General features: G+C 46.7%; 2 protein-coding genes across 7 annotated transcripts; one reads left to right on the top strand and one right to left on the bottom strand.

Annotated features, from left to right (window-relative positions):
• Positions 1-20,673: 20,673 nt before the first annotated feature.
• LOC144170066 (delta-sarcoglycan-like) lies at positions 20,674-58,891 on the bottom strand. 3 transcript variants are annotated; one of them, XM_077699603.1, is made up of 9 exons: positions 46,846-46,966; positions 45,343-45,627; positions 43,739-43,843; positions 40,208-40,295; positions 37,072-37,191; positions 35,371-35,443; positions 28,847-28,970; positions 26,934-27,028; positions 21,042-21,118 (listed from the first exon to the last, which is right to left on the bottom strand). In XM_077699603.1, exons 2-9 carry the CDS (start codon positions 45,529-45,531, stop codon positions 21,112-21,114), a joined length of 801 nt encoding a protein of 266 aa, XP_077555729.1. In that variant the 5' UTR covers positions 45,532-45,627; positions 46,846-46,966; the 3' UTR covers positions 21,042-21,111. The 3 variants fall into 3 exon arrangements, with proteins under 3 accessions (XP_077555728.1, XP_077555727.1, XP_077555729.1); XM_077699602.1 differs by lacking the exons at positions 26,934-27,028; positions 46,846-46,966 and adding an exon at positions 58,635-58,891 and having other exon boundaries at positions 20,674-21,118; XM_077699601.1 differs by lacking the exon at positions 26,934-27,028 and having other exon boundaries at positions 20,674-21,118.
• LOC144170064 (sulfotransferase ssu-1-like) lies at positions 52,087-70,895 on the top strand. 4 transcript variants are annotated; one of them, XM_077699598.1, is made up of 4 exons: positions 52,087-52,294; positions 55,822-55,918; positions 56,936-57,122; positions 70,030-70,895. In XM_077699598.1, exons 3-4 carry the CDS (start codon positions 56,938-56,940, stop codon positions 70,787-70,789), a joined length of 945 nt encoding a protein of 314 aa, XP_077555724.1. In that variant the 5' UTR covers positions 52,087-52,294; positions 55,822-55,918; positions 56,936-56,937; the 3' UTR covers positions 70,790-70,895. The 4 variants fall into 4 exon arrangements, with proteins under 4 accessions (XP_077555724.1, XP_077555726.1, XP_077555723.1 ...); XM_077699599.1 differs by lacking the exon at positions 52,087-52,294 and adding an exon at positions 55,575-55,670; XM_077699600.1 differs by lacking the exon at positions 55,822-55,918 and having other exon boundaries at positions 52,087-52,298.
• Positions 70,896-71,438: the final 543 nt, after the last annotated feature.

Genomic DNA, 71,438 nt, shown 5'->3' with positions numbered 1-71,438 from the left:
ACGCTACAGCAACACGGATCACCGAAGAACGACGGCGTACCACCCCCAAACGAACGGACTAACAGAACGTCTTAACAAGACAATCGCAGATATGCTGTCAATGTACGTTGACGTTGAACATAAGACTTGGGACGAAGTGCTCCCGTATGTCACGTTTGCGTACAACACGGCTATCCAGGAGACGACACAGCTGACGCCGTTCGAGCTTGTCTACGGTAGAAGGCCGACTACGATGCTCGACGCCATGCTTCCGCACGTAGAAGACGACGACCTCAACGCCGACGTCCACGGATATCTTCAACGTGCGGAGGAGGCCCGCCAGCTCGCTCGAGTTCGTATAACGGACCAGCAGCTGGTGGATGCGGGCCGCTACAACCTCCGACGCCGAGACGCCGAGTACCAACCAGGGGATCGTGTGTGGGTTTGGACTCCCATCCGACGACGCGGACTCAGTGAGAAGCTCCTGCGACGGTATTTCGGACCCTACCAGATTCTACGACGTGTTGGCCAACTTACCTACGAAGTGATCCCCGATGGTGACTCCGGCACATCACGACGACGTACGCGGCCTGAAGTCGTCCACGTGGTTCGCTTAAAACCTTTCTACGGACGATGACGAACTTTTATTTTCATTTGTTCGGACTGTCGCTTATGTTAGCATCGGGTCGATGCACTCTTAGAGGGGGGGGGGGGGGGTAATGCCGCGAACCATACATTGGGTTTGTTTATTTGTGTTTTGCTTTTACCGCCCGGCTGCGCCGGTCTGTGTTATCTCTGCGCCAAGGGAAGCGCGTGTTCCATTCTTTCTTTCTGTGCCGCATGTGTTATCTGTTGTGATAGGGAGAGCATTCCGATCTAACGTGAACAGCCCAGAATAATCTTCTTGGATCTACTATGTTCTCGATGCGAATCGACGTTTCGAGAACCACGCGCGCCAAAAGATAAAAAGCCTGCAGTGCGGACGCCGGGGCATTCGATTCGACGACACTCGCCTGTGCAAGTCACTTTGTTGACCGCTGCTTCGCCGCCTCTGTATTCTTTTGAGTTGTTAGGGGAGCACAAGTTCGCTCCAATAAACGTGTTTCTCATTCAACACCACTGCATCGTCCTTGTCTTCGTGACAATATATTTGAGCATATATAGCAGTTGCTTACTTTTACAACGGCCAGACGTCAGTTAACCTGTCATCACTAAACCAGCGTCTCAGCTGATTTCTTCAGAACCGCGCATATAAAAAGCAAAACCGACAAACGCTGGCTCAGTATCACTGCAGGCATGAAGGCAACGTCGATTGCAGAAAACTCTCTCGCTCTCTGTTTCTCTTTTTCGTCTGGCTCTCTGAGCCCTACCTTGGCATGCAGCTATGGAGTGCTGCCTGCTCCGGAAGTAGCCATCATCCCGGATACCTAAGGGGCTAAACTAGAAAGGTTCAACCATGATAGGAAGGCTGTTATGGATATAACAAGCACTCTCTCACCAGAGAAGGATCTGGCCACCCTGGTGTAGTAGGTGGCCGCCCCCTCTCATCACTAACCAACACAACTCTCGGCCCTCAGTCCCCAGCAGCTGTAAACCACCTGCCCACGGCGGCGGTCAGAAAAGCGGTACAGCAGGGGGTGCTAAGAATCTCTGGGTTCCGACAGGCCGTCATTGGAACTTGACCCTGGCAACGTTGAACGCACGCACTTTGTCTAGCGAGAGAAGCTTAGCTATACTACTAGAGGAGCTCTCGGATATTGAGTGGGATGTTATAGGGTTAAGCGAAGTTAGAAGGACAACCCCCCGCGGTGGCTCAGTGGCTATGGTGTCTAGAGCCCTCCACTACGGTGCGCCTCAGTACGACGGGTGCACAGGAAATAATGGTGTTGCCTGCGCTGCACCGAAGCCCTGCCTGGCAGTTTTCGCCATTTCGCATCTGCGGAATCTAAGAACACGAGAATAGGAGGTCTTGCGGCATCGCAGAAAAGCTCGTGAGCGAACGGATTATCGTAATCCTGGCGCTCGAGAGAGGGACTGAAGAATTCCCAGGATGATTACGTGAAGGTATGCGACCCTCAGTGTTTACAAAATCATATGATAGCTCATTGTACGTACAATATCGGCTATTCGCACCAACGCAGTTTAAACTCCGAAACGTCACATCACCTGCGTGTAACTGTCCTCTGAGTTTTCAATGTGTTGCGCCAAAAGTTAGGCTCGTTATTTCGTGGGCCTCGACCAGGGACTCTCCTCTTATAAAAATTGCTCGCTTCGGATATCGTTGTTTTAGGTTGTGTCGGTTCTCATACCTGTTAAAGATGTGGATTATTATTGCTTTCGCTATTCGATAGTTGGTGTCGTTTGGGCCACTCGGTCTTTTCTATTCTACGCTAGCTTGTTTGGAAGGAGTACCGGGATTCTGGTATGTGTTTTTGTGGTTACGTTTTGTTTGTATGTACGATTATGCTTGACCGCTTCCTGGTGACGCCTTAGGAGATACTCACCCCCGTGTGTGATGACCTAGTTACGGGTGTGTTCTGTTCGTTGACTCCGACGCATCACATCCGGTCACTTTGAACCAATGTTTCCAGCTTGTTTCTTCAAGTAATAAACCACCAGAACAGGCTTAACGACGCTGTTTTCATTAACGGATGGTTTTGTTGACTTTTTCACTTAATACCGGCGTGGCTTCAGAGCCAGTTTACGACCTTTGGTATGAGATGGCGTCCGATATTTTGCCAAGGCCAGTATTTTGTCCAGGTCTTCGTATTTCGGCCTCTCGCGATCCGTGAATATGGGCAATCTTCCCATACTTGAGATACGAGATTCCGTTCACGCGTGGGTTGTTTTTGTTGTTGTAAACTTTATTAGAAAGGATAGCCAAGGGCCGGGGGGGGGGGGAGTGAATGGGGAGGGTGGAGCACAGTTCTTATGACGCCGTCTTCAAGGAATCACTTCAGGCGTCCTGCAGACCACGGCTAAATTGCCCGTACTAGGCGCTTTTTGTGGCATAAATGAAGATTTTGAAGAGTGTGCCGTGTGAGAGGGATGTTGGGTCGATGTCAGTTGAGGTGTCGTGGTGAGGGTTAGTGAATGTACGAAATCGAGAAAACTTGGGGCAGTGCCAGATGAGGTGGTGGAGATCGGCTGCGATGGAGTGGTGGCAGTAGGGACATTGGGGGGCGTGCTGCGGATAATACCATTGTCGAATGGTCTCTGGTGCCGTACAGGTGTAATAATAATAATAATAATAATAATGACTTTATTTGGCATCAAGGATACATAATGCAGGAGACCTGCAGAAAAAGCTGGCGTGATGCCAGCTTGACATCAGGAACTTGTCAGGAACTTGTTCCTGTGTTGGTCAGGAACTTGTTCAAGAAGATTTCTTGTGCTCGGGTCAGGGTGGGGAAGGAGGGGAGGTGGCCTGAGGGGTGAGTGCCTTGAGGCGTTGTTGTTTCAGTTGCCTGGATCTGCGGGGTCTAATTGCGGGAGCGAGAGTCGGGTCATCGTCAGGGAAGTTGGGTCAGGGGTGGTCCGAGAAGGGCGGCGGCAGGGGTCCATCGGAGGCTATCGTGAGAAGGGCCTCCTGTGCAGCCACGTGAGCTGCTTTGTTCCCAGGAGCGGCTGAACCCCATGTGGGTACAAGCCAGATACTTCGTGTATAACCTGGCGCCATGTAGTGGTTCGCTTTGAACGCTTCCGCTATTCTCTTGAGCAATCACTAAATAAACTTGCAGTTCAGCCTCTATTGTTTGTATATAAGCAGGGAATAAAAGAAGCTTGTGTATAGTGTCTATGCCGTTCAACCGCAGCCGCCGGACTGGTTGCATCTTCGCGAAGCGTGTGTGTCTGTTTGAATTTAAAAAGAAACATGCACCGGTGAACCTACTGTTCTTTTTTAAAGCAAGTCAGTGAATCTGCTGCTATTGTATACAGTCTTCGATTTTATATTTTTTGGGATTGTTTTCTATGTAATAAAGAATAAAAAGTCTCTGTGGCCTCGAGGTAGAGTTTTGGGTTCTGGCGCTGACGGCCTGGGTTCTGGCCTCAGCGGTTTTAACAAGCTTTTGTATTCTTGTATTGTAATAACGTTGCCTAATATAAATTATGCTTGTTATTTTCGTTAATAAGACCGATTTTGTACCTTTTAGGTCGGTTCAGTTACGGAACGCAGCCTATGACCACGTTTGTTTAAGGTTCTGCATGGCGCGGGAAGTGTCGTGCTTGTACCTACAGAAGAGCGGAATGTCGCACTTGCGACAACAGCTAACCTCAGTAGTATTTTTTCTTGCGATCTATTACATCCAATGGCCGACCATATGTGTGTTTTGGAATTTAGAAGCATATGCGTTTGCTCCACTTAGCTATAATACGTGCGCCTCGTTGGTGGCAAAGACAAGGAGATCCCAGTTTCTTCCTGGGCAAAAATAAGGTGTGATTTGGATTTCAGGTGGACTTTTCTGCGGAAACATTGATGACTCTGTTTATTCCGGTGCCCTTCCACTTCATTCTCGCTCCTCCTGTGATTTCTTGTTCCGTCTCACCGGCTAATCTCCGGCAACCCAGTTCTGCTTCATTCGATGGGAATTGCGGCAAGCGATAACGGAGAAGCACATCTAGTGGAACGAATAAGGTAAAGAAATGGAACTAGTAGAAAGACCAGAAAGCTGTCGACCGAGGGGCAATTGTTAGCAACGCACTTGGAAGCGATTAGCGCTAACAATACCGGGCATTTAGGCAGCTCAGCGGGGAGTGTGTAAACACATGGGCTGCTGCGGGAGTGCAGATAGCGGGGCTTGAGCTCCGGTGGTTGCGACTTAATTAGGGCCCCGCCGGGCGGCACATGCCGGGACGCTATAGCTGAGCTCTCTGTCTGCGCGTTGCGTGGATCGCGTCGGGTAAATTCCATGCAGTATACTCCAAAAGCTGCTAGTCCAAATCACAACTGCCGAAGGTGTTTTCGAATTGGCTAACCCTGCGACTGCACCAGCGTGCTTCTTATTTCTTCCTTGTTGTGTCCCTGTTTGTATTGTGTACGAGGAGAAAAGCAAAAGTAAGGTATTCAGTCTAATCGAGGCTCGTGAAGGCATCCACTCTTAAAACCGCCTACCCTTATTCAGCCGATGGGGGAATACGCAGCGTATTACGCTTTTGAGTTATTTTCTGTTCTTCGAACCACTGGTTGTCCAGATTTGTTTTAGTTCGCCAAATTACCGGACTGATGTAATGCAACCTTCTTCCCTCCAGTGGCAACTTTGTTTCTGGGCCACTTTCATCACAAGTTGTGCTGCAATGAGCCAGGCGTAAGCCCAACCACACCCGCGCCTTCCCATAACCTGCAGGCAGATGCTTCGCTGGCGCTGCCGAGAATTAGTAAAACCGCATTATAGTACCATCGGCGGCGTGAAGATAAGTGGTGGCTGCGGTCGCGTGTGCGGTTTAGTGCGGCGCGCGGGGCTTCAGCCCTGCAGAGCCCGGTTGCGGATGAGCCTTCGACGACCGCTCGAGCGGCTCTTGCGGCCGCCGAGCGGTTGCCTGTTTCTGCCAGGCTGAGCGGAAAGGCCGATAACCCGCATCAATACACCCCCCTCCCTTTCTTGCTCCCTCCCCCACTCTCGGACAGTGTGGGCGTGCGCTCAAAAGTGATGGCTGTTATAAAGTACGCCTAAATAAGCGTCACGCTTTGGGAACCGCTGAGTAAGCACTGGGCGCATCAGTTGTGCGCGTACGTGCGTGGCCGTTGGGAAAACCCCCTTTGCTTTGTTTCTATCGGCTGTGAGAAACGTCTTTGTCACGTTTCGTCACTATAAGAGGATGTCGCGCCACTGGGAATTCAATAAGGACAGTTTCTCAACAGCGGAATCAGATAGAAAGACTTTGCGTGGAGGCAGCTGGTAAGCTGAAGAGTGGTGAGCAGCTGGTAATATGAAAATATCCGAGCCATTTCCGTTAGCAGCAATCCAAAACCGACAAAATACACATGGTGTAACTTGGGCTTTACATTTGTATAAAAACACGCAATACTTCGAGCTGTGCAGAGCTGATGTCCAGGATAGGCCGTGGGTCTTAGTATTGGCTTGAGTGAAGCCCTGACGAAGGCCGCACTACATACGTTGAAGGAACCAGCCTCACTGCCTCGACACATATGAGAAGGAAGCACAGAAAAAAATCAGTTATTAGCTTGATTCCCTTTGTACCCATTACTACCGAGGTGCGCCTTTTGCCTTGTTGAGAACCGTTATGAATGTAACCCGGTATTTCAATATCTGGTATGTTACATGGGACTCGAGGACAAAATATAGCCTTATTGCTCAGTTTGAAAAAAACAGCCTTTGGTGGCTCGCTTAGCTCGATTCCAACAGCGGAATACGTTTGTTTAACAAAAAAAAAACAGAGATAACAAAAAAAAAACTTTCATATGTCGCGCTACACCACGTCAGCAGTGACGGAATAGAGAGAAACGCTAAAAAACATAGTTATCAATGGGTTAACGGTACGTTACCATTCAAAAGACACCAACAAAGGGAACTGAAGGCCCCACCACAATCGCACATTCATGCTCCTTGGCGACGGCTTCGGTCGGCTGTCACCAATCGAAAACGCAAGATTCTGTGACGTCATAGCTTCAAGCCAGAGAGTGGCTAGGAAGACTCCACTTCTTCGTCTGTTTTCTTCAAGTTCACTCCTGAAAGACCGACCTCTTGGCTGTATACGGGGACAAACCACTCGCTTAATACGGTGTCATACAAGTTGTCATCGCAGCTCATGGAAAGCAAGCCACAAGAGAACGCATTGCCATGCTCAGCTTACCAGTCGGAACAAAGAAAAGCGATGGAATACGGCTCCAGAGATTGAAGCAAAAGTGGAAGAGCTCGTTCCACTCTATCTGCAGGCTTTCGAACAAATACGCTGCCACAGCCAGCACTCTCACGTACGGCGCTCTGGCCTACGAACTCAACAATACCCACACGAAATCCCTCCAAGTGTTGCACAGTGCTACCCTTCGAACTATAAGTAATTTGCCCAAGAAAACATCTAAGCAAAACGTCGAATAGGCAGTTGCTCTTCTTCCCATTGAGGACGTCATCAACAAAGCCGAGGAGCAGGCTGAATTCAAACATCTTTAATATATTAAGGACATGTCCTCACTGCATGGGATACCTGCAGCCCACCAACCCCCTGCACTTGCCCCGACCCACCTGCTCCAAGGAGTCTACAAGAAATGGACTCAATTACGCACAACAAGCAAGCCAATTGGGCGTAGCAATCCCGCACTCCGCCAACAATGCATCCGAGGCCTTGAAAAGAGGCGACTCGAAAATGACGTTGACACCGACAAAAACGCCAGCGTAAGCTCAAATATCATCGGCCTGGACGTGCCAGGCGATCCCTGCACTCTCGGGGATTTACACCATTTACAGGAGTCAAGCCACGAGCCTTGAAGCAGAGCTGCATGAAATTAACCATATCATAAATTTTATTTGCATACGCTACTGATTACCCTCTGCCGCCATTTATTCCTACCCTAACAGACTAGTACGAAGCATTGGATGCACTAAGATCTTACAAGACCAGAAATACCTAGCCCATCATACGATATACCAAGCACAAATTATGCAACGGAACAAAACACAAGAGCGTATTAGCTCGGCACCAAACCCTTAACCGTCAGTAGAGTGGATGCTTGGGCGTGTTGGTAATTCATACTGGAAATAGGGGTTCACAGCGCGGGAGACAAGGACGACGAAAAAAACACAAGACGAGCGAATCAGCGCTCGTCTTGTGTTTTTTTCGTCGTCCTTGTCTCCCGCGCTGTGAACCCCTATTTCCTTAACCGTCTTTCTCGGGAAACCAGGTGCCCCGCGACGTCGCACAGGAGATCACACATTTCCAACCTCTACTAGCGCCTGGTGAAGAGTCAACACGATTGCCGACACCCCCACCACCGATGGGAATGCCACTACACCGGTATAAGAAGGACCGACGAGACCGGCTGAAGAACCAACTTCAACTGGATATTTGGGAGCTTTACCACCGCTACCACGCTTCAGTGAAATCTTTATCAACTAATTTCTCACCGACACGGCCTATAGACCTGAAATGCGTCGTAAATGGTACATTCCCCATTTGCCCCCAAGATGCCCATACTGTAACTCAAGTTACCTCGCTCATCTGATGGGGCCATGTCCGACTTTTGCCAAACACCGAACATTAACGCCACCACGGCTGGACCCTGATCCGCACCAGCTTGACTCACAATTCATCCACCAAATAGCAGTTCATTTTCCCAAGAGTGGTCTGGCACGAGTTGTCTGAGCAATAGACTATTTTGGCCGCCTGCCCCACCAGTTGTGATGGACTCATGGCAAGAGTGGGGCTGAAAGGAACTGAACCCTGATCAGCGTGAACAATAAGTTACACAGTGTAATTCAAGAAATGTCCCATTACATCAGTGCTTTAACTCCCTTTTTTCTTCCCCCGTTTAGGCAATTGCTCTCCGTTTTTATAAAATGCTATACTACTACTGCTTTAGTATCTATCTTGTTTGAAGTTTGCGATAAAACTATTATCATAGCTTTCGGTACAAAGCAGTCTTTAATGAATGAAATATATAAACTTGTATTTTGCCTTCATGGATCCGTTAAGAGACGGGGTTAACACAATAGACCACATCGCAGGCTTTGGCGATGAGCGGTAACTTCTTTCACCGTCCGTTATTTAATGGCTACAAGTAAGTAGTACACGTGTTGTGTGCCGTGTTTCACCAAGCGCACAAATGCACTCTAAAGGTTGGTTGATAATTTTTCAGGTGTGCTAGCGTCATTGTCAGACTTGGATGCTCGCCCGTTTCACTCCCCTTTGGATAACTTCTAGACGCCTTCACAAAGTGGAAATTTGTAAAATGATCTTGCTTTTACACATTTTTAGCCACTGCATAGCTGATACTTACGTTACTTCGATGGATGACATGTTCCTCTTAAAAAAAGAGGGGGAAGGGATGACCCCTCCCCAAAGGCACAATAGCGTGTCACTATTCTACCGAGTACGCATACTCCACTGTCCCCCTTTCTCACGAAGAGCAGCTCATGGTCCCACTCCTCCCACAACTTTAACCGCCAACATGCTTTAATCTGCACTGGTTACGCAGAGTGTCGGCGGTAGCGAGCGAGCCACCAAAAATACTAAGCTTCGCAGCTGCAACGACGAATGATATTGCCACACTCCAGTAAATCGACGGCAGCGCAGCGGGGCGGTTCCGTCAATCCATCGTCCGCGCGAGAGCGGGTGAGCGCGCACACACCCTGGCTTGACGAAGAAAAAGACGCTCTCTCGCTCGTATGTTTTTCCTCAGCTGTGACAGCGAAGCTGTATCAGACTGCCATAGGTTTTTGGTCCATTTTCTGTAACAAATAACTCCTTACTGTTGAAGAGTGACTACATTTACGCTACAATATGATAGCGACACCTGGTGGACGAGACGTGCACTCCGCGGCAAAGCCGTGTTTCGGCGGCCCAGTGGAATGCGGATCGCGGCGTCCGCGCAGTTTCTTCTCCTGCCACTAGATGTCGCCAGCTTAACGCGTGCCCAGTTCTTGTGACATTACCCAGCCATTCCAGGAAGCGGAGCTGCCCCTTCTCTGTTGTTTCTTACTCCCTGGTGTAGTGTAGGCTTGGTATGGCAGAGCTGGCTAATGCATATTACGTTGCACTGCACTAGGGTAGGTAAAAAATACTCTTACTGTCTGTCTTCACTACGCTCCACACGTAAGCGAAGAGCGGGTCACCTCCCGTAGAGTCATCACCATGATGGCGATTACTGAGGATGCCGTGACGTAGGCACGTAGGCTACTTCTCTCACCAAATGATAAATTTTGCTGTTAGCCACGAATGCAGGGTATTCTGTTGTAAAAAGTGAGAACAGTTCTACTTTGGGGTGGCTCAGGAGATGCGGAGCATATTAACCAGTTACATAAAGACGCTAATTTTATAAAACACTTCTGCAAAATATTGTTACATAGCCGAGGACGACGCAGGGTTCTTCAAACGATAAAGGTTATTGGGTCGAACTGTATATCATGTGACTAGTGAAGACTCCTATGACTAGTATGAGTTTGTGAGAAAAACTGCACGGTCACAACAACCGTAGAAAAAGAGAAATCGACAGCACTAAACCAGTGGTTGTCATGCGCACAGTTTTCACAATGGACCTACTTAACTCACCCAATTTGCTGTCCTTCCAGTACGAGTTTATTTTCACGAGCTTCAACTTACGGTCAGGTAGCATCCATGAACAAAGCGGACAAGGACACATGGGATAGCACAATGCGGCCAAACGGGGGTTCGGCCGTAGCTGCCCAAACCATAGAGTTTCATACAATAACAACTAGAGAGGAATCTGGTGCTGCGATCGTACGCCTCAATGGGCCTGATGGGTAGTTCTGGATTCTGATTGGCTTGTGAAAGTTGCTATGTATTGCAGGCAGTTTCGTTTTCGTTTTGGATTTACATGAACGCATTTGCCTACGCGGGGTGTTGGGAGAAGCAATCAAAAATACGTTTCTCCTTGAACTGCATGCCTCGCGTGCACTGACGCCGCCCTGAGTGGAATGTTTCATGACCAGAGTTGCGAATTGGGTGGGTTATCAATTCATTGCCGCACAGCGAGCACGAAAACACAAATAACGGCGCTCTGTGCGGCGCAGTTGTCTGCGAATTAGGAGTTGCGGCGCTGCTCAGTCGGCAGAGCAATGTATTGCCAAAGCTGACGATGGTTGCGAATCGCTTGGAACAGCCACACCTTTCGTGCGAACGCCGGCTCCTACGGCGTAGAACAGCAGCACCGGCGGCTGATGGGAACGTAGCTTGAATGTCACTAATTCAGGCAAGAATTTCTTCTCCAAAGGTAATCAGTTTCTTTTTTTTTATGAGCACAAAACGTTTCTTAGTATTACAAACTACAAGCAGAACTTACAAAAACTATTCTACAAATAGTTTTTAAAGAAGTCCGAGTCCTGCTGTAGTTGGCGGCAAACGGCAAACCTGCTCCACAAACCTCCTCGAATCCGCGTCAGCTGTTTAATTAAACGCGCAGTTGTATTTCGTACAAAACCAGTTTTTGGTCACTAAATTTCTTGTTCGTCATGTAATTTACAAACGGAGAACCGGGCCATAAAAGTTTTTTTGTCAAAAAAAAAACACAATTTGCGCAGCCATAGGCCCGTTTTGATCCTACGCAATCCGGTTCCAGAACTACCCATCATTCCCTTCGAAGCATAAGCGCCGCTGCCATGTTCGCATTGACACTAGTGCCAGTTTCCCCTCTAGTTATTTGTATAAAACTCTATGGCCCAAAGCACCCAACCGTGTTACGTAGCCACACGTCTCAGCGGCTTGGGCTACGTGGTGTGGCCCATGTCAGCAGCGCGCTCGTACGGGGAATGGTAGAACGCGACAGTCGATCTCCTTGGACGCGAAGTATATTTTAAAGTCAGCCCTTTGATTATGTCATTCCTCAGCACCAATTACCCCGATATGGCAGCGTAAAAAATCCACTGCGTAGCAATCGCGGTCATAAGCTACGCTTTGTATCTGCTTGGTTTGCAAAGTACACTGTGGCATTTTTGTCTAGGCTGGTTTTTCAGCCTACTGATTTTTCAGCGCACAAAAACAAACATCTCAATATTGAAATCTTGTCCCTTTTTCGAACATACTGCTTCCCAAAGAATGTTTCACGCTGTCCACGTGCGAAGCAACATTGCTTGCAGACTTATCCATTCGCGTACTTTAACCACCTTGTCCTTCACTCGCTGTGGTAAATGGTTCCTTTTTATTTTTATTGCCTATTGAAAATCGGATTCCGCCCCCCTCTCCTTTGGAAGGCGTATAGCACTGAACCTGATTTGTGCCCCAATAACCCCATTGCAGTCGTATTTCAGCCTTGCACTTCTGGTTGGCGGTCTGTATCGAGCACAGGAAGACGGAGAAAAAGAAATAACACCACTTCGACATCAAAATAGGATTCGGGGTTCCAAAAACCCTGTGTGTTTGTCACGTCGACGAAAGAGAGATAGATGGTGACACGTTCGCATACTACCAAGCCATACACACAAATTAGGCGCCCAGTTGTTGCCCGGCTTGCGGTAGGCAACGCGCGACCAGACCTCAACGGTAGTGGCCCAGCCCCAGCACCATCGCTCTTGCAGTGTGACCCTTTGAAAAAGCGGACCCACCTTGTATCAAAACAGACTAAGGCTGGAGAAGAGGTACGTGGAGGAAATGGCGCTTCGTAACGGAAGGTCTTATCAATGTGACAATGACGGTGCCCTAGCTCCTTGCGTCGTATTCTTCTACAAACAGTCACGCTACAAGAGCGATGACGCTGATGCCGAGCCACTACCGATGAGAGCTAGCCACGCGCTGTGATAGCGATGGCCTACATCAGTGAATTAACACTGCAGTGTTGAGCATTGTTGACCGAATTCCTTTGATCAAAATATCCCACGCCTCTCATTTTCCACCTCCCCAGCTGCCTCCCCAATCTCCTATACGTGGCCTCCGGCCATCTTTATCTAACTGAAAGATGTAACAACTTTCTTGCTGAGTTTTCGGCACCCAACATATTCTGAAATAAGGGTTGTTCCGGTAAACCGACAGACATTAATGATACCCCTTAAATACGAAAGGAGCTCGTACCACGATGCCAAACTCAGTTAATTTGACGTCAAGAGCTGTGCGAGTACTTTTTGTGGGTCAGAGTCCAAGTTTTACCGTTATAGTAATAACTGTCGTGCTACGCATTTTCTGTCATTTGTTTATGCGAAGCACTTACTGAAATTTAAATCGTCCATGTTGGGAGGCAATACCCCTCATTTGTATTTTCTGAGACGCGTTTTAGGACCTCTATGTGGAATGAATCTTAAAGCCAGACCGGTTGCTCTTCTAGGGCTCTGTCCACCAGTTTTTACGCGCGAGAATTTACGCCCTCACTTCGAAGACTCAACTGTGAACCAAAAAACATGTTATCAAGGGCGGGAACCATCGGAAAATCAATACGCCGGCGTTTCAAGCACGGAGCAAGAATGGTTTCAAGCCACCGGCACCTGCCGGATGCCGCCAACAAAGAGCGTCTCTAAGCAACTTTGTTTTCTCTGAGTTGAAAGCATCTCATCAAGGTCATGAGGGCAAGAATGTCGCGCACGCAAGAAAACACGCTGCTAGGCAACACCCAGGATAGTCGGTGTGGGGCGCTGCAGGCCGGAGCGTTTGTAGGGGCGCAGTGTCTAGAGTGTCGTCCGACGGCGCTCTATCTGATCGCTGCAGGCATGGCTAGAGTGCCGCCCGACGCCATTAGAATATTAAAGACTGGGCTAGCACCGGCCAAACCGACTGTCCGTTGCCAGAAATCATGCAAAACGCAAGAAATAGCTGTGATTTGCCAATGCTCGCACGGTGGGAATTATTTAAGCAAGAAGTGAAAGTCACTGCTATTGAAGAGGATACAGTGATGGCGTTTGAAAAAAAAAACAGCATAAATCACTTAAATAAATTGTTGAGAGAACTTTATGAACTTGAAGGCCGACGTCCAGGTCAATATATGGATGACATTCGGAATGTCAAGGCGCAGCTACAGGCGTTTGATGTTGAGAATGGAGCACTAGTGCGGGCGAGATCACAGCGCTTTCCTGAAGTGCAGCCTTGTCGCCGGTCTCTAGGTGATGAGCGCCATCATGCTCTGTCTAAACAAATACTTAAAATTGAGTATAAAGGGAAAATTATTGATTACACTAGTGTGATAATGATTACCTTCGTCGATTATTATAGAACTGTATTCCAAGGTCCCAAAAAAGCGGTGAGCGAGGACTCCATTGACAAATTCATTAGTTTACTGCCAAAATTAAACCAGGACGAGTGTGAATTTATTGACCAGGAGATTGGCATTAAAGAACTGGTGTCTAGCATCGAATCATTGGCGAAAGGCAAAGCCCCAGGACCTGATGATCTCACTGCAGAATTTTACCACACATTCTGTTCTCTGCTGGCTCCAATTTTACTTGAGGTTTACCGCGAGGCTTACAAGACTGGATTTCTTCCACCTACGCTGTACGAAGGCCACACTGTTCTAATCCCCAAAAGTAATGATCCTGACAAACTGCGTAAAGTAGAAGGATATCTTCCCATTTCCTTATGTAATGTAGATTATTAAGTATTCGCTATGATTTTGGCCAACCGTCTTCAAAATGTAATTGAGCAACTAGTTTGTGACCATCAGACATGTGGCACTCATGGGCGATCTATTCAAACTTACATACACATAGCAAGGTCTATACTGGAGTGCGTTTCGGGTACGTCAGCCCAGGAAGCCTTAGTACAACTAGATTTGGCAAAGGCATTCGATCGTGTCAGTCACCAATTCTTGTTTCGTGCTCTTCAGCATGTAAACGCAGGATGTTGGCTTACCGAAGGTATTCAAATATGTTATGCTAATGGCTCGACAAGAGTGATAGTCAACAATCGACTAACCCAACCAATTCACCTTCTTTCATCGGTTCGTCAAGGGTGCCCATTGCCCAGGGCCCCTCCTGTTTTGCTTATACATTGAACCATTATGCATGCGCATAATAGAGGACATTAATGTTAGAGGGTTTACGCTATATCGTCCTTCGAAGTGAAAATTTTAGCATATGCTGACGATGTCGCTTTATTTTGTACTGACAAGGCCAGCATGGAGAATGCTCTTGCCATTACACAAGAATTTTGCGAGGTTTCAGGTGCGGCCCTGAATTTCGAGAAAAGCTGCGGATTTTGGTTGGGAGAATGGGGAACCACACTCGATTGTTTCGCCGGAATCAATTGGAATAGGTACCTAACTTACTTAGGAGTACCCCTCTCGCAGTTTTGCAATACTGACTCGCATTGGTCGGAGCAGGCGGTGAAGCTACAGCGCCAAGTGAATGACTGGCGTGGCCGGCAGCTGTCCATCTTTTCTCGTGCTCGGGCGTGTAACACGGTTCTTGTGACCCGACGTCTTTATGTCCTACAGGTGTTACATTGCTCACGGCTCAGGATGCAGGCTTTTAATCGAATTTTTGCAACCTTCATTTTGTGTTCGCGTAGTGGGCCAATGCGTCGCGATAACCTTTTTCTTCCGGTTGTGCGAGGGGGACTTGGGCTTGTTCATCTGTTTCTTTGGCAGCCTCTTTCTTGTTTATTCTACTTTCGACATGTTCAACATCCTTTTTTGGAAGCTGTACTCCAAATACGTCTTGCACATTTTCTCCCTGATATTGTGGTGTATTCGCTATCTGTGGACATAGACCGAAGCCCGCGAGGTTTCCTCAAAGAAGTGATTGACACGTTTCGCTTCTTACAGGCTCGGTTTAGCCTTGAGTGCATATTTACTGCTTCGCGCGAGTCTATTTTTGATGCCCTGGTTTCTGGGCTTTTTCCCACACCTTTATATCGTGTTTCGTACCTACAGTGTCTGTACCAGGATGTCCTCAATAGAGTGTGTAAAATGTGTGTTCCGCCAGGTGTTAAAACATTTTTCTTTAAATTACACACCGGCACGCTCCCTGTTAAAACTTGGATGAAAGACCGGGGTCTGTTTATTGCTTGGTCGACAGACTGTCGGCTCTGTACTCGACCAGAGACAATTGATCACTGCTTTGTAGACTGCAGAGATGCTGTCTTTTTCTGGGACATTTTACAGCGAACGCTCAGAAAAAACATGGTTATTACGCCTTTCTCTATCCGATTTTTGCCATTCGACTATCCTGATCAGCCGCCTTATGACATGTTTGTGTTGATTGGTTTGTACAGTCTGTGGCGATGCCGCTTATGTGATAGGCATGCTGAGCCACCAAGGTCAACTAAGTCATATTTCCGAGAAACTGTGCCATTTGTACGTAGTGTGTATAGTTCGCTTGACCAACCACCTGACTGGTTCCCGCTTTTGAACGCTTGTGTGTGTTTTCCTGAATTTTGATGTATATGTGCTTCTGATAACTTCAGCGTATTCTTTTGTTTGCTTGTATTCCTCGTACTGCAACGTCTGAGCGTACTCTCTCATGTAATAAAGAAAAAAAAAGTCATTGTAGTGTAGAGGATCCGTCTTAGCTTCTTGATCCCAAGGACGGTGGTTCGAGACCGCTCTTGCCTCGTTTTTTTTTTTTTTTTTTCATCTCTAAATTGAACGAAATTTTTATGGCTTAGGTTAGTTTTGGTATTTTAAGTGATTTCTTTGTATGCGTTAGGACATGTTATGTTATGTTTAGGTTAGGTTGCCATTCTTTACGTTATCTACAGCGATGCAGTGCCACACGCGGCAATTTTGTTACAAAACGCTGGTGGACGTCGATATAGTGGAGTCCTTGTAATACCGTTGGACGGCACTCTAGACACGGCCTTTGAGGGCAATAGGTAAGGTGATACAACGCAAACAAATACCGGAGGACTAGCTAGAAAGTAGGATGAATCTAATATATAAAAGCAGATGCAACAAAGCCAGTGTTGATTCATACAGACCACTCACTGTAACTGCTAGGCTGACTCACGTGTTGTGGGATTGTGAACTGCATCCAGAAGAGGCGGCTGCCTACCCAGGCAGGCTGCCGAAGGACATTGCTAGAGCCGTGTTAGCACAGGACTCAGTGCAACAGTTACAGGCGGTCCAGCGGATCGAGGCAGCTCTCGCTCGCCAAACGCGCAGGGATGCATCCGACGCGATCCAGGGGCTGAAGCCTCGCGGAGAGCGTTGGATTCCCCGACATAAGCGACGGGACACGACTTGATGACTGCCCCCACATAGTCAGGTAGCAAGAGGGCCCTGCGTGGCACCCTGCTGCCTCCGCCGGAGACTTCAATAAAGTTCACTTCTCTTTCTCTCACTGTAACGTCAGTGGTGTATAGATTCGAAATGCAGGAGATAAAATCAGAAATCCAAGCATGGATGGAAGAAAATGAAATACTTGGGGAACTGCAGAATAGATTTAGACAAGACAGACGATTGGATGATAATTTGTTCGTGGTAACGCAATGCATTGAAATTGCGAAAGCGAAGAATAGACCATTATGAATTACGTTCTTGGACATTAAGGGGGCATATGACAACGTAAACAGAGAACTGCTGTGGAGAATGCTGAAATTCCAGGGATTAGATGACGAGTTAATACAGTCCCTTATAGCAATCTATAAAGACAATAGAGTGCACCTTACCTGGGAAGGACAGAAATGCGCCCAGCAGGTCAACACCCATCGGGGACTGAAACAGGGATGCCCTTTGAGCCCAATACTGTTCATGGTTTACATGGCAGGGTTAGAAAAGAAACCGGAAGAAAGTCAAGTAGGGTTCAGCCTAACCCATATGCTGCAAGGCGATGTGGTACAACAGCGTATTCCAGCAATGTTATACGCAGACGACATTGTTCTTTTAGCTGATAACCAGACCGATATGCAACGGCTAATAAATATTAGCGGCCAGGAAGCCACCGACCTCGGGTTAAATTTTAGTGCAGAAAAATCGGGAATAATGGTTTTCAATGACGCTACCACTGACGCAGTTGCTATCCAGCGAGAATTATCCAGAGTGAAGGAATATAAATATTTGGGAGTGTGGATAAACGAAGGGGATAACTACTTAAGAACTGACGAGGAGCAACTTAAGGGTAAGGGAAAGCGAAACGCAGCTATAATGAAGCATAGAGCTCTGTGGGGGTATAACAAATATGAAGTGGTGAGAGGAATGGGGGAAAGAGTAATGGTTCCGGGTCTGACATTTGCGAATGCTGCACTCTGCTTAAAATAAGACGTTCTATCAGGCCTTGAAGTGAACCAGAGAACGGTAGGCCGTTTGGCCTTAGGCGCGCATGGGAAAACAACCAACGAAGCAGTGCAGGGAGATATGGGCTGGGCGTCGTTTGAAGTTCGAGATGCACAGAGTAAAATATGTTTTGAGATGAGGTTGAGAGCAATGGATCAACGAAGGTGGGCAGCTTAGGTTTTTAGGTACCTATACTTGAAAGGCGTGGTCACGCAGTGGTTAAGGAACACTAGAAGGCTAACGATGAAATAGGGAAAGAACAGTGGAGAATCCGAAACAGCCAAGGTAACCAAAAAAGAAGCAAGGCAGGTGGAAACAAATAAATGGAAGCTAAAACGTCGTTAGAGATGTACAGGGCTGAGAAATTGGACATCAGAAAGTGAAATTTGTACGATAATTCCCAGGGCAGTGCTTTCCTTTTTGAGGCTAGAGCAGGTTGCTTGCGAACTAAGAGCTTTGGGGAAACAGAAACTATGCCGCCCATAGGGTTAGAATGCGAGGTCATCCATCCGAATCTACATGAGGGAAATATTCGGCTTCCAGAAGCCCTATAATTTCAGGGTAGCACAGGTGGAGTTAACTTCAAGGCTGTCGAGGCGACGAAAAGAAGATTAGGATGCTGGTGGACGGAAAGCAGAGAGGGGAATATTGCCTAGGACAGTTACCACCTGTAACACGAAAAAAAAGTATTTTGTGCCTCTTAAGTTTTTTGTGCCTGCCCTAAGCAGCGCTAGTATTTAACCAAGAGTATAAAACATCGGTCAATAAGTCCTTCTTGGTAGGATGACACATCATTACCCCACTACAAAGGGGAAACCAATAGCAATCATCATCATCATCATCATTCGAAGCATACATACCAAGCGGCGCTACCCTCGCTCGAGCGCTACCACTCGCATTCGCCTCAGTGAGATGACGCGGCTTTACGCGTGGGCGTGCATGCCAGCTAACCATGGAGATTGGCGTCGAGCCGGGTATGAAGCCAGGCGATAAAAGTTGGCACAACGCCAAGAATGAGGTCAGCGGCGCAGTGTGTCAACCAGGTAAAAAATATTAAAACAACGGTGCAGAGATGCGACAAAGCACGTTTGCGCAGAATACAGGTTCACTTTGAGAAACATTTTTTTTTAATTTTCCCTGTTATTTTTGTATGAACTACCCTACGGCTGTATTTTTTGTAGAAAGCAGATTTCCGGCATATTTGGTCCTATGAATATAGTAAACAGTTTCTGTGACAAAATGAGGCAACACGCATTGTTCGTGCGTGATTTTAAGAGTCTTTGCACGCACGTCAAGAAGGGCTTGCAACCAATTTCTACAGTCGATACATAATTTTATTACAGCGCTTGCCAGAAGCTCATTACTGCTTGATTTCCAACTCGCAAGCGTTAAGTCTTTTAAAGGTGCTTTAAAATCGGAGTTATTTAAGCTCGAGCTTGGTTCGTTCATGATAACAGAAAAAAAGATACTAAGAAAAAATTCCTCCGGCGCGAGTCGCCCGGCGCTACCTCCGCGCATCTGCGTAGGCGGAGCCTAGCCGCCCTAGCTGTGACGTCATCACGCGCGCCGGCACGGCTCGACCTTCAAGAACACCCTGCCCAGCGTTCGTAGCGTGATCTCTCGCGTGGCATTCTCCTCGCAAGTGAAAGACACTACAACATCGCAGTAGAGACGGCACTGCAAATAGGAGAGTACACAGGACTAGCGCTGGACATCAACTTAATTTTCTCCCTCTCGGGAAAAAAAATTACAGAAACTGCGGATGCTAGAGCATGGGCGCAGCCATCAGGAAAATTTCCGCGATGAACTCAGGTGGTTCAGGTTTTACGCACGGGGCAAGTTTACCTTTACTTGACTGTTTCTAAATATGCCGGTTTCTATATATCTTTTTGTGTGTGTGTGGGAAAAATTATGTCCAGCGCTAGTCCTGTGTATTCTCTTCTTTGTCGTCGCGTCTCTTCTGTGCTGTTTTAACGTGTTTCACTGCACCAACAAGCTAGCCCCCATTTATGCATTGACAAGTCTCCTCGCCACTTCATGTGCTTTGACGCCTGAAGTGGGAAGCAGCGCACAAAACAGCTTGCGCTACAGAAGCCGAATTCACGAAGCCAGTTGCCTCCGTTTCTAGCGTGGAAAGATGTGAAAGGCTGCGAAAAAAACGATCCGTGCCAGCCACTCATGAAGAACTTTCAGCGGGATGTTCGGAAATCCACGGGAAGGGCAGCAGCCGGGTCTCCGACAAAGGAACAGATGGGGAGACAGAAGAGCGTCACTCCCGAAGAAGAGGAACCGTGAGACGAAGGCCGCCGTATCGCTACTCAAGAACGGACGAGGCAACTTCGGTGCAACCCCGAATATCGCGCCAGTGAATTGGCGGAGAAACGTGAGCGAGTTGCAGAAGATCCGAAGTAACTAGATCGCGTACATTGTACATACTTGAATGACCGAGTGTTCATTGCTGTTTGGGTGGGCTAACGACGACACCACTTGGCCGAGTGTCGAAGCATAACCTCGCAGAAACGTTGGCAGAGTCTCCAAGCATAAACACGCATAAACTTATCCGAACCAAGAGTAAGCTAGGTGGGGCCGCAAGCTTCGCTGTTTCTCCAGCCTTGCACCACTAGTGCAAGATGCGCAAAATTCCCAAATAAGCTGGCCGGCCATTTCTGGAGCAAGGACACGCGTTGGCTTGACAAATAAAGACGAGGAGAACAGCAAGCCAGGTGGCATTGGGTTCTCAGAGACGTTCATGAACTAGTGAAGGCTGAATCCGGCTGCCTGTCGTGTGTGTTTATAAAATGATCTTATTCCGGCAAGGCCCGTTTAAAAGCTGCCTGATGGTCAGAACTCTCAAAACCGCGAAAAGGGGAGGGGAAGCTTTATTTATCCAATCCGTCGTGATTGTGGTCACTTTATACTAGTAGTGTGAGATGTCTTCAGTCAAGTCTTCACTCCCTCCAGTCTTCACTCCCTGGCTGTAGCTGGCGTTCCGTGCCCTATTCCCCGGCCGAAGCAGGATGCAGGAGTCCGAGCTGGTCAACGTCGCCGCCCACTGTGAAGGAGTAAGGTTGGGGTTGGCAGGGGTTGGGAGATTCCTTAAAATGCGGGAACAGGCTCGATATTCTAGGTGACGTTCGGTGGCGCCGCTAGACTCGAGCAGAGGTCAGTCGAAGCCCGGCAGTGGCGCTCCGAAGGCGTGAGGAACAGCATCCCGTCATCGCAGGAACAGAGCTGATAGACCCGTACTTCTGTAGAACGGACGGTCAGATCAGCAACCTCCAGATCCTTGAGCTCTAATCGGCCGGAGTCAATCACGATCTGCGAGGCGAGATGGGATGTGTGGACACTAAGTTACCCCTGGCATCCTCGTCAAGGGAACATATTTAACCAGCATTGCTAGTAAAACATTCGTGCGAGGCATAAAAAGTATAGCGAACGTGATATAGGAGCCTGTTTACATAAGTTACTAGTAACATACCAATTGCCTGAAATTACCATCGTGTTCGAACAACAAAATAAAAAAGTTTGAAGAGCTCCATCCGAGGGATGTTCAGAGGACGGGAACTTTTCATTATTCAATCGCGTAAAGGCATCTTCCATGAGTTGGTGCCGTTTTAAGACCAGTATTCTCGATATGACTAGAACGACGTTATTTTTACGAGCTTCAGCCCACATCCAGGCATCCTTAGTCCAAGCGAATGAGAAGACATGGGGAAGTCGAATGCAGTCAAACGGAGCAACGCCCGCAGCTAACCTCCAGACGATGAGACATAATAGTAGCAGCGACATGGGCAGCTCGTTTCAGCGACGTCACCAATGCTGGGCGGTGGTTACGCAGTCCAGGCAGCATGGCTCGAGCCTACACCAAGAGCCAAGATAATTTTCATTGTATTTTGGTTTTACAGTTCTTAGTGGGACGGATGACGTCCTGTCAAAAAAAAAAATATAGTGCATTTCCCCACAGACCGCTTGGTAGACCGAAATGTTCTGGTAATATCCCTGGCCACATGGCGCATGCGTAAAACCGGCTTCCACTGCACCAAAACGATTACTTGAAAATCACGAAAATGGAACGGTTCCGGGTAAGACAATTCACGCATTGATAACGAGAAGGAGTACAATAGTATACATTTATCGCTTAAACCGCATATCGGTATACATTTAGATCGTCCGTAAATACGTTTACTAAGTGCCCAAAAAATCGTCGCATGGGTTCGTTCTCCGTTTGCGAATTCGGTCTTTGAGGGTTTAGCGACCTATTGAAAGCACTTTCAGCGAATGTTGGGGGACACTTTTAACAGCGAAGCTATTTAGCAAATCATAATTTTCCCGTCCGCAGTTAAAAATACCAAGGAAATGCCGAGTGCGCGCACGTGAGCACGGGCATCGCGGCGATCGCCCGGCAGTTAACAAAACCAAGAAAATGCCTAGAGCTTGTGTGTGCGTGCCTCGCGAAAACCGCCAGCATCCCTTGGAGCCCGTTTGTCAAGCCAAGCATACCCGCTTAAGGAAATTGGCCAACACTAAGGCGACCGCCTGGAAGTTAAAAAATCAAGAAAATGCCGAGCGCTTGTGTGTGCGTGCGTCACGGCGACCACCCAGCGTCCCCGGCGTACGCTTGTCAAGCCACCATACCCACTTAGGGAGATTGGCCAAGATTGGAAAAAAAAAAAAAAAACCCGGTGTTGGTCGTAATCGTGGCAACACTTGCTCGGAACGAGAAAGACACGTCATTAGCGTACGACCCTCCAAGGTGATGTCCAATGATTATCCCTTCCAGAAAAATGAAGGACGCTCACACTTATAGCAACAATGTTGTAGTAAAGGTCATTGCGGCCGCGAAGAAGAAGCAAATTGGCGACAAGCACGGGGACTTAATCCGACGTTAATGGTCGTGAAGGTTGAATACAGCGTCGCTACCTTCACGTCTTACGCGTTTGTGTGAGCTTTCTTGCATTTTTTAACGAAGGTTTTGACGCATTTTGAACGCAGTTTTGATGTTAGGAAGCTTTCGTTCTACTCTCAACCTTCTTGAGGAAGTGATGGTATATTTTTCTTGCTCTTCGCACTAAGAGCTCCGTCTGGCATCTTTTGTTCGGCATCTCTCCTTTCATCGGCGCTGTTTCTAAGTCATTTGTACATGTAATTGGACACTGATGCTACCAAGTTCACTACATTGTAGGCGGTACTTAGCTGTCCTCACAATTTTTTTCACGGCGTTACGTGCAGGCACGAACACCCGGGTACAAACATGAACCATTCATTCTCGGGCGCAGCTGTAACGAAAGAGCTCTCTAGTTTTCGGTTACACCATCACGCTCAGGCAGAATCATCCTCTGTGCAACTTCCCTTGCAAAAAAAAAAAAAAAAGATAATAGCTCAATTAGGCTGAAGGTGCGTAGAGCTTGAGTGCTAATGAGCACTCGGTGTCCCAGAGCCTGTCCGGACGAGTCAGATAGGGTAATATAGTGCCTTCTCAATTTACCAGTTCTGAGGACTACGCTCAGACCGGTAGTCCCATAGGAATACATAGAAAAATTGAGCACCGGATCGCGTCTCGGGTAGTCCGCGGACGATCGGGGACTGGTAATCAAGGAAGCCCATAGTGTCGCAGTGAGGCAGCACTGTCGTCTTCACGTTGATCGCTTTCGCCTTGACGCGCACTAAATTTTTTGCGAAGGTTGCCGGAGAAAAGCAAAGATCAAGACCTCCTGTTCGCATTAACTTCCCGGTTTGTGCTGTGTTACGAATCAGCTGTGCTGTGTTTGTTGAGGCGGGGCCAATGATTCATTCGCATGAAAAGCGATTCAACGGCGAGATTAACCACGGAGGCTACAGGCATTGGGGAAAACATGCAAAGCAACCAGGCCCGGCGTGTCGGTACATGTCAGCGAACGTTTGGCTCTTTCCAACAAAATACCGTCCTGCGCATGCGCGCCTGCCCAGCGCAGCTCCTGATGGCATGTGACTCACCGCTGCTCTGGACCCAGTCGGAGTTGTTTTGTGCATTTGTTCTTCACTCTGGTTTGAATATCTGGGGTGTGTAGTGCGCGAACTTGAGGGTTGTACTCGCTCCTATAAATTCTCTTTACTCGGCGAGCCAGTGCGTTTTGGACACTGACAGAGAGTGTTACTCTGCGGTTTTGCGCTCTCATATTGTTGCACCCCTGTGCGCTGTAACGTTGTTCTGCTCTCTTCTAGCCATTGAATAAAAAGACCCGAGTGTGGCCTCTGGCTCTTTTTTTTTTTTTTCGTCGGAAGAAAGGAAGTTCGCCTGCAAGCAGCTCGCCAGTCACAATACCTTGACGCGGGCCGACTGCGTGCGCTCGGTGGCAACAGCCGCGATGAACTTGACAAGGGACTGCAACAGCATCGCGTCTTCGGAGTACCTTTCAGGACTCACCAATCGCTCTTGATGGCGATGTATGAAATGTAATCAATAAGATTCGGGGATATTTTTGAACGGGATTTCTTATTTATTTGGCTGTGGGGTTTAACTCGCCGACGCTACACAGGCGATGAGGCGCGCCGTAGTGGAGGGCTCCGGATTAATTTTGACCACATGGGGATCTTTAACGTGCGCCGAAATCTCGAACACACGGGGTTCTTGCTGAACGGGACTTCCTAACTAACGTAAATAAACTCTTGCTGTGTCTCGTTATCTGTGCTCACTGTTGCACATTTTTTAATGCGTAGCATTATTTCCCGAATACCCCACCCCGCCACCCCCTCCCTCTTCAAGGACCGTGTAACACCCTGAATTATGACAAAAATGCAGATTTGGCGGGAGTAACACCTTAATCGTTATATGGTAAATAGAGATAATTGGTCGAACAGAATTTTGAAAAACTAACAAATAAAAAAAGTAGAAAAAATACAACTTTCACAAACATTATCTGATAAAATCCAAACTAAGCATCGTGTACATCTCTCTCAAAACCGAATATTATGCAGAAAATCCGCAAATTAACGTTCAAAATACGAATAAAAATAGAGAAAATGAGTGAACTATGTAACGCCCTGAATTTTCTCAAAAATATAACTTTGGTGGAAAAAACACCTTTAATCCATATAATAGCGTAAATAGAGATAATGTGTCGAAATGAATTTTGGAAAAGTAAGAAATAAGAAAAATAGAAAAATGAAATTTACAGAAATGAAATGACAAAATAAAAACTATGCATATTATACATCTCCCTCAGAACTGAAGGCTTAATAAAGAAGAAAAGTCCGCAAAGTAACGTTGGAAGTACGGGTAAAAAAAATAGCAAAAATGGACCAACCCTGCTGCATTATGCCTTGCATCTCCGAAAAAAAAACATAATTAGAGAAGTAAAGGCGCTTCATCGCTATAATGGCGATGAAGTTAAGAAAACTTCAAAAGGCGTAAATAATTCAACGTACTTCTCTACTCAGCCATAGAACTCACACTTCTAGACAAGCGGCATGAGAATGCTACGTATTAGTAGACAATTCTCTAAATTTCTGCAGATATTTTTGTTTGCTTTCTCGCATTCACCTTGGATATGTTGTAGAGAAGTCAGATGGGTCATGCGGAGCTTTATGGAATTAGTCATCCTCCCTCTGAGATTCAGATCGTTAACTTATCTTTATCTGGGCTGGCTGGGGCTTTTAATGTTTGTTTCTTGTTTAATTCATCCCACTGATACCGGTAAAATAGGCGGACCAGCCCACCCCACTCTATTGAACGGTACTGAATAGAAAGCACGCTCCCCAGTAGAAATATTGCTCTTTTTGACGGCAAAAAGTTTATAAACACATATGTTCCATTTGATGATTCTGTAAAATTGGCTTGGAATGTTCCGTACTCATGTTCCTGAACTTAGCAACTAAACATTTAGAAAGCCTGTACTAAACAAAAGAGAAAGAAGGGTAGAATGGGCCGGTAAACTGAACAGCCAAAACCTTGGTTGAATATCTCGTGACCGTTTCGTTATGAACTACAAAAACACGAGAAGCATTGATTTGGCATTCCCGTGCTAACACCGCTGATACGTGTGGTTTTCACCGATGGTAATACAAGGCGGTTGTTATAGCAGCCCTTGCAATGTTAACTTGTCTGCTCTCAACACGCGTCTGAGATTTAAGAGCATGAACATTGCATCGACCGATTAGGTTGCAATGTAACGCCCGTTGGAGATCACAAGACCATTACACCTTTGAACATCCGACAATGCACACGAGTGGCACCATTACTAAAAAACATGAAATCCGGACTACAAAAAGGCTCGAAGAAGTTCCCGAGCATGACTCCTGTCTGCCAAATAGAGGCGCGACCCGAATATCTCCTATGTGGATGCGTAGCCCTACCTTCACCACCCCACTTACGTCGCCTGTGTAGCGAATGGACAGGGGGCAACAAATTGCATTCAGCACTGTCAAGACCCCATAGATTGATAGTGCCGAAGAAGACGCAATGTCTCACGCTATCGCTGCTGCCCAGGACACACTCATAACTGACTCTCAGGCAGCTTGCGGAAATTATCGACGCTGTTGCGTAACTAAAACAGCCCTTCATGACCTTAAAACCATTTCAAACAACGACTTGCATTCAACCAACAACCTCACCTGCGCTACACGGTCATTTTTACCGACTACCGACACGCGCGCAGAATTTGCCTTATTTCATACCCTCAACTATAGAGTGACGCCACCAGCCTAAGGCGACTCCAGAGGAATACATAACCCCTCAATACCCTCCTCCCCAATACCCTCATCCACCCAACTATCTACCAAGCCACCTGTAACTACTGTATATCACCCAGCCCATACACTATCATGTACGGTAGGGAAAATAACTTGATGCTATACTTGGCTGTGTGATGGAGAGTCGTGATGAACCACACACCAATTTAGAACATTGCGTAGATGCTATACTTGGCTGTGTGATGGAGAGTCGTGATGAACCACACACCAATTTAGAACATTGCGTATTCCCCTTTCTAGTTTCAATTCAGTCCCCACATTTTCCACGCCCTCTTCCCTCAACACAGAGGGCTTGGCTAGCCTCGGTGCAGCTGACGGCCCAGTTGGATTTGGTGAACCTGACCAGGGACATTCTTGACGCCTAATGTTGCGTTTGAAGAAAGTGTTTTAAAACGAAGCTTTTTACCTGTACCCCACAAGGGTTCCCTCGCGACCATTGATGTCAACAGAAAACTTGCGCAAACCAATAAAAGAAGTTGCTGGCACCCCAGGGAATCGAACCTGAAAAAAATAAGAGAAAAGGAAGGAGAGCCCGTTTTCTTACCGATTGAGCTACAAGCCTACACGTAGACGGGGGAGACAGACGGTGCACTCATTGAGCACATCTGTGCGTTTACCCCTGCGTCCTCGCTGAATGCCACGTGATAGCGTGACACGACCTTTAGCGCCCCGGTGCGCACCACGCACGGCACGTGTAGCGGCCATGTGCGCGCCTTGCGCATGCTCTAGGAGTTATAAAAATTAAAGAAAGCTCACACCAACAGATGGCATCTTCCTTCTCCTTCGTCTCTGCCGCCGATCTCGTCGTCTTCGTCGGCAGTGGCAGAGACAGAAAGGTGAGATCGTCTAACACCGGGTTTGAGCTTCCTGTATTTTATAAAAAAAAATAGTTTCCACTAACGTGCTTCACCGATACAATTCAACCAACCACCGTTCACGAATCATGCATTGATTTAACCTTAGCAAAGAATATCTTTTTGAAGTAATAAATGGGGGGGTTAAGTGCATTTCAGTTGTCTCTGGTTTCACTATTTGTAGAGCCACGTGAGTGAATTTAAGTGACGTCGCATGGGTAATCGTTCAGGGTGTCGTTTACAGCTTTGCTTTCCAACCGCCTTCACAGGGTGAATTGGCGCGCATTTTTTTATTTGTTCACGGGAATTTTCTGTTGGCACCAACGGCCGCGAAAGAACCCTTGGGGGGTAGAAATAAAAAGCTTCGCTTTAAAATATTATCCTGTTTTGTCACGGACATCAATACGTACCGTGACAATATCCTAAACGCTACCCTGAAGTAATGTCACCAGGTTCCGGCACTAATGCACTGACGAATGTAGCAAAGAAGTGCCCGCTGCCTTTTTCTCCCTTGCACGGGTAGTTTCATGTGCGCATGCGTGAGATATGACCCTTGGCTTTTTTTATAACTCAGGGTTAAGGATTGCACGCTATCAGTGCGTACGCTCTCTCTATATGTTCGTCTTCGAGCCTCCTCGCGAAGCTGCCTTAACTCGCGACACCTAATGCAAGTAAGGCGGGCCCAACCCCACCGCATGATTATTCAAAAATCCTCACAAGTGCACCTTGTGCAATAGCACAATGCGAAGCGAGACCAGAATTTTCATCAGCGACATTTTCACTACGTATAGATTAACTTTCCATTTATCACCGCTGCATGCTGGCTTTTGAAACATAGGCAGCGCATTGTGATATGCTATTACTTTGACGTGGGGCGCATGCCAAGAGAAACAATTGTTTGGAGAAACATAGAGCCTTAAAGGAGCCATGAAGAGAAAATACAACTTCGTGTAATTTGAAAGAACTAGGATTCAGTATCTCACTCAGCTCCATTACAGCCCCAAAAGATGTTTTTAACGAAAAAAAAGCAAGAAGTATTTAAAAAACTTTCAAATTTTGCGCCACAGGGACGTGTTATGAGCAGGAATGACGTCATACGGGCCAACAATAAAACATAATTTTCAGTGCGTTAACGGCACGTTAGAATTCAAGTGATGCAGTCAAATGGAACTAGAGGCCCCATTACAGACGTCCAGTCATGTGTCGTCGCGACAGGTCAGTTAGGCGGTCGCCAATCGCACAAACAAAGTTCTGTGACGTCATAGAAAAGTTGCGGGAAATTGGCTAAGGGGTCGCGACTGCTTCACACGTTTTCTTTAATATCTCCGTTTTTTGTTCCAAGATTGCGATGATATTGGTATTATTGTTATCGGGACTAAGCAGTCTTTGTAATAAACCCAACTTGTATTTTGTCTTCATGGCTGCATTAAAGCATTGCGTCCGCGAAATTTTCGAGCATTCATACCTGCCCTTTTCTGGTGTGCAAGTGAATGTCCTGTAGAGATCGGACCAGGGTGTCTCCGGCACGGGCTACCATGGACACTTGTTCTTCTCCGTGCACACTTATCCGCTTTGTGGGGGACTCTACCCTGCACAAGAAACGCGCAAAATGATTAGGAAGCTGTGCAGATACGCCAGAAACTTTGTGCGTCATTCCTTGTTGATTTGCATGCGAAAATTTTAAAACATGGCAGTTGGCTTTTTCCTGGGAAAAGCGCCGAGCACGTGAAATTCGAATATCAACGTCCCCAAAATACATCTGCTTGGTATTATCAGTAGCCAATGTCTAGGCTCTTTATTCATTAATCCTGACAATAAATTCCGTAAAAATTGCTGTCACCTCCTCAAATAATTCAAGGGCCTGAATCAATTTATTCCCCTTGGAAATAGCTTTATTCTGCTCGGTCATTACCGTTTAGGCCGGGCCCGCTTCCCACCCGCGCACCCATCCCTCAGTAAACGGCATTCGGTGGTCTGGCGACTGCTACAGACCCACTCGTACTCAAATCCCCTAGTGTATAGCTATTGCTACCCAGGGCGCTACTCCCCCCAGTGTCATAGATGTCAGGAACGAGCGGACCTGGCGCACATGCTATGGCAGTGTCCGCAGGCGATCACAAATGGCCGCACAATCACTAACAGTGAGCAGTGCGAGACCGTGTTGCTCAGCTCCAGCCCGGAAGATCAACTCTGGGCCGTCCAGCTGGCTGAGGACGCTGCCAGAGCCCAAGGGATCACGGCCGACGACTAAGCTACACAGCTGGCAAATTGAATAAAGTTTACTCTCTCTCTCTCTGCCTTACACTCTTCACAACAGGACACGGAGCAAAATTGTTATTGATGATGCTGAAAAGTAATTCCTTGCAATTTTGTCACCATAGTCCATGATTTAAACCTTCATGCAACTTTATAAAATAAAATGTCCTTGTTTAAAACAAGAACTCCTAATTTGGACGATTCAGCATCAGAGAGACAGAGAGAGAGCTGGATTCATGGCAAGTGGTATGTATACCATAATCTGGTATGGCACCTAATAAATAGAGAATATAAACCGACGAGTCAAAACTTACCGTCCAGATACATCTAGCAAGGAAACGCGCCAGAAATTCAGAAGGAATCGCGCCAACGTTGTGAATGGGTATGCAAGCTGCAATGACATTTTGTCGCGGCGTTTCAGTGTCTTCTGAGGCGCAAAAATATTTATTTTGGATGGGTTCTCTTTTCACCCCCAGAACATCTAACAAGCCTCGAACGTGGGATAGAACACCTCGCAGTTATAGCTCTTTCGTAGCAATAAAACATCTTCTGTAGCGAAACACCAAGAGAGAGCTGCCTATCACACCCCGTGGTATTAGTTTCGCCCAATCTAAACGGTCTTTACAAATCTAGCATGATATGTCCATTATATATGATACGTTTTCATCTCCCAGACTTTAACGAGATTCGGCACGTAGTTCGGAAGTATAGACTCTCTTGGACAGTCCCCCTGAAAGGTACTCATTACGCATTAAATGCAGGGATGCTGTGGTGAAGGGAGCAAGGTACTGTTAGCAGCGAAGGTTGCTAATGCAGCGTTGGCTGATCATTACAACAATAATATCTGAAGGTATGCATGGGGGATGTGTAAGCGGCAAAGCAGGTTAGTGCTGACTAATTGCGTTAAATTCCTGTAACGATCTGCGGAGTTTGTTCACTAAGTGATGCACAGTGCAGAGCTTCGTAGGCATTTGCATGGAGAACGTGTCTGCAGTACCACGTACAGAACACCGAGGCCCTCCCCAGCTCAGACTCTGGGATTCAAAAGGGCCTAATTCTTGAAGCCCAGAGAGGAGCAGACAAGTTTGGAGCCCTGTAAGGAGGGCACTGCCCCTAGGACAATCGTGACACTTCTTTTAAGTGCAGAGCACTTTAGGGGCTCGCCCTGTTGGCGCAGCTCACTCGCTGGACCGAAGTAGAACCACACGGCGTTCCCTCGTTGCGGCTGTCGTCGCGACGTAACCCAGAGGCTTAGAAAGCCAAGTGGTTTATATAGTCATAAGAGTTCGAACCTCGTGAACCGCTGCTGGCGTTTGTGATACACCTCCCCGTTGTTTAGCGCAAAGAAAACTGTGGGTACATTTGAGGCAAAATATGCGTGATTAACCATCAGCGCCCCCGTTCATTTAGTCAGGAACGCTCGTTGGGTTGGTTTTTACGATAGTAAGCGAAAAAAAAGTGCCAGTGCAACGCCGGCACGTGCGGGAGGAAAAGCAAGCACAAAAAGAACAGAACTCCCGCCGGCGCAGTTTCATGCAGGGGGCGTGCGAGCACTGAGAAGGCGGGAAATTTTAATTGCATCGGGTGGTAACCGTGAGCGGATAACGGCGCTACAGCCCATTATGGCGAATCACTGCTCTGCCCTTCCGACAGCTTTCACATTGAGTGGAACGGCTTTAATTTTTTATAAACTCTCCCTCTCTCTGTGCTCCATTGCCGCTCACTCTTTTCTCCTTTCAAACATGGCCCAGCCGGCTGAGTGACAGGCGCACGACACGTTCATTTTGCTGCTTTTATTTCAGTACCTAAACGACCCAACAAACCGTAAGGCCCTTACATAGTGGGGGATGTGGTTATGCGGCATAACTGCAAGACCGAAAAAGCAAAAAAAAAAAAGCACAGCTGAACGAATAGGTACAAGTGTGAATACATAAAAAAGCATGCCAAAATCAAATAAAGAGAACAACGAACCAGGAAGGGAAAACAGTACGACCAAGTTTTGATACAAAGAATTAGTGCAAAGGAAGAAGAATGGTAAAACAGTTAAGCTACCTCAATAAAAGATGGATCCGTTACGGATACTACACTGGACGGTAGTTGGTACCAATCATTTAGTGGTAGGACGAGGGAAGATTACTTGAATTTTTTTTCTGCGCGGGCAGAAACTGTGCGGGCATGATAAGTCCGTGAGAAAATGTGATGTACTGGAAAAGCATGTTCCGAGGAAAATAGCAAGTAGTTGTAATACAGTGAATTGGAATAAACAAGAAATAATTTACGCCGCAGGTGCAGATTTAGAAGGTTATGGGAAATTTTAAGGACGGATACACTTTGAGCTTGGGAGTACGAACGCAAAATAAACCTTGCAGGCGTGTTCTGGACTGTCTGGCGTAGATCAGTGAAATTGGCTTAGTGGGGCTCGGTTACAATGGTTTAGCATCTTAAGCCATACCGGCCGTTCCATTTACCTTGGTTCAGTCGGCCTTGCTGACTCAACATCAAATATGCACACTTTTCTTGTTATTAAAGGCCGAGTTATACTAATCTTAACAAATGTTTAAAGCAGCATATGCTACTTTTAAATGGGTATAAACACTGCTAAGCAAGGAGTTTTAATTTGACGCCATTGTCCGAAGGTGTTTTAAGTTTGTGGCAAAGATAGATTGTAGCCAGCAGTAAGTGTTAAGCCAATTTCACAATTTTTCACGGCAAATCGGTAGGGACACTGAACGTTTCCCTTTTCACGACGAATTATCAGACTCTTTTATAGAATTGATTCCTCTGAAGAAAAGTTTAAGGTATGTTTTTACCTGAAATTACATTATTGATGCGTTTTCGTGTCACCGTACATCCTTTTACGCTCTGAATTCATCCACTACTTAACTCTTTCATTACCGCGCCCATTCAAAATCATTCAATTTGAACGATACCTTGGGAGCCCCTTTTCATAGCGTTCCAGGGGTATCTGGTATCACCCGAAAACGGTGAAGTGCCATATGATTGTTTTTTAATGGCTCTGCATAGTTTATAAAAAAATTACACCATCTTCCCGTAGGGGAACCCTGAGTAGTATGCGAAGAAGCCATGGGGTCGATTCAAGTGCCCATTAGTTTTCAGTTCATCGTTCCCGTTAGGTTGAAGTACGCAGCTACCGTTATATTTACCGTTTGGTTTCCATGGTAACTACCAAACTTTTCATGGGAAATTGCATTGACCCCATGGCTGCTTCGCGTACTACTCAGGGTTCCCCTATGGGAAGATGGTGTAATTTTAGTAGAGGGGTGTGGGGGTGTTAGAGTGGAGATGCATTAAAGAGAGAGAAAGAGAGAGAGAGAGAGAGAGACGTTGTACATGGTATGAGTTTGTCTTTATTTAAGCATTATCATCATCATGTTCAACGTAGGTGACGTCGAGCTGTGGTTGACGTTCCGCTTTGATTATGACCGCCTTATGGTCTGTGAAATGTAAAGTCAAGGGCTGTTATAGTGGATGAACCCTAAAGTTGCTGAAGATGAGGTCGATGCGCGTTCCCCGGATAGTTGTGGGCTGCTTGTAATCACGGCCCGCCGAGACTCACCGACGCACGCCACCGCCGACGACGATGAAACGTCGAAGGCGCGTGCAGCGTGCTCGTCTCGTGCCGGCCCAGGAAGACACCGGCAACACTGTCGCTCCAGGAGCCATTAAAGGGTAAGACACTACCGGGCGTTCAGCAAGCCGAGCATGCGCAGTGGGGGTGTGTACGGCGCAACAACAACAAGGGAGGGACATAGCCCCGACCATGAGATGCTTCGCATCTAAAAAACGCGAATGCTGGATAGGCACGCTGAGCATATGGTTTCTTCCAGAACAAACCTCTGTCATATCATCATTAATCTTAAACACGTCTATGACCAAAATGATGCTCGCCCTGATTTGTATCCCCTTCTTATAAGGTGTTCAATGTTGCCGCTGCTTTAAACTAAGTGTACATAATTGTTCATTATGTTTTGCTTTTCAGCTTGTAATAAGCTCATTTTTATGTGTATGTAATCGACTCATTTGTATGTGTACACAGTTGTAAATGTGCGTTGTAAATATTGTTTTCTACATTGACGTGTAGAGCATTAAATACCATGTGGAAAACAAAAAAAAACGTTTTTGGAACAAGTACAGCGATTTAGGGTTGGCTCAAAAAATGACTTCACAGAAGCAGTTTTGTTTTCATTTTTTGCAACAAAAACGGGATTTCCCAAACACGTTTGCATCACCTGGGTTTACAAAAGGGGCGTGGTCATCGCCTGTTACTGCTACCAAAGTAGAAGGTGTGCCGCTCGCTATTACTCTGCGTAAGCATTTGGTTTTTGTTATCAGGGCACGAATGGCGAATCAGAAGGTGATTTTCAATCGTCAAGTTTGCCCTCTGACAGTAATAATCCCTGAAATCGGCTGAAAATATCCAGCAGTGCCTGCTTGCAAAATTACTTTATGATTTTAGGGAGTTTTATTGCCTTTGCGTAACTTGTTGTAAGTTGTGTTGTAGTTCTTAACACAGGACCATCACAAACAGTTTTCAACAGTTTCGGTTTCGTTTGTGCATCTTGAAATTCATATTTGGCGCTACTACGCAGTTACCCAACTTCAAGCCTACTTGCCATGGCGGCTTCAGCGTCCGTTGCTGATTCTCGAAAAAAGCATGCCGCTCCTGATTTCACCCCACCCTAACCCGATTTCTATAAGAACTTCCGATGCAAGTCAAAAGATAACACCTAATCGCCAGATATCAGTTCCGTCGAGGAGAGCGCTTCAAACCGGCCTACCAACCGCCACCTGTTCGCCTGCCACTTTCGTTTCCATAAGAGGGTATCGCCGGAGGTCTAGTGTTGCTCCTTAGTGGAATTGTCTATTTGGAAGGAGATTTGGTATTGTTTCTTTTAAAACTGGTAGGTGGCGCTAAAAGCAGAAGGCTCGTAGTGTTGAAAACTTTCCTCGCGTAACAGCTACTCGGTGAGAGCTTCCAGGGTACGATTCAAGCGCATCGCACCTCATTCCTGTAAGCAGAGCTACAATAGCAATCCGGAAGATGATAGCAAACCTCGAGTTTATGTTTTGAGCGATAACTGACAGTGGACGTCAAAAAGCATCAACCACAGAGTTTCATTTTAAACTCCATGCAGATTTTTGTCGGATCGCGTGCTTGTCCCAAATAGTGTGCTGGCCGTAAGTGCAAAACCAGTCATTTACAAGATGTTTTTACGTCACGTGTGGACAAATCGGTTCCTCTAAAAACGTGAAACCACCGGCTTTCTTCCAGGAAACCACCCAACATTGCGCATTTCGATATGGAGGTTGGGCTTCACCGTATGACGTGGGCGCCACGCGTGCTAACATTTTTTTTTTTTTTGACAAACAGGTCCACGCAAGTCAACATTTTTCTGGGACGTGTTTTTGAAATGTTTCCATACAAAATGCATATTCGAATTTTTTTCTACTATTGGTGGTTTCTTATACACAACTCCCGTTTTATCATTTTCTTCGACAACTTGACAAAAATTTTGATTGTGATAAATTTTTCGAAACTATGATGTATGAAAACATTTAAAAAGCTGATGTTATTGCAAAAGGCGTCATATAATATGCATTTTGTGTTCCTGCAATTAATGCGTAACCATTTTTTTTATCAGAAAAAAAAATATTTTCTTAGATCCCTTATATTCGGTCAATCTCTTGCGGTAAGGAAATAGTTCAACTTACTTGAGGTCTCTCGATGGACTGCCCCGGACAACCTCGGCGTGTAGAGACCCATCCAGCTGGAAGCCCGCTTTTGCTGCACAGTGCATACATGCAAGGCGGCTGTCAGCGGGACAAGCTCCTGCTTTCAATGTCTGTGTTGCACATGATCGTACTCCGTTTCTGAGTTCATGCGTTCAGTGAATACGAGGAATACGAAAAATACGAGGGCATAGGAATAATTTCAGACCACTTCGCAGTCAGTGAAGCTACTGTGCAATTGTTGTGTTACCATCGCGATGTCTGCGAAATGTTGCATTTCCGCGATATTCGGCAGTCTCTCATTGCGACTGCGTTTGAGACAGAGGCTGAGTGCGACACCTTGTAAAATTCGGTTTCTCGCACGTATCCAAAATCGCCGGCGAGAGCTTGGTTTTTAACAAACGTGCATTCAAATCGTTTTGAAACGGATTGTGGGGCAACAAAGTTTACGTAATACAAAGTGTGCAAATTAAATTTTAGCGTCCTCTCTTCGCCCGCCTAAAAGGAGCGTGAAATTAAAGTCCCGCCTTCGGGAAAATGGAATGATCTAATTATATACCCGCGGTATTAGGTTTCTCCATTCGCGGCGACAGCTCAGGTGAGTGATAACTACGAAAACGCTCTGGGACAGCAGCGAAAATAATTGCCACACAATCTCGCTGCAATACTCGTTATTATGGGCGGATTTAAAACAGCCAAGACTGGAATGGAACCCCAGAAGTCAACCTTATAGACGAAAGGTGATTTGCTGAAGCAACGAACTTCCAAATAAGTTTTTAGGTTTTAGATGGCAGCCCTCAGTCATTTATTGTTTTAAAATTTTATTTATTTATCTTTTTATTTCTTTATTTGGAAATGCCCACTGACAGCGCTAAACCCCTTAGTGTGGTGCTCTATAAAAGTACAAAATGGCAGGAAAACCGGCGGGCACGCACGCACGCACACACACACGCACACGCACGCACACGCACGCGCACGCGCACGCGTGCGTGTGCGTGTGCGTGCGTGTGCGCGCAGTCTTCCGTCGTACCTATTAGCCGCTATGCTCGTAATCTCTGTCGCGGCGGAAGAGCGCGTACTCTTCCGTGAAGTAGTTTGTGTGAGACATTTGGCGTGACAGCCCCGTTTCTGTAATGCAGTACACGTCATTCTCGAAAAGGACAACATTATAGAGGAACTGCTGCGCTTTTGTACGTAGGCCTCGTGTGTTCTGATAGCAAAAAGAAAAGCTCATGAACTATTTGTATCGGTGGACTTCTGCGCTCGCTAACCTACGAGAACATGCTACTGATATACTTATAAGAATAATAATACTACAAGAACACCAACTAGGTTAACGAAAGACTCTGCACGCATTGCCCTTCGGCTTGCTATACGACACACCACATACACTACTTTTCAGCCTATACTGTAGCAATGGCAATCACAAAAAATTGCCAACACAATTTAGGAGGTTCGCAGTGACAGAAGCGAGGTCCCCAATTAGGAGGAAGAAATGCACGGATCTTATGCACGGAGAAATGCATGGGCTCATCTGATATGCTCACCGCGGGCAGCCCCTTGGAAACCTGAAGCGATTGACAGAACTTTATTCGCAACGTCATATGCGAGTTATTCATTTCTGCAAATATAGCTTCCTCTGTGCGCTGCGGTTTGTAGTGCTAACGGTGGATTAAAACTTACTTGAGATGCGCAGGTTATCAGTCGCCACAACCACTTCGGATGGATCACTGCGAAACAAGACACTGTCCTTGGGGTTCCGAACCAAGAAATGACTACCTCGCGATTCCAGAATTCCAGAACCTGAAAAGAATAGGGACAAAGAATGCTTCAACAAAACTGCCACCGACTTATTCCGCGTATAGCCGTGAATACTGGTGTGAGTTCTGCAACTCATTGAAATTCCCGTTCTAAATACCTGCCCCGCTTGTCACTTGGAGAAAGGATCGCCGCTCTTCGAGATATGAAAGCTATGGCGCACCGGGGATTGATCAAAACCCCGACTCTTTGGTGGTTTTTAGCACCAACCATTTCTCGGCTATGCGATGATTGTGTTGCGCTTCTGCTGCGCCAACATTCCAGTTAACATCAATAGCTTCAGTGCCCTTGCTTAGGCACTTTCCAGATGTGGCGGTTCAGTACGAAAAGTTAGCCCATGCAGTTCCCGGTTACATTTGTTTACTCCTCGGAGAAGGTGTCAATCAGCCTGTCCGAAGGAGGCCTAAGATTAACACTCGATTACAAACCTGCATGACTGAGCCGACCGTTACCTCCACATGTTATCGTGTAACTGCGGATGTAGGTGCCCGAATGTGCTATTAGCGAAGCGCTGCGTACTTGGGAAATGCCAGTGAGCTTGCAAACGGGACCCTCTACGCCACTGAGATCCGGACGCATCGATAACATGGCACTGCGGAATGGCGCAACTTTGGTACGAACGCAGGAGATTTATAGCAGCGGCCAGGGATCCGTACGTACTGTAAAAACCCTAGGTTCTAGAAGTGGCAACCAAGCAAGACAAAGCACAGCGTGCTCTCGCAAGGGCGAAACCACAAAAATGTCATGAGCCATTCTATTCGGAAGGTGGATGACGAGTGAAGCTTTCTAGCCCACGACGTACATGGGACAGAGTTTACGTGAAAGGTATGAGCGGATGATATTTCTTTTTAGAGTTGACGGTGGTCGTTTCTATTAGAAAGACATATACTACAAGCATGCACCTTTATTTTGACTGCAATTTTCTTTAAAATGGTGCTTGTTGATAACTAACCTACTCAAAATACGCATTCGATTGACGGGACGTGTAAGCTCGAGGTATAAGTAATTTTTTTATCATTACAGTTATTAACTAATCTACTCAAGATGCATATGTGATGGGACAGATAAGCTTGAGGTTGAAATCAGGGTTCGAACTATCAGAGACTTCGCTGTTGACCGCATGGTATCAGCTCACACACCGGGAATTTCGTTTTCCAAGCCTCGCTCTTCGAGGACACATGGAGCTTTGGAAGTTTTTTGTTCGAGGACATGACCAATACATGGAAGCCCAGCCACATAAGCTCTAATCAAAATAAAACAGGGGGGGGGGGGGAGCATCGAAGCACTTATTGATGGGGATGACATGTCAAGGAATGTTTGTCATATCAACAACGCAGAGAGAAGGCAGGGCCTAGAATCGTGTATTTGAAATGTGGCGGCCACTTACTCGGTGTTGAGCACTTTGTTTTTAACGACGGAGCTGTTTGACCCGGCCGTCATTTGTCCAAAGCGAACAGAAAACCTTCAGTTGGAAAGAGAAAAAAAAAACGCTTCCCGTGTTCGGAATCGAACCTGCATCCCTCGCGTTATGCAACAGACGTCCATCCGATTGAGCTATCATCGCCCTTTTTTTCTTTAATGCATTTCAGCTATCATCGCATTCCGGGTGCGTAGCATTACTTCCTCTGGGTTATTCGTAGCGTTGTATTTCAACTGCCAGTTCTCCGACAAAGAGAGAGGGGACGCCAGCTGGGCTGTTTCTCCAGCCTTTCACCACTAGTACAAGCTGGACCAATTTTGTTAGGCCTTCGACGGAAATCGAAAAAGGCCGGCGACTTCCTCGCTGTTTGCCGTGTGAGGCCGTAAGGAGAGGTAGCATGAAAGATCCTAATATATCCTGCAGTCAAATCGCGTGGTTAATTTTATTAGCGTATTTTGCAAGCACGTTATGTTGTGAGATCCGAATTTTTCATTTACATGCACCAACTAAGTGATTGCGGCTAGTTTGGTATATAAATTTCTACTTTTTTCCAGCCATGCATGTAAAGCTGGTGTTTTCATACTGATGTGTTTATAGCCCTATTCACCGCTTTCTAGCGTACACATTTTGCAGGAACTAAAGTTGGCAGGGTGTCGACCTGCTTGGCTGATCATGCCATCGAAAAAACGGTAGTCTGTACCGGTCCCTGCCCTGAACTGCCCTCCGCTTTTGTTCGTCCCGGAATGGATGCATTGAAGGTTTTATCAATTCAATTTTCCCAAATTGGAACTACCCGTGCGCCTTCTAATAAAATACTGCGCGTCTTTCCCTTTATCTTCTGTGTTTTGTTCTACTTAGAAGCGGACGGGCTGTAATCTTGTTTTAGTGCCTGCTTGTGTATCGCTTTTCTTCCACACAATTTTTACCGCGTAGAATTCTCATTTGCTATAGTAAAAAACAATTCGACACGTATTCCTAATTAAAACAACTGGATTACTCCGATTACATACTTCCATTCTGCCTCTAATAGCTTGAGGTATCCTTTTGACTGCAAATGCAGACATGTATGAGCCATGACAACTGTTTAATAGTCTGGAGCGTCCTACCTGCATGCACATTGCATTCAAGCATTGTTTCTCTTCGTCTGCGCGGCTGAATCGGTAATTTGTGGCTTTAGCTGGCCCCAGACATATCGCGTTTAGTTTTTGAGAACACTAGGAGCTTACGAGAGTACCACTATCTCACTTGACGCTTTAAGCGCATATTATTTTATGTAAGAAAAATTCATAGCGCACGCGGACAAAGACAAGAAAGAAGAGACGCCACGGAGCGCTCCGCGGTGTTTCTAATCTCTTGTGCTTGTCCGCATGCGCTGCTATGAATTTTTCTTGAATGCAACAACAACTCGAGCAGGAATCCGTACCCGTGATCTTGTACGTAATTTCATTTCAACCTCAAAATGCCGATAAACAATAACCCTATGTGGTCTTAGCATTTTTAGGAATTCAGATGAGAGTCGTTTTAAGTGGTGTTGGATTTACGATGAAAGTTTTACAGAGGATGTGCACTGAGCGCACTCACCTAGAGAAAGGCTGTTATGATACCGGCCCTGTGGGTTGAGGGACGTAAGCTTGACGTCACCGGCTGATTCAATAAGAAGACCCTTGGCCTACAAGTAAAAAAGAAAAGTCCTTGTTGTCATAGCATTTATCCACAGTGCCTTAACGTTACACTAAGCATATGGACCATTTCTTGTGCGCGTTATGAACGGCGTTTCTTCAGAATGCTCATAAAGCCAGTAGACGAGGTAATTTTGTGAATGTATTTCCAGTCATAGCCTAAAACAGGCTAACGCGCTTTATGCGTGGCTACCCCCTACTGTTACTAGTACTACTACTGCTGTCGCTACTACTATACCATTATTAGTATCGTATCAACCATACCATGACTAATAAATCACCGCAGGTCATTGTCTCAGGGCACATTGCGCTGTTGCCCCAGCTCAATGCAATTTGTAATTTTTACGCAGTGCAATTTTTTACTGTGTTTGTATGCTGAGCGTCGTCATTCGCCAAATTCGCACATTTGAAGATATTGATTGGTAGTTTTGGAGTGTTGCGGGGAAGCCAACCTGCCGCCATTCCTTAGAGTGCGCTACTGCTGATGGAAGACAGGTGTACACCAACAGTAAGAGTCACAGGTCAGCTAAATTATTTACGCTGTCCTCTTCATGAAGAGGTGTTTAAATGTATGAAAAACTTGGTTGAACAAAACCTTGCTAATTATTCGTACTCTAATGACGCATTAACCTCCTCGATTATAATACATCAGTGCGATTTGTTTTCCGTCTTAAAGTCGCTAAAGAACGAACTGAAATGGAGAAGAAATTACACCATCTTCCCGTAGGGGAACCCTGAGTATAGTATGCGAAGCAGCCATGGGTTCGACTGAAGTTCCCATTAGTTTTCAGCTCGTCTTTTCCGTTGACGTTCAGCTTCGTGTGCCTTCGTTGTATCAGTAGCTTTTTGACGTAGTTTAAATGAGTGAAGGACATAAGGTGCGTTCGTAGCACATGCTCCCGTTAAAAATGGTGATCCAGAAAATTGTAGGTCCACATCAGACGTGTGGCATCAGGGGTCGTAACATATTTACGAATATCCACAAGGCGAGGTGCGTGCTGGAATGTTGCGGTGCAATGGGCTCGGGCATGGCGATTCTCCAGAGAAAGCCTTTGACTGCGTCTCCAACAAGATCCTGTTTTGTGTTTTAGAGCACATTAACCTTGGTTCTGTCATTGGACGGGGAGTGGCGATGGCGTACCGGAACTGCACTAGACGGTTGATAGTGAATAAGGAATTGGGAGCGGTCATCGAGGTGCAGCGTTTGGTGCACCAGGGCTGCCCCCTCAGCCCTTTATTGTTTTGTGTATAGATTGAAGCGCTGTGCCTGAGCATCATTCATAATGGTAAAATAAGCGGATTTAAACTACAGGAGACAGAGGTCAAACTTCTCGCCTATACTGACGACATTGCCGTTGTTTGCTCGAACAAAGAAAGCGTGATGTTCGCCGTGGAAACAGTGAAGCAATTTGGGGAGGTTACGGGGAGTTTGGTAAATTGGAGAAAATGCCTGGGGTTTTGGTTCGGTGAATGGATCTCAACGCCAGCGATATTGGCTAATGTAACTTGGGCAACCACCCCAGTAAAGTACTTGGGAACCCCACTTGAATACTATCGCGACAGTGAGCCCTACTGGCGGGGGCAGGTGCAAACACTGAAAGAGAAAGCGGAAAAAGTGAAAGCAACTGGGCTGCCAGTGTTCGCGAGAGCCCCGACTTGTAATATTTTCTTCGTGGCAAAGCTTTGGTTCGTCATGCAAGTGCTGCATTGTTCGCGTTTGAATGTCCAGAAGCTACATCGCGTATTTGCTGTTTTTGTGTGGGGGTCCACGTGAGAGAGGAGCAGTAGGTCGAATTTGTTTCGGCGAATCCGTGACGGCGGATTAGAACTGACTCATGTGTTTGTACGGCAACTCGTAAACCGATTTTTGTTTCTACGCGATGTACAGGACCCTTTTCTACGCACTGTAATGCGTGCTTTGCCAGAATTTGTGGTTTCTTCAAGTTGCATGCCCGGTGGTGTCCATGGATATTTTAAAGAAATTGTTTTGTCATTCCGATTTTTAGCAACGCGTTTTTAAATGCAATATCTGGCCAATGTAACAAGGAAAAAATTATATAAGGATGTATGTGACGTAGTCTTCCCAGTGCCACTGTATAGAGCTCTGTACAGCAATGGTCTAGGACAAGATGTGTGAAAACGAGTGAAGCGAATGGAAGTGTCACCTGGGGCGAAAACTTTCTTTTTTAAATTGCACACGGGTACACTTTCAGTCGCAACTTGGATGAAAGAAAGGGGGCTCTCAGTGCCATGGGGAACCGGCTGTCCTATTTGCAAACAACCTGAAAGTGTGGAGCATGTTTTTCTTCATTGTTGGGCCGCAGTGTTCCTTTGGGATGTCCTCCAACGGTCACTCCAGAAGGATTTTCCACGTAGCCCACACGGCATACGTTTTTTGTGCATTGATAGAGAGGACGGTGTGCCATTTGACAGCGTAATGTAGTTGGGTCTGCACAGCATTTCGTTCGCGCATGGCCTGGCTGCATTTTGATGTAGACGCGCGACCAACGAGACAGTATTTTAGAGAAAGTGTGTCACAGTTGAAGTTCAGAGCGAAGAACTCTCCACCAGAGTGGTTGTCAAAAATTGAACCCCTAACTACGCTTAGAGAATTTTAAATGACAACACCGGCCCTGGGGGGCATTGGCATTACTGTGATTTTTTTTTTGTCATTGTACCTGGTACCTGGTGTTGCTGTCCGAGATTGGCAATAAAGAAAAAAAAAAGATTTGTAGCGCAGTGGGAAGAGCGCCACGTACCTCCCGTTGCGGCCAGAGTCGTGGGATCGAAGCCGGGCGCCGCCTAACCATTTCTTGTTATAATGGACTGCGCTGACCTCAGCCCAAACGCTGACGGGGCTGAGGAGGCGCGCATGCGCAGTAGAGTGCGGACGGCGGACAACACCAAGGAAGAAAGGGAGGGGCACAGCCCCGAGCATGAGATGCTTCGCATCTAAAACAAAGTAGAAGCGCCTTTGGTGGAAAGAAAACGAGTTGGCGGAGAACAGACGCAAAGGAGAAATGGCTGTAGAAACAACTTCCGCGACGAAGAGTGATAACAAAGACAAAAGCACGCATACGTACGCATACGGACGCACGCGCACGCACGAGTGTGTGCGTGTGTGTGTGTGTGTGTGTGTGTGTGTGTGTGTGTGTGTGTGTGTGTGTGTGTGTGTGTGTGTGTGTGTGTGTGTGTGTGTGTGTGTGTGTGTGTGTGTGTGCGCGCGCGCGCGTGTGCGTGTGCGCGTGCGCGGGTACCATGCAGGTGTAGGTTGAAAAGCTTGTGGTTTGTATTGCTGTGTTTTTTATGTAGTAGGCGCCCGTGATTTTATTTTTTTGCATATATTTCTGCACAAGTCGTACGCGAAGATAGCTGCTACCACCGCGTTTTCCGATTGCATCGTATCGTTCGCATTATCTGTCACAGTACTTACCTGCATATTGTTCTGGATTCGTTTCGTGGTGAGAATGTCCAAGAATTGACCATGTCCACTGACTTTCATGCCACCCGTTGTTAATGACATAACACCGGGCCCGTCCTAGGGAAGAAATCATTTGAAAGAAACAAAGCAGATTAAGTTGCCCTCGCTTGAACTTTCTTCCTGTACTCCGGTTTTACATATGTCCACAAACCGAAAGCCTGCAGAGGTGACAAGATGTGGCCTCCGCCGGTGTGGTTAAGGGATTTTGAAGGGAATATGTCGAGCTTTTATTTGGGTTTGGCGTTGTGTAAAAAACGCGCATAAATGTTTTATTGATCATGAAACCAAACTAGCCCTTTAGCTTTCCCTTGAAGCTCTAAATAAACTTATCTGATGGAGTGCATTCACAGCTTTTAACATCCCGCGGGTTTTTTGACGGGTTCAGTGTTGTCTCAGCACCTAGAGGATGATGTGGCTATGCTTTCCATCAATGTTCGACTTTGTTTTTATTCCATTCCGATTTGTGTAGTATCTTGTTGTGGTTAAAAAAGACACGAGTGTTGTTAGGGCATGGTTGCTTGATAGTTGGGTCATTACTCACGAACAAATAAATACTGCGTTATCTGTCTCCGTGATAATATTTCGCGCAGTATTTATGCAATTTTCAATCGCAGAATGTCTGAGGAATAAGGGATCTTTTATTAATTAACAAAGGTTCCCGACATCGTAACACGTTTTCTGAATTATTCGACTGTTAAACATATTTTGGTGATTTATTAGAAAGAAATACAGCTTCTATGTGCAGAAAGCTTTAGTTTGTGTGTCCACGTTTTTTGCAAAAGCAACTTTGTATCTAAGTACAAACAAACAAGTTCTCTTAGAAAACGTGTGCCCACAGAAAGTTTCTTTTTTGTGTTTAACTGCGATTTTAACACTATAACTGAACCTTTGTCTTCCGACAGACAAGCTGTTTGAATTTATTTTCTGTCGAGCATTTGTACTTTCTTTTCCAGGTTGTGCTGATACGGAGTGCATGTCTGTGCTTAGCAGACTAACATTTATTTTATAGCCAGAACCAACAGCGTCCCGGGTCTGTTACGGACCGTTCGAAGCATTTCAAACACTCAAGAGTGATTATTTTTTGTGCATTGATCGGTCTTGTACCCCATTGTTCTATTTGTATGTTTACGAAATAATGCTTTGCTGATGCAGCCGCCATCTTCTCTGGAATTTGTGTTCAGGTTGGTTCTATAGCCCTTCGTATTGGTGCGGTTTTCTTTAAGGAAACTGGAAATGAAATTAATTTTAATATGCACCCTTGGTATCCGCAAATGGGACGTTGCAGATTCGCCTGCGAATAAAAACTGAGAAAATAACAGCTCATTCGGGGAGTTTAGAGAAAGAGAAAAGGCCCCTTTGAGCGATACTTATATTCGTAAAAAAATGAGCCGAAACACGCCCTTTATGAGGGTGCGCCAGTTTTAGATGGTAGTTGAATTGTACGCTGTGGGTTTTGATTCTCAGCGGCGCACTTGGCTCAAGGGAATGAACAGCACGTGGCCTGTACATGTAAAAGAATTGGCTACTCCAGTTGCACCCAAAAGTGACGTTCTTACCGTGCTTAAATCTAGCACCTTGATTGTCCACATCAGCAGGGAAGCATTGAGAGACGTTAACACGATGGTAACGGCCACCAGCATGTACAGCATCTTCTTGCGCCAGCCACTCAGCAGCTCGCTGTCCATCTGTCGCTCCGTCAGGTGGACGCTCAGCGTCCCATTTCGGGACACCGTGGTGGACGCCATCGAGGTGTGCGCCGCCGTCCTTCCCCGATGGCGTTACGGAGAACGTGTCGGCATGGGTTCCAGAACTGCCGCGCCGTGTCAGAAGCTGTCGGAAAGCTTCATGGGCACATTGACAGAACGACAGACCTAAGGTTTGTTGCAAGTGGCAGGACTACTGACGAATTCCTAACAAGTAGATATTCTCTGACTTCGATGGTTCCAGGTAAAATGCCCTTTCACATGACAACCTTCAAATATACTCATTTAAATAAGGCTAGTTTCAGTCGCTCGAGTAATATCTGAAGAAACACAACACATTCTTTAAAACCTTGCTGGAGAATTCGTTCAACGCGCCTTTTTTAAAGGAATTGATAAAGACTTCGGTACAATAGAGCGATGTAATTTGGGGCAGATTTATGCTGTTGCAGCGCAAAGGTGACAGTGCGAAAACGAAAGGGACAGGACAAGTTCTGACTATCATATGAATTTCTATTATTACCTGAGAACCTACAAACTAGCGCTAGGGAAGTGTGCAATTTTTGAACACACGCATAAAAAAGAATAACGTAACGATAACCACTCATGAAGTGGATCTGATACAGCAACGCCACTTCACCACAAAGAAGTACGACGGATGAGCAGCTGATGCAGGAATTAACAATGTTATGTAAGAGACCTTTGTAACCTGCCTGCTGCGCGTTTTCTTGCTTGCAACCTTAATGGTACGTGCAGTCATGGTGTGGAACGCAGTTCCATTGCTTGGAGAGAACAGAGCCTTTGTATGTGCTTCCGTGTATCCGGGAGCGCACATTCAAAGAACGCCTGTCTGTCCTATGTACGTTTTTTTACGTGACAGAGGAATGCGATAAACAGAGAAATAAAGCAGCAAGCTCAAGGCAAGAAGTGTGCAAACGAAGAACCGGATGTTTCGAAGCCAGCTCGGTGCCTTCCTTACTTTACTCAAACTTTGCTTAAACGATCTTTCGCTACTGTTGTTCCCTTTCCCATAACAGGGAATTTCGGCCTCATTTCTTGAATAAAGTTATCCGTACCATTCTGTTTGAAATTACCTCAGCGATTGATATTTCGTATTGAATTTATAGCAAACTTCTCTCATAAGTAAGGCTAAAGGGTAAATATTTTGCATTTTTCATGAGTCGCGCTTGAACCTGCTTGAAGTTTTAGACACAGACTTCGCAGACAACATCTGATTCGCCACTCACTGGCAAATGTAATGCATTTAAGCTCCACAGAAAAGAGCTGCCAGCAACTGCCTGGCACAACCTCGACCGAATTTTCCAGCAGTATCTGCCAGGAAGAACAGAACGGACTTACCCCGTAAGCGTGCGTCCTCCGTCTGAACTTCGATCAATTGCGCTCGCGGGAAAGTGCGCGCAGCATCCCGTAGATGCCGCCATCGTGCTATAATCTATATTTAGAAACTGGCGCGCAAGATACCCAGCGGACAATCATGTGACGTCGCTTGTAATGCTGCCCGTAATCTTTTCATGGAAATAATATGAAATACTGTGTTATAACTCTTTTTTTTTTCAGTTCCAGTGCCTTTCAGATCTACACCAATGCAACTGTACCTCTGGCCAGCGAGAAGGTCTGGACGAAGCCCCTTAGCTCTAGATCGATTTTGGCGCCCCCTCGAGCTGGAATCTGCATTCACAGAAGAAAAAAAAACAGTGCGTTGACGCTACCGACTGTCTATAGATGGGGGGAAATGTCTGGTTCCCGGCAAATTGCTTCAGGTTCTCAGCTTTTATCCATTGTCCTCAAAGGGATTTTTTTAAAGATTCGATTCGCGTATGTATGAAGCCTGTCGGTCGAGGTTGCGTGTCATTGCATAATGAATATGACGGTGTTCGCGCCTGGCACACTGTTACAAACGCTCAAGTATTGCATTACTACAGAGTTGTCTTGAACAGCGCTTTTTAAAACGACTAATAAAGTCAATCATTTCAGTGAAGAAGATAAAAGCGTAATCAATAAATCCTCACCAGAGCCCTCCAAACGTATCCATTGCCGTTTTTTTTATTATTATTCTCCTCCTCCTCCTCCTCCTCCTCCTCCTCCTTTTCCTCCTCCTCCTCCTCTTCCTCCTCCTCCTCCTCCTCCTCCTCCTCCTCCTTCTTCTTCTTCTTCTTCTTCTTCTTCTTCTTCTTCTTCTTCTTTCTTTCTTTCTTTCTTTCTTTCTTTCTTTATTAATTTTGTTTCAATATTGACTAATTTCCAATCTCGATTCCTCAAAAACAAGAAGAAAAAAGCTTCCAAAATTCTCTAACTTTCCTCGAATCATCCACCTAGGCAGCAATCTCATTCGAATTAGCGATTGATGTTTGGCCGATCCCCTGATTGGGTATGCGCCATTTTGTGAAGGAACAACAACAACAACAACAACAACATAAATCACTCAACACATTCCAAAGGGCGCCTGCCATGGTAATTTGTATGTGCTCGTGTTTCAACTCATCGACATGCGTCGGTGGCAGCCAGGGTAGGACGTTGCCAGACAAAATAGTTCGTTCGTAATAATAAAGGTAATTGCTTCCGCGCAAGCAAGAAAGCGTCTCGCTAGGCAACCCCAGGGTAGTGAGGGTGTGGCGCTGCGCCTTTCGTACATCTGGCGTGCTCATGTAGCGGGAAATGGTCAAAGCGTCGTGGCACTGCGTATGAGGGCGTGATTTGGGTGCCCAGTCGCGGTGGAGGATTTTAAAGCGAAGCTTTATACGGCTTGGTTCCGTGCATTTCTTCTAGGCGGGAGACCATCACCTTGTGGCAAAGCCAACTTCATCGCAAATGCCAAGCAGAAAACGGCTGTAACTTTTTTTTTTCATTGTGTTCGTCGCGACTTAAAAACTTTCGCAAAAAACAAAATTATTACAAGGTGTCGCTAAGATGACCCTACCATTCCACCGAGTTTTATGTACTTGTCTCGGTTATTTAGCCCACCGTGAAGTTGTGAACATTACAGAGTTCCCGTTTGCTGTCAACACATGAACATCCAGCGGAAAAGTATGGTTACAGAAAATGGCTGTAACGATTGTTTTACTCCCAAATTTCCCAGACGTAATTATACCAGAATTGGCATTTAAGATGACAATATCATTACAATGAGTTCCATTTACTTGTCATGATTAGTTATTTAACAATAAATTAGTTTATGCCCGTGTTAAAAATTCTCAGTCACCAGGGCGTCGTTTGCTAAACAGCTTCGCTAATCATCTACACTCAGAGCGTAGAAGGGCTCACAGTTTTTTTTTCTCCAATACAAAAAGAGATAAAGCCAATGCGTATGACATCATCCGGTCTCTTCAAAAAACGCCGACCATATGCACAGATTTAATACTAAAAACAAATACCGGAATTCAGGTTCGGTAGAAAGAGCCCGAATCCTCTCTCCATGTGACTGCGTGTCAGGACGTACGTATGTATGGTAATTTTTTTCTGCATTATTCAATGTACATCATATTATTCAATACAAATATATGTATATTTGCTTTTCTCACTGCTAGTTATCTCCGGAAATGACGGCTTTGAAAGGACGTACAAGTATGTAGACCATCCCGCTGACCTACAGTGAAAGCGTGACGGTGAGGAATTTTGGCTATGCTGCTGAAGTTTCCGAGGCATTGTGAAAAGCTAGATGTGCGCTTATGGGTAAAGTGACCAGACGTCCCGATTTAGGCGGGACATGCGGCTGTGGTCCCGCTGTCCCGCAGTCTGCTTGTGGGACGGCGTTTCGTCCCGACTTCAGCTGGAAATATGGAAAACGGGTATCAAGCCCAGTGTCACTAATGAAAAGCTGGAGGAATGAAAGAGCCAAAAGAAACCGCCTGAGGAACTTCAAGAAAAAAAAAACGCACACGACAGGACTAAGCAGGAAACTATTGTTTCCTGCTTAGTCCCAACGTCTGAGCTGTTTTCTTGAAGTTGCAGTGTACCAACAAACCCTTCAGTACACCGTTCTGCGTTTGACGAGAGCTGAGTGGACGTGCTTCAGTACTTCTTTACTTATTCAGCGAATAACTCATCGTTGCTCGTCGAAGAAAGGCCAAGAGAACTACGAAACGAATGACCTTTCAGTTAAAACAAAATGGCGTTGAGACTTCTAGTCTCCCTTCAAGCTATGTGCCACGTCCTTCCTTACATCCCCCCCCCCCCCTTCCCCACCCGTTCCGCATTGTAGTCCGAGGAATATGGTCACTTTACTTATGGGGCCCAGCAGCCGAACTGGTATAGTGAAAACATAGACACGCCGCGCCACGGCTCCTATCCCGCTTTTCTTAGCAGGCGGCTTGCATAAGTAACAGCGATAACACGGGCCACGAGGTTTAGAGGCAAAAAAAGCATCACTACGGGCATTTGCCCTTTTGAGCATGGGGCCCTTGGAAGAGAGAGAGAGAGAGAGAATAACTTTAATGAAAACCAGCGATGTTAGCCGAGCCGTCGGGCTGGCTTGCTACGCTAGATGAGAGAAGAAAAACAAAACGAAAAAAAAGAGAGAAAAAATCTGAAAACGAAATGATGTCATTTGATGCGGCCAAAATTTTCAATCACAAAACTCTGTCCAGTTTTGTGCTCCGAAGAAACTCCAAAAGAGCTTTGATTGCGCGCGCAGCCTGACTGGGACCCGACCATGGACCCAAAACATCACTCAGCTCAAGTCCTGCACCAAGCTGCCTGCACAAAGATAATATGAGTTTCTGTCTGTGCACGGTGTACTTTGGACACACGCATATAACATGATGGATGTCTTCTCGTGAGTCACATTTGGAGCAAAGAGGTGAAGATGCCTGCTGGATTTTGTACAGGTAATGTCCCGTGTAGGCCACATTCAAGCGCAGCCTATGCAGAATGGCTTCTTCGTGCTTGCTAAGTCCAGGTGGCATTCTGAAGGTGCACTTGGGATCAATCTCATGAAGAGGTGCGTATTGGTGCCTTGCATCAGTCCAGATAGACATCTGCGCTGTCCATGCGGTTGATGAGGCGAGTATTGCCGCATCCTTTCTCGTGAATGGGATCGGCACAGCTTCAGTGCAGAGACTGTGGGCAGATGAGGCGGCTTTGTCAGCTGCGTCGTTGCCGGCAACTCCGCAGTGGGCAGGAAGCCACTGCAGATCTACGCTGTGTCCCCTTTGTATGGCTTGTAAGTGCAAGAGATTTATTTCCCAAGCCAGCTGTTCTTTTGGAAGTGACTTCAAGCTTTCGAGTGCTGACCTGGAGTCTGTAAATACAGCCCATTGATTGGCCGGCTGCTTTAGAATATACTGAAAAGCAGCGCGCAGCCCAGCCAGCTCAGTAGCTGTCGTCGAGGACTTGTGGCTCAATAGAAACGAAGTACACGTCCGAACCGGCATGGCGCCATGGTCCATGTCAATTTCGCAGGCGCAATATTCGTTCCCCTCCTCACCCGTAAAGTTCTAACCCACCTCCTGCGCTTGAGAGACAACCTCTGAAAAATTCTGTGATGATTCAGTGGCCCTACCGCCCCGTCGTGAAGAGAGGCTCATGATATAGCCACCAGCTAAGGCTCAGGATTCGCGCTTGCGGTCACCTAGCCGCGGTATATATTGATTGAACAAACCAAACTTGTTCTTCATTTAAAATGTTACGAACAGAGAGCAGGACTTCACCCGCCATTTATAGTCACAAAGCAGCTTTCTGAGCTGGTATAAGTGTCAGCAGCTGTTTGCAGTGCTCAATCGCCTCAGTAAACATTTTCCTTGTCGCTTTAGTTGAAACAGAATTTAAAACTTATTTATTTGAGTACACTGATAGTTTTTACGAGGAGAGCAATCATAAAATATAAATCAGCTCTGCAGCCCACCGCGTAGCACTAATTTATACATTCGTCTAGAATTTGCCCTGAAGAGCCAATTTCCCAAACGTAATATACAATGAATGGTCTGGGAACAGCCTCCCATGTTTCATTTTACAACGACCTCGTTGGCCCGAACAAATCGCCCTCTACGCCCATTCAATGGCCAACACGTGTACTGATATGCAAGATAAAGGCTCTGCTGAGCCAACACTGTCTGAAAAGATAGGAACCCCGGTGCTTGGGTCTGGCCGAACAACAGCTTAGTATAAGCAGATTACGCGTTTGCCATTGAAAGCGGTCTGCGATAGAAACTGCTAACTTATACTCTCGACTGGCCAAGGTACACAGTACGAGCACGAGTGTGACGGTTGCCATTAGGAATCTTTGATTTACCAATTTCGGTTATTCCGCGAGAGTTCGCGGCCTGCATCGCACCGGTATTCTCACAAAAATGCGCGGGAAATAATTTGAGCTCCGCGATAATCGAAAAGGTCAATTGTGTGAGAAGGTAATGTTATTGCACCGGTCTGCGCAAGAGACGAAACATGAGAAGAAATACACAAGCCAGGCGCGTTGTCTTATCGCAGTTAAGATATTTTGGTTTAGGGCTTCTTTACCTGGCTGCGCTTCTTTTAGAAGAAAGCGATGTTTAGAGGAAGGATAATGGCGCAGAATCGTTATCGAGAATGTTGTGATAAGAGTGCCGGAAGCCTTGGCTGCTTCTGAAGCGATAGCGACGACTTCCCACCTAGGGTGCCTTCACTGCCAACCGTTGCGAGCGGACGTCGGCAGCCTGTTCGTTGAACCAAGCACACGAGACCTGATAATCTGCGGAGAAGCGCGAAGTTGTTTATTCCCTAGGGCTTAGAATTTCTGAACGTCAGCCGTTTCCACTTCCAGGCGACAAGCGACGACACCGCCCCTTTCACTGAAGACACGTTCCAAACTTCACCGGTGGGTAAATATACTATTATTTCTATTGCATGCACCTGGTCGGCATGTGCTCAACTGCAAGTCAGTGGAGACAAGTCTTTTCGTACAGGAAGAGTGTTTTTAGGCAGAAGTATGTTGTCTAAACCCATCAAATTTTATCGAATTTTTTTAGCGAACGTCCGATGGCGTCCAGCTTCCCAACGCCCGTTGTTCGCTCCCATGTAGTACGCTTGGCCCTGGCGATAATCGGCGCTTCCGTCTTACGTAAATTGAATAAGCGTAACATATAAATATTTTGCTAATCATCGTTACACCGAAAACAAAAAGCTCCACGAGGTACGGAGCTGAGCTCGAACCTTTGGTTTCATGTGGACCGCACAACCCACTATGGTTTTCTTATGACTGCGGGACACATTCGAGGGCGCGTTACCAACGCATGCGGAACCTCTCGTATATTTCCCTGCATCCTTGTATTTACCTGAACAGCTAGATGGTTATCGCAATGGTTGATGTTGTTCAAACGCGCTGTACCTGGGATTTTCCAGTTCTAGATTCTAGACTTCACTGTATTTGTTGATCCTAGTGCCTTCAACTGCCCACCTTGCCTTATTGGCGTGATTGGAATTCACTGATTGTATCTCGCCTTGCTTAGTATTCGATTCACGGTTTACAAATTTGTTTCGTGCACGTGTTTCATACGTGTGCTTCATGAGTGTGTTCTGTAGCTGGCGTAGCCTGAAATACGCGTTTCGAAGTTATTGCTCAGAGAATCGATGCGCCGATGTTATCGCTTATGTCAGTCGGGCTATAGTCTTTCTTTTGGGAGGTGCAGTACTGGTGATGTCGAAAATGGTCGCTGTTGGTATCGGTTGCCGGGGGGCTGGCAAGATCTGTTGGCTGGGTGGGTTGTCTGATGCCTACATACTTGCGTCCGGTGCGTGGTTGGTCCGCTCTAGCTTTGGTTAGCTTTCCCCAAAATGTCGTCCTTGCAAGGAGAGTTTCTTGAGCGGCGAGCAACGCTCGCTGTCGCACTCCTCGTGAGTTGGGGGAGGATTTCGCCGTTCAGCATGCGTTTCAAGTCATTGTGGTCCATAACCTATAGGTGGTATACACTGAAAAGTTTAAAGGCCAATTTCTTCGCCTCGCAACACTGAAAACCGCCATGACTGTGGCCACTGTGCCTGCACATGCGCTTTGCGCCCGTATCTCGCAGAAAAAAAAGAACACCAGCGTGCATCTTCCTCCATGCCAGCGTGCATCGTATGCCGCGTTTCAACCCGATTCTCGGCGGTGGCGTCAACCAATATGTTATTAATTGCCCTCACATTATGTGGTGGCGCTCTACTTCCCCTCGTGCTAGGGTGCCACGATGCCGGCGCCGCCGTACAGGGTGGAGATACCTTTTGAACGGTCCCGTTCCGCCGTTATTGGGTCAAAGCATAGAGTTTCTTACTTTATACACTAGAGAGGAATCTGACGCTTGCGTCTATGCGGCTCACATCAAGGCCGTCTCTGTCGTCATGGGTTGCCATTATATCATGCTCTCACCTTAATTTCATCATTGGCTTGGATTGAAACGTGTTAGTGGCTGTATATTCGAACACAGTGCCGCAAAAACACAAATAATCGTGTGGTATTGTACAAGTGGAAAATAAAATAGGCTGTTTTAAAGCTAATGAAAAAGGAAGTAAAGCGTATTTTTGCCGGAAAGTCTGTGCCCACTATTCTGAAGGTCAGAGCTGGTAGTTAACAACAATGTTAATATTTTGGAGAAACTCGTTAGAGACTCTCATTTGATAAATTTTACCGTTATTTAAAATAATGCGGTGTTTGAAAAGCGTCGAAATGTTTTTGTGCGTGCCTATTAAAACACCACCTTCGTGGTGAAGCGGTGCACCGACCGTCAGCTACAGGTTAACAAAACTTTTTGCTGAGCGAGTTGGTTCATGCTTGAAGAAAAAGAAAAACGTGGCGTTTAACCGCCGTGAGCGAAGACAAGATATGGACGGCCGCATGCGCCCGTATCTCTCGTATCTGGTCTTCGTCGAAGTACCTTTGCTTTCTTTTTTTTTTTTTCGTCAGCTACAACTTTCGCGGCGGAATATTACGTTCTCAGTGATACGTTCCTTCGACTCCGGCATGGCCAATGTTAGGTACGGTCACGCACTGCCTGCTCTTTCACCCAGCAACTCGTAGACGTGTTGTTGCACAGTAAAGAAAGCAAATAAAAAAACCGTTGAAGAGTCCAACTGCCATGCCAAGCCCAAGCCAAAAGCGGGAGTCTTCCTATAAACCCCCACGACGACATGGATTCTCAGGTGCAGTTTCTTCTCTAGTATACTTACTAAGAAACCCTATGGGTCAAAGGGCTCAACGCGCTGTTCTTCTCGCTTCCCACAAGACCAAGCAACGCGATACAGATAAGATGACTCAAACTTCGCCAGTAAACCCCGTTGCGGCGATGTCACCGCGGTTTTGATACCCTGACTTGGTGCGGCGGCGAGCGAGTGACTCAAAATGGCGGCGTCAGCGCATACGTGTCTCCACCTCCACGGCGGACGCGTGAATCGAGGCACTTTACCTCAAGCCTGTTATCTCTATGCCTCAAGCACTTCACCCCCGTCTTCTCGGCCGTGGCGGCGTCAATAGATATGAATAACAGAAGCGACATTTTGATGTGATTCTTGGATAGGATGGAAAAGTAAAATTAGAAAAGCGAGGAAAGAGTAGAGAAGAGTAGTTCCACTGTGGTTGATCCTGTCGCACACAGCACGCCTCGAACACTGCTGACTGGCCAACGCGTAAATGTGGGCTAGTTGGTTCGAACTGTGAAACATGGTTACGTAGCGTGGTAAAGACGGGACAAAAGTAGAGATCACACGGGACTAGCGCTAGACAACAACTCATCGATGCTCATCAACTCATCGCTAGACATCAACTCATCGTAAACATGTTTCGCTGCTGACTGGCGTCATGCTGCGTCCCGGAGACGAGAAGCCTCGTAGGGAACGGGGATGCGTGGAGGCGAGCGAGCTTGCTGTGACGAGGAGCGAAGTCTGCGGCGGTTCCAACCACTTTAGAGTTTGCTGGAATGGAGTGTAGCCGACGGACGGGTACTGAGGAGCGCGAGCTGGCACTCGACGGCCCGCACCAGCAGGGCGAAAGCCGGGCGACAACTAAATCCAGTGCGGCGGCCTGCGTAGGCAACGGGCCGCCGAAACGAAGTCCCTTCGAGAGCGCCCGACGGGGAAAAAAACGCTACACGATACCCGCTGGCTCCGTTATCGAATATGCGTGGTGGAACCACTTGAGAGCTGAGGGCGCATTCTGCCGCGGAGAGGAACATTTGCGGTACGTCGCTTCGAGGGAAAAGAATGAACCCACGTTTCTCTAGAAGGTAATGCTTTTGATCTCGGAGGGACGGCCTGATGCGCGTGCCGCCATGGTGGTGGCCGCGCGGACCCGTTGCTAAGGTGACACACATGTTTGCCCGAACGCTTCCAATTTGGATTAATCTTTTGTAACTTCACGTTCCTCTCACATTTCAGCACGTGAACAGATACGAGTTAAGGGACTGTTTGGTAGCCATCAGTACGGACGGGCGAAATTCATCGTAGTGTCGCACGCTGCGGTGGCGATTAACGGGTAAGGTGTGATGTTTGAATCGAGCACGGATTTTACTGATATGAATTGTCGTGCTGTCGTACTAAATATTTCTCACGGTAATTGACATAACTTAGTAAACGTTTCATGACTGGAATTTAAGGCCCCAGAGAAATGGTTATTCGGAAATTTTACGGTCGGGTTAGTATTAAAGGGTGTCTACAATGTAATCTGCTAGCAAGCTTTGTAGCCGTGGATGTTTTCGGTATGTTAGGCATCGAAACTTTCGTAATACTCTTAAATTCAAGTACATTTCTGCATTACTAAACGCAACTTATACGCGTAGGATACGGATGGAACCAGCGTCTAATTTGTGCTGCTTAATTAAACTTAAGTAGACGTCAATTGAACCCGCCTTGAAATTCGGGTTAATCAGTATTTTAAAAGGGCTATAAAGACGAGACTCAAGTTTGGCTCATTAGAAAGGCTGCTTTGTTCCGATAGTAACGATACTAATTTTATCACCCAGTTCGAAGAAATAACGAAGTTAATAATGAGAGCATATTAACCAGTGGCGACTCCCCTGTCCCTTTCCGGCGAATTTTTTATGACGTCACAGAATTTTGTTCATGTGATTGGCGACCGCAGGCCAACTCTCGTGGGGCCTCTAGTTCCGCTTGGTCGTATCACTTGAATGCTAGCGCGCAGTTCAACACTGATACCGATGCTTTTAGTGTTAGCCAATTTTACATCACTCCTACCCATAATACGTCAGTTCAGCGCCAAATTTGAACGTTCTTTAATATTTCTTGCATTTTTTTTTTGTTAAAAAACGTCGTTCGCGGCTGTAACTGGGCTGAGTGAGCTACCGAAGGCTAGTACTGTTCACTTGAGCAAAGTTGCATTTTGTCTTCATGACCCCTTTGACAAAATTGTATGCATATAGGCTGTTTCTCCGTTGCCACGAGTAGTTTGCTTAACGGAAAATGTAAGCAAAAACATTGTGTACGTTGTATTCAGAGTTGCTTCATGAGTTGCACAACCTTTTCTTCTTTTTAGGCATGGCTCCAACACGCTTCCCCGCGTATCAACTGATCGATGGCCTGAAGTTCGCTAACACGTACCTGCCGGAGAATGTTCGCAGCGCCCGTTCCTACATGCCGCGAGACGACGACCTGGTGATGGTCTGCTACCTCAAGTGCGGCAACAACTGGCTCGAGCAGATTATACAGCTCATCCTTCACAGGTACAGCATAGGCGGAAGTTCATTAGCAGACCCTCAGTACGAACAGAGTGTGCAGGAAAACAGAACGGTTTTAGTTATCCAAAATCAACCGGTTCTCAGGAATCAAGTTGACGCGTTGCCGTGCTGAATGCTTCCCAACTTTAAATTTTACAGAGCAAAAGATTGGATAGGATAATACACAAAAAGACAAACAGGTAGGCGGTGCAGCAATCTTTAGAAGGAGACATGTATGCTTTCGGGTCTCCATTCTTGACGACTTTCCGGGTCTACAATTTTCAATAGATGGGAACCAATATTGTACAGGGGAAACTATGGTCACGGAAATAAGAAGAGAAGTATCGGTCCAATCTCCAGAGAAGAAGATGAAGACCCAGCTGTGCGGTCCCCCTCATGGCCGACATCGTGTATATAGTGTACATACATCACTCGCATCTTCCATAGTTCATTTCCTGCGTCCTGCCGTCATGTAACATGTTTTGGTGGAGGTTGCGGTGTTGATCCTCGTCCTGGCCCCCGCTTCGTTTCGTCTCGGCTACTTGAACATCGCTGAAAGGCTCTTGGATTGCGTCGGCCCTCCCCAGCCCCTGTGAGCCATGGACGCACCATTCCCCAGCCTCGCGTCCCCAGCCTATGACCTGCCGAGATAAACCGACGTGACCAGCCTCGACCTACATAGAAGACGACGCCGTTCCCCTGCCGAGAACTCCGGCGCATCCCCGAGGCCATTGGACGTTGTTTCACCGTGTCGGCGGGCATTGATGCACCGGGGCCGGGACCATCATTCTCATCCGTGGCGGCAAGGACTTTTCCACTCTTCCTCTCATCGTGCATTGTCACCGCATCTGTACATATCCGACGACCTCGACCGGGACGGTCGCTTTCGACGAGGGGGATGTGTCACGGAAATAAGAAGAGAAGTATCGGTCCAATCTCCAGAGAAGAAGATGAAGACCCAGCTGTGCGGTCTCCCTCATGGCCGACATCGTGTATATAGTGTACATACATCACTCGCATCTTCCATAGTTCATTTCCTGCGTCCTGCCGTCATGTAACACTATTTCCCCACTCTTATGGTTTACGTCCGTAAAAGCGGCAGAATTTAGCCCTTTCAGTAATATCCACCACAGTGCCAGATTTCAATTACATCTATTTTTACGCGTAAAAGAGCAGTCCGTGGCCGTCAATGCCTCCCTGGCAAAATTGAAATGCGCGAAGTAGAACCTCAGAGCTGTTATTGAGACGTGATCATATATGCAAACAGACATGACCAATTAGAACCCTTAGTTTTGGGCGGGTGAACTGAACACCAGCAGGCTAACTCCGTACGATAGGCAGCGCTAACTAGAATGTGGCCCAACCGTGCCAAGCACGAAGTATTGTTGTGCGTGGGCACTGGCATGTTAAATTTAAAGGAGTAGTGACGCGAAGTTCAGAATCCTTAAAAACGATAAAAATTTCTTCAGTGGTTTTGAAGATGCCTTCCCGCAATTTTCGAAGCCATCTATGAGCTACCTGAGTCTGCCAGCACTAGCGAAATCGCTAGCAGCGTGACGAATGACGTTATACGGGCTTTGGGAACCGGCAGCTTCTCGGAGACGTTCTGTAGCCCTTTCAGGAGGTGCCGCTCTTAGGGGTACGGGCGACCAGTGCGGTCGCACAAGGCGCCAGCGAGGAGAGAGCGCCGACCTCCACTCAAGGAGGTTGTATAAAACTCCGGGAGTGGAGGTCTCCCACAGCCGACAACGCAGGGAGGTGAAGCCATGGTTGACGCCGGGCACACCGGTCGGTAGCCATATTGCCGTGGGCAGAAAGGGCCCAGACCTGGCGGGGACGCTGAAGTGCTTTCGTGTTTTTTTTTAAATTTACATGGGAGATAACGGCAGATAAGTTGGCTTTGTTGACTATGATATTTGACGGCAGCCTTATTTTTGCCTTACGCGTCAGCTATTCACATGGTTCGGACAATGATTCAGCGTTTGCGTCTCTTTGGGTGTTGAAGAGAGCCGTCGCCGCGGTAAGCAACCGGTGTGGCTGATACGACGGATAGAGTTTTCTGCCCAATGCAAGATAGCGGCCGTCGGCGTCGGTTTTCGACCGCCGTCTCCACTCCAGAAGTTTTTATACAACCTCCTTGCCTGTACTGAACGTACCCGCCCCCCCTTCCTCCTTGGTATCTACACCCAGACCCCTCCCTGTCTTCCGTCAATCAAAAGAAGACTTCGGAGGGTGCACCTTGAAGTGAGGGAGAGAAAACTTCATGTCCAAATCACCACAAAACGGGGGTGCGAAGGGGGAATTGACCTTCCCACAAGCCCCCTGAGGAGGCTTAGGAACGTGGCTTTCGTATTCACGAACCTAAATCAAGTATAACTTTTGCTTCCAACACTTTTCGGTGCCTTAATTAACGCGCTTCAAGAATAAAACTAATGCTGAAAGGGCGCCTTGTCGCGAAGTTATTAGCCCGACAAGTAAGCTTCTCAAGGTAGAAAAAAGTGACGCAAAAAATTTAATTAATCTTATTTTTGTGTAAAGAACAATCTTACTGCTAGTACTGTCACTGTGTGCATTTGCACGAACAAAACTTCGTAAATTATCAGGCTACTTCAGAAAGAGAGGTTGCATTCTTTGGGTCTGGAATTATTTTAAAGCCAGGGTTAGTTTTATTTTGAGAGAGAGAGAGACAGTGAGGGATTCAAACATTATGTATTATTGAAACATGAAACATTGAGAGATGAAAACACTAGTTATTGAGAAGAGGCTGATGTTACGGTCCTCGCCCCGTGGAAGGCATTTCAAGTCTGGGATTCCCTGGCTTCGATTGGAATCTCCTCCCTCCCGTATTGCAAAGATGCTGCAGAAAAAAAACTTTTTTTGTGTTAACCCGCGGCCACAGCTGTCTTCTCCTACGCACATTTCTAAACAGGGCTAATTGTCAAAGAAAAGAAAGACAGAATTGCTGAAATTACTGTCGTGTGGTGAAAGTTTCCAAAAAGAAACAGAAGAGACGGAAGGATGCCCTTTAAAGCACAGCAGAAAGCCTAATTTTTGTATTAAGCTAAACCAACCTCATCTGTCCAGGCAAACCTCACACTGTCTATAACATTACTTCAGCAGGATGAGCTCATATTGACAACAATCATTTCTCCCCGCTGGAGTTGTGCCCATGTGTGTGAAGAAAATTAGTGCTCCAAACTTTCATCACCACAGACCGCAGCCGAGGCACTTTTATTCTGCACCGACAGAATTCATGATTATAAGTATAACATTTGTGACATTTTTATGCAGAAGTCACCATATCCCTCAACTCCACTGTCACCAAGATTAACATTGAAACTTTGCACTTATGTCAATGTCTGGGTAATTGGGGTATATGCTAGGAACGAGTGCGGCCGCTGTTTTAGTTCACAAGAAGACCCCTACTTACGCATCTCGCCGATGTTTCCTTGCCTGTCTCTGGCTCTGCGCGCCCCACTCAATGAATGAGCAGGCACGCGTTCCTGGAACTACAAACAAATGCATAATTTTACGGGCGTATTCTACGTAAAAAATAAACGGACACCGTTGTCGTTTTTCAGAAGCTGCACAGAAGATCCTCATACATCACGTTAAAGGGAAGGTGAAGTGGTTTTAGAATTAAAAGAAAAGTTGTCTAGCAGCAAGTACACATTGAATAGTTCATGTGTACGAAATATTTTCGCAATACATGCAATAGAAGCGGCGCAATGAGCAAACAAAAGTGGCCCGATGCCCCGCCCCCATCTCGCCGCGCGATGCCGGAAGACCGAAGAGCGCGGGCGAAAACCGGCTGAAAAACGTCATACCTGGACTTCCGGTCGGATTGGCCGCCTCGGCCATGCTCTTTTCGCCGTGTTTCCTTGTGAATGATACTTGTTGTTGTTGTGGTTGATAGCAATCATTTGTACAATTTTCGTGTTCAAAAAGTATGCACGAACGCCAAACGAGGCATACGATGCCGTATTCCTAAGCAGAATAATGCCACGCCGGGATGCTTGATAACATACGGAAGTAACAGCCGAGGTGGCTGTGCTTGATGACAGAGAATATACTACACTACGTTAAATACTTTGTAAACCGCTGCAATGCGGTTTTTTTTTTTTCGATGCGACGGACGTGAATGTTCACATTAGATTCTAGATTTAGGAAGAATGGGAAATACTGCTGTACTTTGGCCGGGGATGTTTCGTTCAATTCCAGAAACCAAGTCACATTTGTTCAGGAAATACTTGTTTCGTTAAACGCGTCGGTTTTCTTTCCCTATGGACTCAGGACAGTGTTCAAAAAAACAATTTTTTGGCGAAACTAAAACAAGGGATTAAGCCTGATAGAAGTTCTCTCCCGGCTAAGAGGTAAACAGTATTCCTACAAAGTAAAAGAACCAATACAACCAGATTACTTATTTTGCAAGTATACATGTCACGATAAGGTGATGTTTGTCTGGAATTAAAAAAAAAAAAACACCACTCCGAACCGCCACCGTGCCATAATTTGTGTTGACTGCGGGGGCCTAATTTTTTGCCCAAGATTCCGTGTGGCTGCATATTATAACCTGGCAAGCACTTGTTGTCACTGAACCTCAAGTGTGCTCCAGTGATAGTCGGTGATATATATATATAATGATGATACTAAAAAAATTAGGAACGAAGAGTAAATACACGGCCTCTGTCCGACAAGCGCGGTAAATGCGTAAATCTAGAAATGCTGAAACAGGCCAACGATTCATTATCACAAACGTTTGGTGATTGTTACCTAAAGTAACGTAACTACAACGTAACTGCCTTGTCCGACTGGTCTGTTAATTATAACGAGGTGGTCGTAATATTGTAGCAGAATGCGCAACGCACAAGCGAAAATCAAGCCCTACTACAGCTAATAATGCTGAGCAGGTACTAGTATGCTGCAGTGTTTTCAGAATAAATGCATGTGAAGCAGTAAGACGCCACTCATCGAAGTGCAGCTAGCAATCGCGGAGGCGCCGTAGCGCCGCTGCCGAAATGGCGCGCGCGTGTGGGTCTGTGTACGGGGATGAGTAACGGGGCTGGGGTGGGCGACAACGAACAAAGGAAATGCGGAAGCAGAGTCTGCTTGTTGGTTTATGCGTGTACCGGCAAGATGTGTCTCGCATATACGTTTACAGCGCATGAACGCTTTTTTTTCGCGCAGTGCACGTACGTGCTTTTCGCTGGTAGATTGTTTATAAAACGCCCATTAATCTTCGGCATAAATGGTTTTGTGTATAATAAGAAACAGTTAAGGCAATACCTAATGTTAACATAAGGTATTAAATCCCTCGATGCTGGTTGCCTAATTCAAAAATATTTTGATGGAACCCACTAGTCGACGTCACAATCACTGCTTTGGGGTTCTGTCGTGTAAAGCAAATTTAAGCTCCAAGATAATTGAACCAACAGCACGGGAAATTATAAAACAAACTTCCAGTCATGTGCGAAAATTAAACTGCAAGCTAAATTGCCGCAAAGGCAACCGTGCGATCGTTCGCAATGCTTCCGACAACCCGCGCGGCCGAAGGGTGTCCTCCTTTGACGTCATGACGGGCGCAACCAATCAGGGGCGTCAAAAGACGAAAAGCGCGCGTCTTTCAAACGGGGCCGCGCTTTTTGCAAGGTAAATGCCACTTGGACTCATGTACGATAAATTTCAATGTGATATTCGGAATCAGTGCGCAAGAAACTATATAACTGTTAATCTAACTCAAACTTTCTGGAAAGCGCTTCAGCTTCCCTTTAAGGAACTCACGTTAAAACCTCTTTGCGACACCCACGGGGAATGCAGGATGCAAAGCCTGAAGCCCGTCCGTTACCAGACAGCTAAGCTCTATGATACGCTTCTTAGACTGGCTGCATCTCAGCAGGCAAAGGCCAGCTCACAGACTTCAAGCCATTGTAGTTTGGCATGGCATACTGTTTCAGGTCAAAGCCGCAAGCAAGAGCATGCAATGAAAACAACTGAAATTCTCGCAAGTAACCAGCTACTGAGAGTATGTTCAGAGTACATTTCAGAATATCGAGGTGACGGATACGAAACGTCTTTGCTTAGAGCTAGGGCCCTTGCTGAAGGCATGTGCGTCGACGTCGACAGGAGGCCAGCTCCGCGGTGGCGGTTCAAGAAACGACAGTTCAGCTACGAATTTGAAGCTGAAGCAATTAACGGGGAAGAAACACTAAAGACGAATTTCTTCTATGAAATGTTGGACACTGTAAAGACGTCAACCAAGGAACGCTCCACGCGGACCAGCACGTGAATATGGGGGTCCCTTATACAACTGTACAAAACTTCCAGGAAGATTTATGCGTACTGGACTGTGCAGCGACTTTCATCATGTTAACAAGCGCAAGCAAAATGGTGACATAAATGATAAAAACATTTGCGACGAACTTTTGTACCTCAACAGCCTGCTGCCTCCTAATTGCAGTACTGCTGTTAACGTTCTTCAGTTCATATTAAGCCGCAACTCCGAGAACAACGTTGCAAATGGTTGGGTGGCAATTGTCGTACAATTGGTTTCGGAATAGTGTATATAAAATAAGAGCTAAAGCCGCTTTCTGTGACCGTACTCCCTCATAGATGGACATGCTTCACTGCGGAACAATCAGTGTGAAAAAGCCAGCTTACAGAAACGACCTTACACCGAACTTTTTAAGACATTCATTCAGGGGAAATATAAGCCGTCTTACATCAAAATATGTAGGCCAAAGGACCTGTTTTTCTTTTTATGATTTTTTTCCCACACGCTGAAAGCTTGGTGCACTTTTCCGCCCCCGGGGTTTGAGTATGAGCTTGTGATTTGAGTATGTTTAGACGCTACACAGGTTTTGGTGGAGATGTACACGATGCATATTTCAAGTTTTTTTTTCAGAGCATTTTTGTAAAAACTTTATTTTTTTCTCTGTTTCTTTTTTTTTGGTTTTTTAAAGTACTGTTCCACCAATTATCCCCATTTACGCTGTTATAACAATTACAGGTGTTACTTCCGCCAAATCTGCATTTTTGTAAAAATGCAGGGCGTTACACGATCCTGCCTGGGGAAGTACTCGGCAAAGAGTGCTACGCGTTAAAACACCAAAAGTACACGATTTTGTATATTGCTTTTGAATGAAAATTTCTAGCGGCCCCGTCGCCGAAGGAAGCTAGGACGGGCCAATGCAGGCTGTGTGGGACCACAGCAGCAATAAGAAAAACAAACACGACGTCAGGGGTATTTCAATGACGTTTATTGACGTCACAAATTCCAACTGTGCTGCCAGCGATCGAAACCGAAACTGGTTGAAAGAAATACATTGTAATTATTTTTATGCTAGCTGCTGAACGCTTCTTGCTTGATTTTCATAATTGGCGAAAACCTATTGTTTACAGCATCAAAAGAAAATGCAAAATTATGGTGTCAGTACTCCCTTAATCGTTAAAATTAATTCTCGTGTTGTTGGATCACTGTGGCTGCTCGCTGTTTTAACAAAGCATTTTAGCGGCCTGTGCATTCGCATAATATTACCGAAATACATTAACAGACATGAATCTGGAGATGTTAAATCACTAAGAACCGAACCCAATCCCACCGTCTCGCCGAATCACATAGTCAAAATATTTACCACGCCACGGGAGTGAGAGCTTGATATAGGGAGGCGAAGCTAAAGTTTGCCGGGAGAGGGCAGCGCTGCACTCTCCCCTCCGCGGGAATACGCAGTGGCTGCCGCCGCTTCGGCACGTGCTTTTTTCGCTGCGCGCGTGCTGCATTTTTCGCGCTAGGAAGAGGGCTGGGTAAAATTTTCTTTTGACTTATGAAACCATACGCGTCAGCACGTGTCCAGCAAGTTCGGTTTAAACGTAGAGTAGTTACTGAGTTCATTTTTGTCGACGTTTGTCTTGCCATCTGCTACAGACCCGCCGCTCGACCGGCAGACTGCCCCGACGATTTTAAGGGGGAAACGCGTTGTTCGGCGGTCGCCGGCTGCTGTCCTTTCATCTGCAAGGCGACAGCTGTTCAGCTTGTCACAGAGTACTTTTCTCTGTTTGTTACTCCCTTCACGTGCTCGCGCTTCGGACATCCGGATTTTCTGGACTGCAGCAACACTGAGGCTTGCAAGAAATGTAAGATAAAAGTGATTGATTATGGTAATAGGTTATTTCTTACTCTTGAAACAATCAGCTGCATCTTATAAAAACGCACTAGAAAGGCACACGCTAATTAAGGGGTGCGCTGACAGCGCCGCATTTCCATTTTACTTGTCCTTGAAGGAATTTTTGTTCGCAATGTTTGTCAACCGCTTGGAGTACAAGTATGGGTTAGAGTGACAGTTCGCGGAAACAGCAGAACACCTTCTGGCGTATAACTTTTATTTACTATTAATATACAGAATTTGGTGTATACCTCTTTTAATTACCAGTAGTTGTAAATGTGGGGGAAAAAAAAAACGAACAACGCAGCAATCCCGTCCAGAACACAAGTCACAATGACAAGACGGACCAGAGCTACTACAGCCAGGTAAATCGCTAGAAACTATTTTTTTTTCACCCATGCAAAATGTCAACCTATTGTGTTATGTAAGGACGATATCGAACGGCACCAGCTAAACAACTCCGAAGTTCATTTATTATAGCGGAAAACAATCATTGGCAGCATGCATTAAAAAAGTGTAGAGGGGAGGACTCGTTAGAACACTAGTTCGCATTTTCAAAGCCGGGTAATGTAAACTGAAAGCACACAGATACAAACAAAAATGTGCCAACTTATTTCACTTTTCGAACCGCAGTGATCCATGCTGACCGTCTATCCTTTTGGTGCGCTTTCGCGGGGAATATGAAGAATTTAACGAATGGATCCTATCCTTTCACCTTGTTACTGTCGTGGCAGCTGACCATGCAACAATATGGGGCGTTTGCTTCGCTTTCAGTTTCATCTTTTCGTTTCGGGGGAGTGAGGAGTGTTCCCGCCGACCTTTGTACGTGCTGGCTTAAGTGGCTCGCGCAGCCGGCGGTCGCTTTGTTTGATTTCGTGAGAAGGGGGCTGGATGCCTCAGGCGGTGCGGGAGAGAGCGTCCACTCCGAGCTGCACGTGCACTTGCCAGACGCGGAGGAGCGGGCCGGGGGGCGTCTGCTTAGGGCGCTGAAAAGCCGTTCACCAGACGCAGTCGCTTCGCGATGACTGAGGTGGTTAGACCAAGGGTTAGACCAGCCAAGGGTCGCCCACAAGAGCACTGTTCGACTGGCGCGTAGCAGACGACGCGTCTTTAGCAGACGGCAAGACAAGCACCGGCAACAATGGACCCAGTAGCTACTCTACGTGTAAACCCAACTTGCTGGACACGAGCTAATGCGTATGCTTTCATAAGTCGAAAGAAAATTTTACCCGAACCCCACCGTAGCGCGATAAATGCAGCACGCGCGTAGCGTAAAAAGCACGTGCTGAAGCGGCGCCAGCCCCGGCGTACTAGGCGGAGGGTAAGGTCCCTGAAAGAACTAAGGTAGCGCCAACTGCTCCCTCCTTCTCCGCTGCCCTCCTCTTTTTTCTCTCCCCTCACCCGCGGCGCCGCCGTCCCTTTAACTCCGCGGCGGGGCCGCCATATTTGTTGGCCACTTGAGAGCAGACGCCCTCGCTACGCTTCAGGGCGCTCGCTGCAGTTTGCTCTTGTTTTCGCGCCGAAATCGCTCTTTGGTAGCATTTATAGGATTTCTAGAGCCCCGTTTTACCAACAGGCACTGAGTGATAGTGTTTTGTTTTATATTTTTGTCTACAAGGGGATATTTGCGGGGCGGATGCCGCTGGCGCATACGCACAGCGCGGTTTTTGTTTACGTGTGCGGCATTCTGTAACACCTCAGGATAGCTCGTGAATGCGAAAGGATCGAGCGTGGACATTTCAAACTGCTCTGTTACGGTAGTTCCGTTCTTGCATTCGCGTGACTGTGGTCGTGCAATCACTGCACAGAGGTCTTGCGCACGGTTCGCGGCAGTATACAGTGCGCTTATTCGCAAATGCCGTAGTTCGAGCGCTGCGCTGGCGTCCTTGCACTCGCCTTTCTTGCGATAATTGTGTATCCTCAGCGGCGTTCACTCTGCGCCCGCTTTTACTAACGACCTACAGCCTGCCTTAATTACGCGCAGTTTAGAGTGCTTTGCCGTTTTTGTAGAAATGTTTCCTTCACCTTCATGTCGTTATAGGCTGCTGTGAGTAGACTAAAAACATACACATGCTGTTGTGCGTGTGTGCACGTACAGCAACGTGAAAAGCCCCTGCTTCCCCGACTTCGCAGCCGGATACACTAAACTACACTCGCGGCCGTACGTTCATGTGCGAACCTAGTGAAAAACGCAGACTTGTAATTCTGGGAATACGCGCCAGAGAAGACTGCGATCAATCGATCGGGTAAACTGAAATTACAGTCCCTCTAGGTACAAATTATGTAACTAGTTACTGCAGTTAATTAATCATGCAATACGTTTTTTCACCGGGCGCGGTCGTTTACAGCCGTTATTAATGGAGGCGCCTGGACAGAATTGTTTTGTGCTGGGATATATTCTGGCAGATTTGTACATTGCACTAACACAGGGATACACCCGAAAGAAATTCGAAAGAGGACCAATGTCACGATGATTATCAAGAGAAAACAATAAATCACAAAAATGAATTGGTGCCAGCAAATGGATATTTTATTGGAACAAACGTCCGTAATGACGTCGTGCAGGTGGCTTGTGCTGCTGACGTGGCTTCCCGTGAGAAAAAATGTTGGGAGTGGCATTTGGGTTTAGTTTTTTTAACGCCAAGCTTCTCCAATATCCGTTGCTCAAATTGATCCGTGAAATAATCCTATTGAGAAGGGAAAAGAAATGTCGCCACCGAGTTTGAGATGCGCCACAAACACTCCGCAAATATAGGCAATAATGCATTGCAGAAGGGGGTTAGTGACTGTTCTACCGTAGCATGGTCAAATTCGTGTTCGCGCATCTGCTCAGTGCCGCGTCCGCTCAACTCGCTACACTAAACCCGTTTAGCAAGCGCTTTGCTGGACAAAAATACGTCTGCTGAAAATAATATAGTCGCCCAGTGTGTTTTGGTTCAAATCGCAATGACTCGATACGCTGCGCCATTGACTACTAAGATGAAGTAAGCGCGCACACTGCAAATGTACGGCATCACGTGTAATGCAAACGTAAGTCGTAATTAACGTTCCTCTGTGCATACACGGAAGAAAGGGCGTACAGCCGTTACGGTGCGAATATGCATTTGAAGTGCTCATTCAAACGTGCGCGAATTTAATAAAGCGATAACAGAAATTGCGCATCAAACGTACGTCAACGGCGCGGTCACTATATTAGCTGACCTTAAATTGTTTTACCTAGCCGCAATTTTTTTTCTCGCAACAGCCTCAATTTGCGCCGCACCGACCAAGCCCATATTACGCAGCAAATCACTCCGATGTCATAACAACGGGATTATAATACCACCCGGGTAGCTAACACACAAAACATGACTTCACGCCAAAAAGAGCGTACACGCACTCGGAACGCACACGATACATGGTCAGACGCAAGCTGCCGTCGGCCAAAACAAGCATGAATTCAGGTGAACAATTCTCGCGTCACGAAACCCTTACGACAACTGACTGAACATGCTACGCCGCTGATATTGATGCTGGAAGTTAAGCGCGCACATGACAAATACACGGCCTCTTATCCAAACCAAAGCTTACGACGGGACGAACTTGGATCTGCGCGCAATGCCTACTCAGAACAAAGCGTGGACGACGGTCGCGAAGGGAATACGCATTTCTTCGTAAGTGACCGCTCAAGCTCGCGCACAATTTAACAGAGCAAGAACAAGCATTCAGAAACTTACCTCGCAAAAGAGTGATGGTAGCGTCGGCCTGAAGTATGCCCGTTCAAATCTATGCAACCAAACTTTTCTCCTTTCTGCGTCGCGTTTCCCGGACGGAATAACGAAGTCTTGTGCCCTGCCTGACGATATTCGCGCTGCCTAAGGCACAACACATCGACACCGAGAAGCAACCTAAAACGACACCGGTGCGACATTTTTTCGAAGTTCGAAGCGAGCAGCTAATTCCGGTACTGAAGCACGGTGGCGACGGTGGCTTGGAAGCCAGCAATGGCGTCGCAGCGGCGGCGTTGCGCAATGTCCCAGCCGGCGAGGCATCGGCGAGGCGACCCGGCGGCGGAGCAAAAAAAAAAAATCCACGTGACTTTTCCCTTGGCCAATGGCGCGCGGCGTTCGCCGGCGAAAAAGAAAATGGCAAAAAACGAAGTAAGAGAAGAGCGCGGGCGAGGGCGAAAGGCGGCGAGATCTAAAGATGGCGCTACCTTAGTAATTTTAGGGACATTAGCGGAGGGGAGAGTGCAGCGCCACCCGGCGATCGTTCCGGAGCCTATACCTATAGAGTTCATTGCAACTGCTTTAAGAACGATCCCATAATAAGATAAACAATGTGCTTGTATAGCCCTATAAAATAATTATACTATGCTGACCGTTGATGGAGTGGGACTGGATTTTGAGGGATGCGCTGTTCAACCATATAGTGTTCCATTTTTGGTTGGAAAACGTTTATTCAGAAAAAGGGAGAGGGGAGGGGGAGAGAACGCGTTTGGAGCGGTTTTGCTACAGCTTTTTGCTCATATTTATGTAAAAACATCTGCTCTCCTTCACTTTCTTCTAATCTTCCATTTTAAGGATTGTCTTTAAGATTCTCTAAACATGAGAGCGCTACGTTACCATATTGTTGTGTTGTCCCTATTTAGGAGACGTTTTTATGCAATGAATATGTGCAGATAAAACTTTATTAAAAGCACAAGGTATTATACCCATACTTCATTACGTTTGTGCAAAGTTCTGACACCATTTCTTCTAATTCCTGCCTTCCAGGGGTGAAAGCGCCGCTAACTTCATCGAGTTTCACAAAAGGGCCCCTTACCCCGAGCTAATAGGAATCCGCTATCTAAACGAGGCGCAGCCACCACGTTTCCTGAAGACTCACTTCCCCTACGAGCACCAGCTAAAGAACCCCAAGGCCAAGTTTATCTATTTGACCCGTAATCCTCTCGACACCTGCGTCTCCTTCTACTACTACGTGCGAAGCGCTGCCGTGTACGAGTTCGAGGACGGCAGCTTCGACGATTTCGTCCAGGCCTTCGTCATGGGCGAAGTCGAACGAGGGGACTATTGCGACCACCTCCTCTCGTGGTACCCGCACAGAAATGAACCGAATATGTTCTTCGTCACTTATGAACAACTGAAGGGAGACTTCAGGAATACTGTCCTGTCCTTAGCGGGCTTCATTGGGCCTGAGTATCGGCGCATGCTTGAAGAGGACGAAACTGTTTACCGAAACGTTGTGGAGAAGAGCAGCGTGTCTTTTATGAAGAAGCTTTGCCAAGTGGATGAAGCTGTGTTGGAGAAACTGACTGACGAGGAGCGACCTTTCTTGGATGCTGCGGAACGTTTTTACAAGGGAAACGTCAAAGTGGGGGAATCATCTGTTGTGAGAAAGGGCGTGGTGGGCGACTGGAAGGCGCACTTTTCGCAGCACCAGTTGGACTTGGTGCGTGACTGGATTGAAAGGAAGCGAGCAGCTGGAGTGATTAGGGAGATCTGGCGTGACATGGACCTCGGCGGGATCGTGTGAACCATTTGTTTGGACTGTGCATGTGGTTAACCTGAAGACGCAAGACTTGCTGGCTTTCGGGACAGAAAAAGAGAAAAACAGAGCTAATAAAATGCTCATATGGAAATGTGGTGCTTTTTTTGTTGAAAAAGATCATGGGCTGGATGAATTTTGCCAAGACAATGAATCAAATAACGAGATAAATATTGGGTATGCGTCCCAACTGCCACGCGAAAGTTTATTGGGACACTTAGGTTTGCCTACGTGCTTCGGAAGCTTGGCATACTATTGTGAGGAGGGGGAGAAATAAACTTTATTTGAATTAAAACTAGTTAGTTTTCGGACCCATCGCGTTGGTAGTTTTCTCAGTCCATAAATCCTTGGGTGGTCGCTGACAGGTAGGCCCTTTCGACCAGCCGAAGCTGATCTCCGGGATCCGGGCTGGCTAACATGCCTTCCCACTGCTCATGGCTGGAGGAGTGGATGGGGAAGGAAGGGATTTGAGAGCACCCCAGATCATGTTTTAGAGTGTGCACGGTTAAGGACAGAACTTGCAGGTGGCGGAGTAGGAGGTGGGGTTGATGGCGTGGAGAAGGGTGCCCTGTGGCTTGCGTCCATCTGAAGCCGGTGATAGGTAGTTGCTTATTCGGTCAGCTTGTCCTACCAATGT

The sequence above is a fragment of the Haemaphysalis longicornis genome, unplaced genomic scaffold (assembly GCF_048455015.1).
Source record: "Haemaphysalis longicornis isolate Haplotype H1 unplaced genomic scaffold, Haemaphysalis longicornis Haplotype H1 scaffold_2, whole genome shotgun sequence".
Taxonomy (NCBI): Eukaryota; Metazoa; Arthropoda; class Arachnida; order Ixodida; family Ixodidae; genus Haemaphysalis; species Haemaphysalis longicornis.
The sequence above is the reverse complement of the archived record's forward strand: the minus strand, read 5'-3'. Positions and strand labels throughout refer to the sequence as shown.

What these genes read in the sequence shown, in the direction of transcription:
- LOC144170064 (XM_077699598.1), top strand. Translation starts at nt 56,938, where the DNA reads ATGGCTCCAACACGCTTCCCCGCGTATCAACTGATCGATGGCCTGAAG. An exon ending in ATACAGCTCATCCTTCACAG is followed by an intron (nt 57,123 to 70,029) that starts GTACAGCATAGG and finishes CCTGCCTTCCAG; the next exon opens with GGGTGAAAGCGCCGCTAACT.
- LOC144170066 (XM_077699602.1), bottom strand. Translation starts at nt 45,531, where the DNA reads ATGGCGTCCACCACGGTGTCCCGAAATGGGACGCTGAGCGTCCACCTG. An exon ending in TGATAACCTGCGCATCTCAA is followed by an intron (nt 35,444 to 37,071) that starts GTAAGTTTTAAT and finishes TGCACTGTGCAG; the next exon opens with CAAAAGCGGGCTTCCAGCTG. An exon ending in TGCACACCAGAAAAGGGCAG is followed by an intron (nt 21,119 to 28,846) that starts GTATGAATGCTC and finishes CTCGCCTCGCAG; the next exon opens with ATCGTGATTGACTCCGGCCG.